This window comes from Phragmites australis, chromosome 11, assembly GCF_958298935.1.
Source record: "Phragmites australis chromosome 11, lpPhrAust1.1, whole genome shotgun sequence".
Classification (NCBI taxonomy): Eukaryota; Viridiplantae; Streptophyta; class Magnoliopsida; order Poales; family Poaceae; genus Phragmites; species Phragmites australis.
Window position 1 is genome coordinate 18,073,596 of NC_084931.1, and position 72,089 is coordinate 18,145,684.

The 72,089-nt window shown below is 41.6% G+C and overlaps 2 protein-coding genes across 3 annotated transcripts; one reads left to right on the plus strand and one right to left on the minus strand.

The window, feature by feature from the left end:
* Positions 1–3,972: 3,972 nt before the first annotated feature.
* Positions 3,973–9,743, minus strand: LOC133885364 (chlorophyll synthase, chloroplastic). Of its 2 annotated transcripts, XR_009903216.1 has the most exons (16): positions 9,564–9,743; positions 9,415–9,465; positions 9,209–9,297; positions 8,054–8,141; positions 7,498–7,583; positions 7,302–7,388; positions 6,486–6,551; positions 6,320–6,403; positions 6,132–6,193; positions 5,969–6,044; positions 5,824–5,886; positions 5,666–5,747; positions 5,101–5,177; positions 4,672–4,719; positions 4,281–4,566; positions 3,973–4,182 (listed from the first exon to the last, which is right to left on the minus strand). XR_009903216.1 is itself a non-coding variant. In XM_062325068.1 (15 exons), exons 1-15 carry the CDS (start codon positions 9,679–9,681, stop codon positions 4,504–4,506), a joined length of 1,140 nt encoding a protein of 379 aa, XP_062181052.1. In that variant the 5' UTR covers positions 9,682–9,743; the 3' UTR covers positions 4,002–4,503. The 2 variants fall into 2 exon arrangements, 1 of the variants encoding a protein (XP_062181052.1); XM_062325068.1 differs by having other exon boundaries at positions 4,002–4,566.
* A 9,070-nt stretch (positions 9,744–18,813) lies between these two features.
* LOC133884497 (nuclear pore complex protein NUP50B-like) lies at positions 18,814–21,987 on the plus strand. The gene is made up of 2 exons (XM_062323933.1): positions 18,814–19,013; positions 20,334–21,987. Exon 2 carries the CDS (start codon positions 20,352–20,354, stop codon positions 21,768–21,770), a length of 1,419 nt encoding a protein of 472 aa, XP_062179917.1. The 5' UTR covers positions 18,814–19,013; positions 20,334–20,351; the 3' UTR covers positions 21,771–21,987.
* The last annotated feature ends 50,102 nt before the right edge of the window (positions 21,988–72,089 follow it).

Below are 72,089 nucleotides of genomic sequence, written 5' to 3' on the forward strand. Positions count from 1 at the left end.
CCTTGAACTTAAATGCGCCAAAAATTCTTCAGGATTAGTTTATCAAAGCTTAATGTTCTTATGTTACTGTCTCTTTTTTTGAGCTCCATGTTCTACTCTCCATAGATATTTAATGTTTCTAGCTTGTGCAAATACTTTATGATATACTTGAAAAAGCTCATTAGGTTTGCATATTCATGCATTTCATGGAGTTCTATCCTTGATGTTTGCATTGCCAAAGGGGGAGAAAATGTGCACTAAATCACAAAGAAGAAGCTTTTGGATTTGGCTTGTCTATGCCTCTCTTCGAGCTTTTGCAATGCTTCTAATGCCAAGTGACATCTTTTGCTCCGTCTTGAGTTTTTTTGTCACTTGGATGAGCTTCTCTTGTTGAAAGTTTTCAAACCAAAATCTTTGTACGTTGTGTATTGTCAATGCACTCATCAAGGGTAGATTAAGAAACCAAGTTGAAATATACCTTGGTTTATACGCGAAGAGTGATTGACAATGTTGTTATTTTGGTTTGTTGATTTGTAGATGGCATGAGCATGTATATGTGTTGCAGTTATGATCATGGCTAACCAAAGTTGCAGAGAGAAATGGAGTTGGCGTGTTTTTCTTTGAGTCCAGGAAAATTGTACACGCTGGATGATTTGGCACTTGGGATTTTGTACACACCGAATGGTCCGGCGTTCAGATGAGGTTCACGTCGGAGTTTTTCATCTCATAGGTAGAAATTGAAGTACACGCCAGATGGTCTGGTGATGGGCAGCAATATACGCCGGAGCATTTCCTATAGAGAGGTTGCAAACTGACTCTGGTGGACTTATATACGCTGGATTATCCGGTGCTTAAGCTGAATGATGGATGCTTTGCTAGAGCAATTCTTGCAGAGAGGTTGCAAGATAGCTGGTTTGGAGAAGATGTACACACTGGATGATCCGGCAATGAGATGATGGATACACCAGAGCTTTTCTTACAGAGAGGTTGTTAAAGGGATGATCTAAGGAATTGAACACGTCGGATGGTATGATGTTTAGCAAGAGTGAATACCGAATCATCCGGCATTCACGTTTTCTATGCTATGTCTCTTTCAACAGAGATTTTTATTTTAACTAACTAGAGATGGTTTGGAGATGCATCTTTCAGCATGTGAGGATGCAGATCGGGCCCAAGCGGGGTGCTTGGTGTCGGATGATCGAGAAGGCTGGGAGGAGTCAAGGGTGATCCTAGCTATGCACATGGATATCAAGCAAAGCATGAAAAGAAGGATGAAAATGGTGTGTTGACAAAGTCAAACAAAAGGGACGCCGGTACAAGTGACAAGGCAGCTCAAGGGGATGTTGGTGCAAGTACCTGATGGCGATAAGACTAGACATCTATTTGTTCGTATTCTTGTGTGCCCATTTCCAAGAATCACCAAGGACATCTCACCGCCAAGTGATTAAGCGCATATTGAGATATCTCAAACACACACTCGCACGCGGTAGTTTAAGAACTGGCACTAATACGTTAACAGTACCGGTTACAATTGAACCGGCACTGATGAACCGACATATATGTGGTGTTCTGTAGTAGTGCGTGTTGCTAGAGAGGGCATCGAGATCGACGAGTCCAAGTTCAAGACCAAGTCCTAAATGCGCGTGTGGGTACGTGCTTTGTTCCGCATGCACATGTGTAGGTCGAGATCAACCAGGGTCGTCCTAGCTTTTAGGTTCTTGTATTGTAGCAACATGCACTTGCTCCGTCGGTGAGAGGTAGGCGTGTGCACTGAATAACGTAGGGAGTGAGTCACAATGCACATGTAGGTAGGTGATCATGTGTATGGTCAGGCGTGCTTTGCTTTAGTAGTCAGGTGTTAATCATCGATGTCAAATTAGGTGTCCGTGTGAATGTGCCTCTATACTCTGTCGAGGCAGCCCCGCTTCAGCTCTTGGCTTTAGGGCCTGTTTGTTTGGGCTTCTGCTTCTAGAGAAGCTTGCTTCTAGCTTCTGTGCTGGAGGGGCTGCTTCTCCAGAAGCTGCTTGTAGAAGCAATGACCTGTTTGGCAACCCCGCTTTTGGATGCTGTGGATGATAGCTTTTGAGCTAAAATGTCTCTTATGCCCCTGAATGTTTGGAGTGGATTTGTTTAGGTTTTGTAAACTGTTATTAGGATGCAATTGGCATTCGTGGATGCCTTGCTGGTGTGTGCTGTGTCTTTTTGAGGTTGATTACTTTGGATGGTGTATTTCTTAAATTTATCTATCTACCACCATGGAAACCTCGGCTTTCAGAATGCACTACTGAACTAGAGCTATAAATAACACTTCACAAAAAAGAACGAGGGCTAAACAGACAGCTCAAGAGGCAGAAACCAAGAGACAGCCAGTTACATGCAGCTGAAACGGTTAGTGATATGAACCTGTAGTTTGTAGTTAGGATTATTTTAATAATATTAAAATTTTCCTTTATATTGTTGCTTTTTGTATGTAGAATTTTTACTGGAACACTCGGATGCGGATGGATCATAGCTTGACTTCAATCTTATGTCTTCTTGCCCAGCAGTGTGGATACGCATTACTTGATCCTCAATACAAGAAGGTCCGAGAAGGAAAGTATCAGTCACCTTAAGTTTCAGTGTGATAGTAACAGTTTCGTTATTTACGGAAGTCAATAAAACTTTCATTTGAAGCAACAGCTAATACGCTTATTTATGCATTGAATCATTTTGATGTAATATTTGGAGTTAAAATTTTAGATATCAACTATGCATGTAATGGTATTTGATATAATTTTAGAAATACATGTAGTTTGAATTGATGTATTAAGTGTTTATCGTGACCTAAACATTAGAAGAATGAATGCATATGCATGTGATGCATTTTGGATTGTGCAGTTCTTTTAGCTACTTAATATCTATCAGTATTGATTCTATTCTAGAACCGGCACTGATAGTTAGAGTCACTGATACGCTAACTATCAATACCAAGTAATTAGCATCGATTCAAAACCTATTACTAATAATAATTTTAAACTAATACTGATGAGGTATTCTACGATAGTGGTTGCTAGCTGATGCATCAGGGCACGTCTGTGTCCAATGTTCGTATCCTCACTAGCTTGTTCAGTAATAAAATTGTTGGTCGTTTGTTGGTCGGACGCTCTCTGAGTTTTTCTTCGGCTCGTTTGTTGTTGCTTGTTGGTTTGAATCCTGCATTCTTGCTTCTATCTTTATACGTACGCACACGGCGAAATCCTACCAACCTATCAGCACGGCAAAAGCCATCTACAGCACTGTCCTTTATAATCTCGAGGTTACAGGTGACTTGGTAGATCAGATTTGCCGTATACCTCACTATATATATATACACAATGAATCTATCATATATCTACACGTACTACAGTTTACTATTATATTATTCTTTAGTTACAATTTAAATAACTATCAGTAAAAATTCACTACATAAACTAATTACAACCGCACGTCTAGTATTATACATCATTAGATAAGAAATTCGTTAAAAGTTATATTTATCTATAATGTAATTACAACTTAATATTTTTTTATTTATATTTAGTTATAACTTGCTATCTTACAGATATATATAATTACAACACGAGATACTAAAGAATTACGTTTTAGATTATACTATAATTATAATCGTGTAGAAATTATGTTCACCCATAACACAATTGCAACTTAATTTTTTTTATTTATATCTTAATTATAACTCTCTGTCTCGTATTATAACTCTACTATTTTTTAATTATAACGGAAGATAATACAACAGTAACTGAGTTAAATATAAACACATAATACATACACACCTGGCCACTCGCAGCACATACATATTTCTAGAAACAGCCTTGCAAAAAAAATCATTCACAATTGGGATTTCTACCAAGTGGAATCGGACATAGGTCTTATGGAATGAACGAGGTACAGTGGGATCTTCTGTATGTTTCAAGTTTCGGGCCAGAGGACGTGGAGGACGATAGCATGGGCACAAAATTCATTCTGATCCAGACACTCACCTCCAGTGTCAGAAGAGCTCTCCTGAAACCAGCCTTAGATCGAGTCATGTAGATTAGAGTTACATGATTTCGCAGAAAGAAACCACACTACATTAAAACCCAAGGGAATACAGCTTGCTCCTGTTTTTACAGGGTTAAATCAGCTTCAACCTCCCAAGGGAATACAGCAGCACGGCATTCGAAGCACCTATATTTCAGTCACAAAACAGTAAGCTCAAAGCAGTGCGAAGTTACAGCCGACTGAGGCTGACTGAGAGCACAACAGTCTAGCGTGCATCTACTGACCTCTACTGCTACAAACGCTAGCCCTTTTTCTGCATCACCTGCATCACGTAACCCAAAATTCCATCCGCATTCTAGGAACCAAGGAGACTATCCTACCTTGCCCACAGGCAGCTAACCCATGTAGGCAATAGGTAGCCGCTGAAACCTTATTTCACCAACACTAGCACAACCTGTCTCCTCTGCAGAAGCCTTACGGTTTCAGTTCAGGTCGTGGATGCTTTCATCAGTGGCTGGTCGCCAGGGCGGTCACGAGCAGGCCCAAGACAAAGAACGGTTGCGCACTTGCCTGCGTTCAACAAAGTAAGATATCTGAAAGCAGTTTGCCTCACTTACAGTTTTGGAACATGAAAGAAATGTGGAAGTAAAAACACGGAGAACCAACCGAGCGCACCTGGTATTTGACATCATACTTCACAGGGTCCTTCAGGAAGTACTGGAACTGCACCCGATAATCAGGGAGGATTAAAATGCAGACAACAAAAGTGGAGCTGCTAATTTAAGCAGGAAAATTTTTCTCTTCCAGGGTTTGCAGTTCCTTTTCATGTTTTAGTCATGAAGAGAGTGTGTATGAAATGGTCTTATCAGCAATGTCTTATACAGCGCTGTAATGGAGCTATGTAATACTATGCTCTGGTCTCTGGAGATGACCAAAAGAACTAAAGCGCAGTTTTGGTAGCCCTTACAAATAAAGCCATTGTTCAGAAGTTAAAGCAATTTGACTTTCTAAACATGTGTTGATATATACAGATTTTGAACCACGAAAAGCATCTGGAAAGCCCCTCAAAGAAAAAGCAAGGGAGTATCTAGAACGGTCAGCTACCTGAAAGACCACCTGAGGAATTGTTAGTCCAAGCAGCGCCAGGGCATAATACAGCTTGCCAGTGCTCAGTAGATAGCCTGAAAAAGTGTCAAATGGAACTTTTATGTTAGAATAAATTCCTACAGAAATTCAGCATAGATGGTAAATCAAACATATTTTGCTGTGTCCCCTATCTTCTACTGGTAGAATATGTCAACATAGACACTCCATTCCAGTAAAGACTCGAAGAGAATATAGCTATAACTGTTGAACTTCATGCATAGTTTGCTGACATGTGAAATTTTCGGAAGTTACGGTGAACAAAAATTTCACTAAGCACATCCTGTGTTCAAAGCAACTACCCTCTAAAGTTCCTTTAAAGGTTCCATCAATGGATGGGAACATAAAATATGATGTAGTATCATGACAAATGCAAGGGATTATGGTTCATTAAACAGCAGCATGAAGCCATGTACCACATAACAACCTGAATGTGTTAGGCAAATGAAACTAATACAGTATGCCTCGAAGGTAAATTATATGAAAAGAAAAGGAGAAAGCAACAGATAAAAAATTTCTTTAGTACCTGCAACAGATAATTGAGTGATGTCAATTGCTCCAACGCATATCCATTTTGCAGTTTCCATCCCAAAAGCAACAGGAAGTGACTACAGAAAAAAAAAATGTAAACTGATATGGAGACGTACTTTGACGACAAACTTTTTATGCAAAAAGGAGAATAACCTGAAGCCCCAGAGTTCTATCTCCTTCAATGCTTTTAAAATCATTCACAATAGCAATCCCTAGCTGCAGAATCAAGAAAACAGTCAATCATCATGGCAGATATGAATGATCAAAGAAAAGTGAACAGGAAATGGAGAAGAAATACCCCAGCTATGCTGTACAAAGTAGTCAGAACAACAATATCAGGAGTAAGAGTGCCAAATAATGCCTGGCCAGCCCACCTGCAAAAACATTTATAGCTGTTGGCAACATCGAAGAAAACACTATTTGCTCAATATGACCAGAACATCAACAGTGTTTCATCATACCAGGGCAAGCTAATGTAACTCGCACCCAGAGCGAAGTTCCCAATCCATCCATTCTGCTTGAGCTGAAATTTATGAGTATCTTTCAATCAAACACGCATGTTGAATGCCGATAATTCTTTTTTTTAAGAGAGAGAGAGAGAGAGAGAGAGAGAGAGAGAGAATTGTATAAAGAAGAAATACTCAAGTACCTTGAGAGGTGGTGCTGAATATATGTAAGAAAGTAAGGAGCCACCCACAGCAAGATAAAAAATAATAGGAAAATCATGCCCTGCCTGAAATGAAGCAAAACAGAAGAAAATATGAGAACATTTTGTCAACCTGTTGGTACAAAAAAGCAGTTCCTTAAGGACTTACCCATATATCCAACAAAGCACCCAATCCAAGCCCTGCTAATAATAGCACCCAGATCTGAGTTATTACCTGAAGAAAATCATTGTCATCAGTACGACATGTCAATTTTTTTGCAATGACTTGCTTAGTCATTAGGAGCTGGCAAAACCTCTGTAAATGACATCAGATGATCAATCGTCGAGGGAAAGTTTCATTTCAAATGTTTACACAGAAGTAAATAGCATTACATGTGTCTCAAGGGAAAACAGATCCACTCAGATATTAAGACCAATTTGAAAGAGGAGATTTGCAAATAGCAACAGCGCTACAACACCATGAAAAATATCACATATATATGAAAGTGGATATAACAACAACAAAAGACTACCAGTATAAACCAAGCAAAGATTCAATGAAAAGCAAAAATGAACAGATAATCTGGAAAGGTGCACTATGTAGATTTTATGTTTTGAACAAATATGGTAAATAACTCGAAAGATGATAAAATTGCCAAGATTGTAGTTTGTTTCATCTATCACTGAATACATGTACCAGGTGGATACTTTTGGTGCAATGATAACATGATGATTCAATTTTAAACAAAATAAGCTTCTGGATAGAAAAGGAAGTAATGATGGTGCATTGATGAAAAAGCAGTAACTGGTATATGAATGGTTTTCTTTTGGTGTATGTGCGTATGTGGGGGGAGGGGGGGCTAGCATCACACAAAATGACAAGTTTGTGACACATATATGTACAGAGTGGCTAATGATGTAAATAAACATACATATAACTACATATGCCACAAAAGAAAAGTCCCTATCTGAAACACAGATATACCTCATTTTCTGATATAGCACCCGAAGGAATAGGACGATAAGGCTCATTAATTGCATCAATGTCTCGATCGTACCAGTCGTTAATTGTCTACAAGCAAGAATGTTTGGAGCTGACATGCTTATTAATACAAATAGTCTCCCTTGCAGCATATGTGAGGTCATAAACAAAAGACAACACATAGAATCCAAAAGTAAACCTGTGTGTATCCTGTAAGGCATGGACCAGACATTATCATGCATACTATAGATTTTGCGACATCTTCAACTGTCCAGTGGAAATTTCCTGAAAATGATAGATCAGGGGAAAAAGAACATAAGCATAATAGTTGTACACCAACAGGAACAGCATTTATAAGCACAAGAATCAGCCACTGTACTCTGGTGCCTCCATCCTAAATCCAAGAGATTCTGGGCAAAAGAATTCTCCATGTGTTGTGAAAGTTGCTGTCCTCACTAGTTTAATTAAAGAAAAAGAAGGATGACCTACACAACTTCTTGGCTATATTGCTTGCCTAAATGTCAGTCGGTAAATACTTCATTATAAGGATTAAGATTGAAGAACACTTTTACAGTGTTGATTAGCAAAGTAACAAGTCATTAGGAAGGTGGACAACGTAAGGACAGTGCACCACATGATGTAACTACACAGGAAATAGACAGCTGTGAAAACCCACATGTTGGATTTTTTTATGAAATAGAAGCACAAAGTATTCAAGGAACAGATATAAGCATGAAATAGGCAGCAAAGCATACCAGAAGCAGCTGCTCCACAGAGAACTCCCCATACAAGTGGAGGCCACGTCACTGGCTTAGTAAGTTGAAGACGGATCTTCCATATGTCCTGTACGCTCCATGTTAAAGAGGGAACTGATGAATATTACATCATTTCCAGTTTCTAGGCACAAATGGCTAGATTGCAAAAGGGTAAAAAGGTGTACATGTTATTAACTTCTAAAGACTATAGAATTGCACATGTCTGGAGAATGATATGCTCGAAAAAGTTCAAAAAAAAAACGTTCATTTGAAACCTTTTTTTCTAACAATCTTGTCGTTTGAACCTTATGTTGCAAGAATAACTATTACTCAACTTTTGCACTCTATGAAAAACCTGGCAAAGTACAGGATGATACCATTTACCAGATATAGGGCAAAATATATCAAGCAATTCAACACAAAAAAAGTAACATGTGCAACTTGGTTAAATACTTAGCTGTTACATAGAAGTAACATGACTGATATAATAAAAGCACCCTTTTTGGGTAGCTAAGGTAGAGCACACACAATTGCCGCATGCTATCATAAGACATCCTGGAAAAGTGACTCAACGGTCCTGTGAAAGGTGAAAGTATAATTTCCGACATCCAAAACCACATCTCTATTTGACAAAGCACCATAGTAGTTGTCTGTGTACCACATTCACTGGCTAGCAAAGCCATTGCCCAGCTGACAACATAAAGCATAAGAGAAAGACGAAAACCCGCACTTCGTGCCATATTAACTTGGACTACTGGAAATAGCAAGTGCACAACTGCACAAAAAGCTGCCAAATTGGCCTATTTCTTGCGCATACCAATTGAAGTATTTTGAGTACCAAATGTAATTTTTTTTTCAATTGTAAGGGGATTTTCGAGTATTTATCTAAAGGAAAGAACAAATGAGGATAAGAGAAGAATTCTTCTAATTTGTTTTGTCCAAGTGAGATATGTGGCATGATATTCTTCCTTTTTGCAAACTGACACAGCATTTTTCACGACTTCATCACTTTGAAGGACAATGCGTGGCACTGTGGCAAAATGGAAACCGATGGGGAGCACGTTTTGCGCTTAATCCCCAATTCAGCACGCAACCCAACCAAAAGCATCCATTGCAATATATATCCAGTGCACGAGGAACAGATGGATGACTCACGCTCTCCTGCTTGGCGCCCTTGATGCCGAGCAGCTGGTTGAAGCTCGATCCGGAGGCCGCCGGCGCCTTCTCCGGGGCATTGGGCTTCGCTGCGCAAACCGACCCATCAAACCAAGCAGACATCAGAGTCAGAGGTAGACTGAAAACGCATAATGAAACAGTAGAACCACACGACCGATTCGACTGGACGGAGCGGAGCTACGCACCATCTTTGGCATCGGTCTCGGCCGCGCGGACCGCCGAGAACGGCCGCCTCCCTGCGAATAGAGCCGACACGAATCAGTCAGACTGCTCTCAGCAACGCAGTACATACATAAAAAGCAATAGAGAGGGAGGAGGTGTAAGCGGGCCGTACGGTTGAGCCGGAGAGCAGGAGGGGCCTGTCGCGAGAGGCAGCGGAGAGGAGGTCGGAAGGCGGTGGAGGAGGAGGCGGCGGCGGCGGCGGCGGCAGCGAGGAGGTGGGCGGCGGTCATGGGGACTAGCTGGGGAGTGAGAACGGAGGATAACCGATAACGCCTGGCGTCAAGGTTTAGACTTAACTTCGTGGCTGGTTACCGCTCCCGATCCGTAACCGAAAATGTGCTGTTATTGTGGTAACTGTTTAAAATTTAATTAAAATTTGTATAAAATTTATTTACTAAAATATAAAATTTGATTAAAAATTTATCAGAATCGTCTCTTGGTACCGAGCGGTTTTGATGACTAACCGAACGGTTTACACGATTATCAAGACTAATTAACTGAGCGAATTTGATCGAAAACCGAACGATTTGAAGCGGTAACCGACCTGATGAACTCTTAATCAATGATTTTTAGGAAAATAAAAAACACAAAAATCACCTAAAAAATCAGAAAAATAGTAACAAATATGACATGAGATTTGCTATGTTTTTTTTAATCATGAAAATTTTTGACATGACCTTTACTATATTTTGAAAGTTTTCAAAGCAACAAATAGATACCAGTAGCAATATGAGTATGAACATATAATTGTTTCATCGAATATATGCATACATTACATACGTAGTGCCTCAAATTAATAAATATGTCGAATTGTTCGTACTAAAGCTAAAAATACAATCACATGCCATACATTAGTACTTATCAAAGTAATGATCAATGCTTAAAATATAGTTTACATAGTATTCACACCACATGCAACCTACAAGATGAAAAAAATTAGTATAATACCATGGTATGGAAATAAAGTAGTTGCAAAAAGTAAATTTTTATCACCTTTAGAACCACCAGCTTGGGGGTGATTAAATTCGGCTGTATTGTACTCTTCGGTGGACTTGAGCATTATCCATCGTGTAGATAACAAATCTACCTTAAACTCTGCCCAAGTTTGCCCCATCCATGCAGAAGTGTTGACCATTGTCCTTACAATATGGCATAAAATTCAGAGTCTTACCACTCATATACCCACTGAATAGGAGGCTCTAACTGAGCATCGGAGACAGGATAGTGGTACGGATACGATTCAGAACTACTCTCCATGCCATAGTTGCTAGAATAGCTCCTGGTATCTTGTAGTCCATTGTGACCACTTTGTATGATATGCCTTTGTGAGGATGAGGCACCATGGTCCTAGTCCTGTGTGATATGCGAAAACTGACTCTCACCAGTGAATTGCATGGGAGCAACAACAGAGGATGGGCATGGAGGAACATCGCCGCCCTGACCATCATCGTCACTGCTATCTGTCTTTGAGCTGCTGTCATTCGATTCTTGGTAAGTTGGGCTTTTTGGGTCAGTATCTATGCTCCCATCGCTTTGCACTTGTATTTTGCTCTTACCCTTAATCTTCTTGCTCTTCTTTGTATGCGCTATTTTCTTCTTCCTCTTTCTCGTGTGTATATCATCTACCACTTTAGCAGTCCACTACTGTAAATCTTGTATGTTCATTGTGTCTGTCATCAGGTGAGTTGACAGACGTATGTCATTGTCTGTGTCCTCCTTATCAAGCTCAGGGGTAGCGTTTGATCTACCGGTCTCCATCCAGTCCCGGAGCGGATTGTTCTCCTCGTTCAATGTGAGCTCCATAAGCCACTGAAATAGATCATCATCAACAGTCGACCAGATGCCTACATCCAAATTGTTCTGTATTCTCAAGTTGTAGTTGACATATACCAACTTATGAAGCATCTTGTAGCTTAAGCGGCTACGAACTTTCGTGTGGATAAATGCAAATGACTCCAGTTCCTCTTACACCCACTAGATGAAGTGCACTGAGACACTAGGTGTCTGGCAAGCATTGTTAGTGTAGGTGTAGACGAACTAAACATAGACCATTATTGCGCTGCAAGTAGGTAAAGTGATATAAGGGTTGAAAAAGTAGATAAAGTGATGCAACGGTTAGATATGTCAACACAATTCGTACCAGGTTGAGTCGTGCCGTCACAAGCCATCCGTGAAGTGAGCAGACCTACGAACGACAGAGACTTTCGATATATTTCAACATTAATAAGTGCTTCCGCAGGAGTACTAATATCGGTCATCCTCTCGAATGCCGCGCGGAGATCTTTGAACAAGTTTGGACCCGTACCATACGCATAGTGCGTGCAGGGGTTCAATACGGCTGCTGCAAGTTGATGATCGAAGCATTAGTATCATAAACATTAGAACCATAAACATTAGTACAATAAGAATGCAAGTGATAGGAGTGTATCACTGGCATTTATGTAGGTCCCATGCACTAGATCATGCATTCTGCGATCGATAATTGTCATGTACTTTTCAAAAGAATCCCTATCATTGCGATACAACAAATCGTACTCCTGGTTGACAACGGTGTATCTCAGAAGCACCTCACTCAATGTTGGCACCTTGTCTTGATCAACAAATCGGAGGAATGCATATAATGACTGAATGGAATCGACAACCATTTTAAAATTATCCCACCATGATAAGCTGGATAGACAACTATGTGCATATCTCCCAATATCAGAACTAATATAGCGAGACTGCTGGAGCTCACTAGATGCCATCCATTATATGAATTTATCCTTTCAGCGTAGAAAGCTATCAAGAAATAGATAGTTTGTGCCAAATCCCGTGGCATTCCACCTCACCAACTCTCCACCAATCGCGGCATTCATCATTTCATGTAGCTTTGAATGATTGTACAGCCATCGCGATATGGACCTTGCACTTTGAATGATCATGTTGTGTTCTCTAAATTCACCAACTGATTTCAACATTAAATTTATCGTCTGAGCCACACAAGGCTGCCACGCGATAGCAAGATATTCCCTTTTAAGAATCTGACAGACCTTCTTATAGTTGGACCCGTTATCAGTCACGATCTGCGCAAGTCCCTAAGCGTAGTCGTGTCAACTACACCACCGTCGAAGAAGCTCAAGAGGGTGCAAATGTGTTGATAGGTACGTTGCTTGTGAATTTTAATTTTGTCGTCGCTCATGTAGTCTTTTTGATTATAGAACTTCTCACTCATTCTTAACAACGAGTTGTACTCAGCTTCACAAGTTGAAAGTTAGCACCACCTCAACACCTTATCTCATAGACGCACCCAGAGCCAACATTCTTGTTAATCAATGGGTGACTAAAGTGTTGGTTATTATTAATGACATGTCCTTTGGTGCAATTTATTCGTAATTGACTACAAAGGGATAGATATCATTTTGGGAATGAATTGACTACCAAGAATAAGGTTATCATTAATTGTGCTCAGCGGACCATCACCCTTAATGATCTATCTGATGCCCAGATTTGTGTGAAGCTCAGTGACGTAAATCCTTGTCTTTATGCCCTAAAGGTTGTCACAGCCATAGAATTTCTGATTATTCCAGTCATGTGTGAATTTCCTGATGTCTTTCCAGAAGAATTGCCAGGAATGCCACCTGACTGAACCATGGAGTTCTCCATTGAGCTATTGCCCGATACGGCCCCAATTTTAAAGAGGTCCTATTGGATGCCACCAAATGAGTTAGCGGAATTGAAAAAACAAATTCAGGAATTGCTTGCGAAGGGTTTCATTTGTTCGAGCTCCTCACCATGGGGATGTCCGACACTCTTTGTCAAGAAGAAGGATGGTACTCTGCAGATATGTGTTGATTACCGTTCGTTCAATGCCGTCACAATCAAGAATAAATATTCACTCCCTCAGATTGATATCCTATTTGATCAATTTACGGTGCCCGGGTTTTCTCTAATATTGACTTGAGGCTGGGTTACCACCAAATCAAGATCCGACTGGAGGATATTTTGAATATGGCTTTCTTGACTCGTTACGGGCTTTATGAGTTTACCGTCATATATTTCGACTTGATTAATGCACCAGCCTTCTTTATATATCTGATGAACACGATCTTTGTGAAGGAACTTGACAAGTTTGTTGTGGTTTTCATCGACAACAATCTTATATACTCTAAGACGGAGGAAGAGCATGCAGAGCACCTCCGTGTTGTTCTTGGCCGCCTTCGAGATCACTAGCTCTATGCCAAGTTCAGCAAGTGTGAGTTCTAGCTAACATAAGTCACTTTTCTAGGTTATGTATTGTTTGAAAAATGGTGTTGCAATTGACCCGAGCAAGGTATAGAGTGTGCTTAATTGGGTGCAGCCCAACAATGTCCGACAGTCAGAGTTTTCACACACTTGCGCGTTATTACTGTCGGTTGATCGAGAATTTCTCCAAAATTGCCAAGCCCATGATTGAGCTGTTGAAGCAAGAAAGTGTGTTTGAGTGGTCGAGTAAATGTGAGTCAGCTTTCCAAATCTTGAAGAAACTGCTCACGACTGCTCCCGTTCTCGCTCAGCCTAAGTGGACAAGGGTTTCGACGTCCATTGCGATGCTTCCATCATAGGCCTCAGATGTTTCTTTATGCAAGATGGCAGAGTTGTAGCTTATGCCTCACGTCACTTAAAGCGTCATGAAGAGAACTACCCAACCCATGACTTAGAACTTGTGGCAGTTGTGCACGCCTTGAAGATCTAGCGTCACTATCTGCTTGGAAATTTGAGCCGTATCTATACGGATCATAAAAGTCTCAAATACATCTTCAATCAAGCCGATTTGAATATGAGACAACGAAGATGGCTCGAGTTGATCAAGGGTTATGAGTTGGAAGTGCACTATCATCTCGGCAAGGCGAATGTGGTCGCCGATGCACTAAATCGAAAGGCTCGATGCAATTGTCTTATGGTCTCGCCTAAGCATTCCACCCTTTGTGATAATTTCAGGAGGCTTGAACTTGAGATGGTCTCGGAGGGATTTCTTGCTAACCTAGAAATCAAATCTACCCTCCTCGACCAAATTAAGGGAGCTCAGGAGAAAGACAAAGGCATGGAAAGGATTCGTGATAAACTCAAAGAGGGACAAGCCAAGTGCTTTACTCAAGATGATGAGGGTACTCTGTGGTTCGGGAAGAGACTAGTGGTCTCCAAAGTTCCGAAGTTGAGGAAGAAGAGTCTAGATAAAGCCCATGATTCATTACTATCTATCCCCCGGGGGAGTACCAAAATGTATCAAGAATTGAAGCAGAGGTTCTGGTGGATTCGCATGAAACGGGAAATTGCCTGTTATGTCTCTTAATGTGATGTCTGTCGAAGAGTGAAGGTTGAACATCTCAAGCCGACCGGTACACTTCAACCCTTGCCTATTCCCTCATGGAAGTGGGAGGAGATCGATATGGACTTCATCACTGGATTGCCGTGGACTTCTCAAGGCTATGACTCGAATGGGTCATTGTGGATCGATTGATGAAATCTACTCATTTTTTGCCCGTCAAGACCACGTATTTGGTCAAGCAATATGCGGAGCTATATCTCACTTAAATTGTTTGCCTTCATGGGATTCTAAAGAAGATCATCTCTGATCGAGGCACTCAGTTCACCTCTCATTTCTGGAGGAGCCTTCATGAAGCTGTGGGAACCGAGCTCTTCCATAGTACTGCTTATCATCCTCAAACCGATGGTCAAACTGAGAGAGTGAGTTAGATTCTGAAGGACATGTTGCGGGCTTGTGTCCTTACATATGGGAAGAAGTGGGAGATTTGTTTATCATTTGCAGAATTCTCCTACAATAACAGTTATCTCAGTTGAGCAATAAGATGTCGCCATTCAGGGCTCTCTACTGCCGAAGATGTTGAACGCCGTTGAATTGATCCGAGTTCGGCGAAAGAGCTTTTCTAGGCCCGAATTTAGTAAAAGAGGCAGAAGAGCGTGTCCTAACCATTTGTCGGCATCTCCTCACAGCTCAGTCTCGTCAGAAAAGCTATGTCGATCATCGTCGGTGTGAGCTAGAGTTCAAAATTGGAGATTTTGTCTATCTTAACGTCTCTCCTCTCCGAGGAACGCAACGCTTCCAGATGAAGGGAAAATTAGCGCCCTGTTATGTTGGCCCTTTTCTGATTATTGGCCAACATGGTGGCTTATCAGCTGGAGCTACTCCATCCCACTCCGCCATGCACAACGCCTTCCATGTCTCCTAATTGAAGAAATACCTTCGAGTTCCAACCGAAGTCATTGAAGTGACGGTTCAAAAATTGTAACCGGATCTATCTTATTGCGAGCATCCAATTCGCATTCTTGATGAGGCTGAACGAAAGACGCACTGTCAACAATTAAATTCCTCAATGTTCAGTGAAGTAATCACTCCGAGGATGAAGCGACATGCGAATGTGAAGATCGGCTTCGTGCTGATTATCCTAAGTTTTTCTCCAACCTGTGATTGTTACCTTAGTATTATTCCTCACAACATGGCCTAATTGACATCATTCGCATCTTTCTGTTACCGCTCAACCATGAAGTTTCTAGAGTTACCGTACTCTCCTCGACTCGTACTGAATCTTAGGACGAGAGGACAAGATTTTTTTAATGGGGGAGGTTTGTCACGTCTCAAATCTGTAATCACTTAATTAAACATAATCATGCTTCTTAAGCATTATATTTAATTTTGTGTAATTTTATTTTGGAATGCTAGTGCAATTCGTTTAAAGTCAATTAGATGAGAAAAAAGAATAAAAATCGCAGTTAAAACGGACCATTTTCTCTAGCATCTAGGCCCACCTAGCCAGCCCCACCACCTCTCCCTTCACTTGAGTAGCACCCACCTACTCTCTCTCTCTCTCTCTCTCTCTCTCTCTCTCTCTCTCTCTCTCTCTCTCTCACTCACTCACTCACTCACTCACTCGAGCAAACAGCAGGGCTGCTGCCCTCTTCCCCTCTCTCTCAAGATCTCTCACTCCTTCACCCAAAATCTCCCTCAATCACTTGAAAGCAAGGTATGCATGTGTTGCCATGGTGTTCACCACCTCTCTATCTTTCCATCCATCCAAGAACCACTCACATGCATGAAGATTTGAATGATTTGCAAAGAAATTTCGTCACACTTGTTTTTCTGAAATTTCAGCAGTTCTTCATCTTTTCTCCAAGCCTTGTTCCCTCTGTTTCCTCCATCTCCCGATGTTCACCAACCTCCACAAGCACCGTGGGTAAGTACCTTAGGCTTTCCCTGGCGTGAATGCGTGATTTGGTTGGTCAATTTCAAGTTGGAACAGAGTTCTTGAGTTTTGGAGCTAAAATAAAGATTTGAGTGAGATTTGAGTTAGGAATCAAGTTGCTAGGCTGATGAGTGAGTTCTTAACTCTATAAACTCTCCTAAACATGTTCCCATTTGGTTTGGAGAGGCTCACAATCAAACCGGCCGAGATTCCCTCTTGAAGCAGCCTCTTTGGACAACCCATACAATCCTGATTGACCCGGATAGTTCGGGTAAATCTGGAGAAACCCCATTGAATTATCTTTAGAAATTGTTAGGGTTTAAGGTGCAATTTAAGTCTAGAACCCTTTGGATAGGGCATATACATATTGATGTAGCATAGATTTAGAATGCGAGTTTAATCGACCGGAGAAAACACTTTAGAACTCAACTCGACCAGAACTCGGGTAGTCCGGATTAACCCAAAGGGTCCGGATAAATTCAATTTAGATTTAGATGAGAGCCCTCACCTGGAGGTTCCGAAACCCGAATACTCCGAGTTCAACCCAGAGTGTTCGGCCTAATCCGGAGTATCCAAACTCGACCCAAAGGTTTTGAGTTATTTCAAAAATAGCTAACCAAGAGCCCTCACTCGGAGGTTCACCCGAAGATTCCGGAACCTAGATACTCCCAGTTCAACCCAGAGTCTCCGACCTCCTGTTACTTTTCTGGCAATGTTTAGATCGTAAGTTTCATTATTCCTCCGTATGTCTTACACCTTTAGCTTGTTCTTATGCATATTGTAGCATACATTGTGTACTTCATTCATACACATCATTGTACATATTCTTCTTTAGTGAACGAAGAACCGGAGTATGTCGTGACCGTGGTTGAAGGAGATGCCAATCTACCCGAGTTTGCGAGTGTTGCGCGGGTAGCATAAGGCAAGCATCTAAGCATACTTCTCCCATTAATTTGGATCATATGTGTCTAATGTGATAAATATGTTTTATGTACATTATGCATGCATCCGAGTCGATGTCGGATTTATGATAGGTAGAACCTATGTTGATGTACTAATTCTCCTATTATGAATAATTATTGATCCATATCCTTGTAGCCTAGGTTTAATATGATGTTGTCTAACTTAAAATGTTGTTCATAATGCTTAGCAAGTGCTCAGGTCCTCGGTAGAAGTCGAGCAGTGAAATGTTTCATCGTTCTTGAGCATAGGCTTTAATTACTTATACAATGATCATAATGATGGGTTGATGATGTTGGTTGGATGAGTGGTGAGGATGAGACAAGATATGAGTGGTGCTAGAGGTGTTTCTCCTGCCCGGATATTGAGTTTCCCTAGGCAGGTCGGAAGAGGAATCCGGACACCGTAGACCTTTTGCGTCGCTTAAGCACCGATTGTTGTTACAATTGGCTCTAGTACTTACCGTACTTACCACATATCAATCTAATGGTAAGACAAGACTAATACCTCTGTAGCTGTGATTATTTGAGCTTGAACATCGATGGTGTGAGCGGATAGGCTTGTAGAGTCACTTGTGGTTGCTCCAGGAGTTAACCAAAGTAGACTTCGCACTGAGCGATGCACAATTCAAATGGTTGGAGTTTATTGGAAAAGGTTGACTTGAGTACCCCTTGAATGAGCTTGTGTGGTCATACAAGTCGCATGGTTCTTAAATCTTGTGGGTAAAGTTATTTGTGACAATACTTATGTTTACAGAATACATATGATCTATTTAAAGGTGTACTAGCTATAAATTATACTTGAAAAAAAACTAGAGTAGATAGAAATCTAGAGCAAGAAATAAGATAAAAATAAAAAACATAAAAGTATTTAAACACACCTGTCAGACTACACAAGTATTTAGACACACATGTCATATGCTTGAAGCGAGTACAATGGACAAAACGAGTGTGTATAAGCTTTTTTTAATACCACATATGTATGTCTATTAGGCTTAGATATAAATCCACACCTAGATACAAAGACATATAAGACAACTAAAATCTACTAAGAGGAACCTCATGTCACATTTTGATTGTATAGTAGCGCCAACGAGGAAAGGGCCAACGAGTAGCGCCCGAAATCCCACCACGGCCCATTAGCATCTAGCCCTATTCCGCCCACGCGGCCTCCACGGTCGACACTCCTTCCCTCAGCTCCCGTCCTCCGTCTCACAGTCCAACACCCACGCAGCCACGCACGTCTCTCTCTGTCTACTCTAGGGTTTGCTTCCTCCTCCCTTGCCTCCCGCCGCAACAGCACTACCGTTCCTTCCTCGCCACGCCCTCCACAGGCGTGTGGCGGGGATCCGTCCGTGCTCGGATCGATTTCTTCCCTAGGTGGTAAGGAACCCTAACCCAGCTCTCTTGGATAGGTTGCTCGTATTGTTCCGCAGGATCCTTTCTTTGCCGTCTGCGCTCGAATACAAATCTTTGGTCCTCTCTGTTCTTTCTAGTGTGTCGCAGATTTGTTCTCTGCGTGGTGTGGTACTGGTGGCAGTTTATTTATTTTTCCGAAAAGTTTTTCTGGGGTTCAGTTGGCTGGAAAGATTCTCCAGAGTCTGAAAGTCTTACCTTTGGATGGACTACTCTTTTGCTCTCCTTTTATTTAGCAGGTTGATGTATTCGTTTTGTGTTCGTTTAGCCGTCACCAGATTTGTAGGTTAGTCCCAGTGGTACTAGCGTGCCATCCAGGAAGCCATTCAGTAGTTGAGGGCACGATTGGCCGATTGGGTGTAATAACTGAGATAATTTCCGTTTGTTTTGAGCTTGCACGTCTATGGAGCATATTCATGTGGCTAGTCTTGTAGTTCTGTTTTGTAGACCAAGCAGAACAAAGAAAAATTTAGTAGGCTCTATGCGGGTATCTTTACTACCCGGACTGAATTTTGAACATGTCTCTTCTTTTTTAGGGTAAATTTGTAGGACACGTATAATGGATCTACTGTTCTTAGATCTCAGCACAGATTGTACATCATTTCATCATATTTATTGAGTTGGCCGGAATGTTTTTAGTCCATTCCCATGATTTGTTAGTGTTGTGCCGACATGATTTTTGTTTTTGAAGGTAGCACATAACTCATCATTTTATACACTATGTTAAACGACAGATTCTTTTTCCTATAAAGTTTTTGCGCTTATAGATGCCAGACGAATTTGGAAAAGATGTCATCGTGTTTATTTGACTTAGGTACAGGTGCAAAGTTCCATGTCACTTTGTCGTACAGGTGCAAAGTTCCATGTCACTTTGTCTATAACACATGATATGGGTGTCATGCGATCTTGTTCGCTGAGAGATGCAAAAGTAAAACTACGCATCAGAGTTCACAATTATATTGCACCATGATCACACAGTATTGTTCAACATCAGCATCTCTTTGTTTCTAATGTATAGGGAGGCCTTTCAAGTTTTCTTTTTTTTTTCTTATGTTTTCTTCTGTAGATAGGTTGATGGTTTCTAAAAAGATCTTGCATATTAACATGTAAATGCATAAAGTTTTTTTGCTGTTTATGTGTCACTAGGGAACAGCTAAGCTATTGCTGTTGTAATTCTACACATCCAATTCCAAATTATGTTCCTCTGCTGCTCTCTGATGATTGCATGGCAGCTTGTGAACTGTTTATTACTGTTTTCTTAGTTTGTTCTTTTGTTTGAATTTCCAGGTACTGCCAACTTGGAAGATGGCTGATGAGGAACATGCTCCAAGCTCTAGGAAGAGGGTTGCAGGTACCCAAATCAACAAGGATAATCCTGAGCCTGATGAGGACGGACCAGAGCAAGAGATGGGGACGTTTAAGAAAGCCAGTGAGGAAGTGATGGCAACCCGGAGAGTTCTAAAGGTTCGGCGCCAGCAGCCTTCATCATCTCCATCTTCAAATCCTTTCTCTGCAATCAGATTTACCCCCAGTGATTCTAGTGTTCAAACAAGTGCCCCTGCCCCACCGCCTCAACCTTCAGATGTCAAAGCTGATGAGGGCAGCAACGGTAGTGGGAAAGATGCTGTGTCTGTGTCAGTGTCAGTGTCGGATAAGAATGTGGGTTCTGGTGAGGTACCTGAGATTCAGAGGGATGAATTGGCTCAAAAAGAATCAGCTGCAACTGCAAAAACCGACTTTGATGGCACAGCTGAAGTGCCGCCTCAACCTGTCAAAACCAGTGACAAGGCAGAAGACACAGAGGATGGATCTGGTGAAGACAAAGTAGTTGTTGGAGAACCAATGGAAGGTAACAGAATGTCATCTGAAGTCGAGGGCAAAACAAAAGAGGAGGTTGCTGAAGAAAAGAAAGAGGTAGATGAAGCGGGCAATGAAGATAAAATTAGCAAGGATGATACTGAGAATAAAGAAGATGATAAATCAGAGACCAAGGATGAATTGTCTGAAGAGCAGAAGGATGTTGATAACAAAGGGCAGTCATCATCAGCAACACCCCTTTTCTCTTTTAAGAATCTGTCAAGCGGTCAAAATGCCTTCACAGGTCTGGCTGGAACTGGATTTTCAAGCTCATCATTCTCATTTGGCTCAGGCTCTAAAGATGGCTCAAGTGCTGAACCCGTATTTGGGCTAAAGAGTGATGGTTCTTCATTCCCTTCTTTTAACTTTGGTGCTGCCAACAACGGGAGTTCCTCCCCAGCGCTTGCTACTTCAGCAGAAGCACCCAAGAAATTTGCTATGCCAGAGGGCCCTGTTGAAACTGGTGAAGAAAATGAGAGGGCACTATTTACTGCTGATTCTGCATTGTATGAGTACTTGGATGGGGGTTGGAAGGAAAGAGGAAAAGGGGAACTGAAGTTGAACGTCCCTGTATCTGGTGGTGAGAGAGCTCGGCTCGTCATGAGGGCCAAGGGCAACTACCGACTGGTCCTGAATGCTAGCCTTTACGACGACATGTCACTGAAGGACATGGATAAGAAGGGTGTGACATTTGCTTGTGTGAACAGCATCGGCGAGTCAAACAGTGGCCTCACTACATTTGCTCTGAAGTTCAAGGACGCTGTCACCAGGGAGGATTTCAAGGTTGCGGTGGAGACACACAAGGTAAGGAAGGCAACCGATTCTCTGAAGACACCGGAGAACTCCCCGAAGGCAACTGATGTATGAAACCACTCGGTTACGCATCTTATGTGTGTCCAGGAAGGAGCTGCGGCAGCTGAGAGATACAGTTGTTCCTGAGTTTTAAGTAACATATCGTGTCCTGCATGTCCTGAGTCACGATTGCGTACGGTTTCCTGATGCTGTTTTTGGAACTGTGGGTAGCCTGTTGAACTTTAATTAAAGTCATAATCTTAATGTGGGGAGATGAGACTCTTTTGGTCTATAGCTTTTGCAGCGTGCTCCTTATGCTGTGGTTGAAGCTATGCGCTGTGTTATTCAGTAATGTCTTACTAGAATGAGATGTCTCACTAGTGTATGCATGACCTGCATTTTGCGCGTGTGCAGCTTATTTTTACTGGTATAGGGGCCGGGTTATAATATTGCATCAAGCAAGACGGCAAGTTCTCTTTTGTTCTCTTGGATTAGCCGGGCCGGGCCGGGCCGGGCCTGCCGCCAGGTACATTGTATCGTTTTAGCTGCAAAGCTGAAAAAAGTCAAGTTTTTTTTATTAAATATTTAAATAAATAGATTTTTGAGAGTAAGATTTGCGAAAATAGATGTCTACCGCTCTTCGGAAGAGTTGCACCGTCATCTCTTACCGCTATCTCAGAGGGCGGATAGGGCCCACCTCGACGCTTGTCACCCTAACTATCCTTTTGGAGGGTGGGTAAGGACCTCCCTGTGTTCATCACTTTTACCGTTTTCTGAGAGTGGTTAGCTCTCTTACCGTCCACTCAGGGAGCAGTTTGGGGCCGTCTCCGCCCCTTCCATCCCTGTATAAAGGCTAAAATTCAGGGGAAGTTTCATTTTAATCTCGAAAAAAAAAGAAAGGAAGAGGAGAGGAGAGAAGAGAAGAGGAAAGGGAGGCAGCGCGGCAGAACCCTACTGTTTTTGATATGCGGATTTTGGATCTCGCTTTTCCAGTAATTTTTCTATACTTATGTTTTTATTAATAATTAAGGTACCACTAGATCTAGGGTTTAGCGGTATAATAGTAATTATATTAGATAGACCTAGGGTTTAGAAATGTAGGATGTATTATATTTTGTAGTATATTGTAAATATTAATTACGACATTGTAGGATAGCTACCAGATACATAGTAGTATTTAGAGTATGGTAGTTTTGAATATCTAGATTTTACAGAATAATGATGTAAGTAATAATTATAGCTAATTAGAAATTTTATTAGATAGACAGAGGGTTAATTAGTTTAATTTGGTTAGCTTGCTTAGGGGCAATATTAAATAAACCTATTGTTAGGTGATCATCGGTGTCGGTAATTTTGTTAGAGTTCTGATAATTAGAAATATAGTTTTCCGGTATTAACATTGGATATATTTTCGGATGTTTCTAGAGATGTCAGATAAATTATATCTTCAGATATATTATGGTCAAGGCCAAATTAGTTATGTCCTAGTGGTGTAGATCTCTCTGGATTTCAGCATGTCGTTAAGGGACTTAATAGAGCCAATGAGAGGACCATAGTGGGTGTGTGCAAGTGTCTGATGCACCATTTTCAACTGGATCCCCGTCAATATGAGCTTAAGCTGAGAGCTGTGCTAAGCCATGCTAATCAGTGGTACTTTGGGGAGCTCATCCCGATCAATACGATATCTACTTAGAGATAGTATGTAGATATATCATGTGATCGTGATCTCCCTTTTGTGCTGTTAGCTGAGGCGTACCAGAAGGATCTAACAAAGATAAACTCTGCGGAAGCAGTAGCGGGAACAAGTCGGGTAGTGGTGGATGAAGCAGACCCGGCAAATATCGGGGACGAGCAAGATGTTGGAGATGTGCGTGAGATGCAACCGAGGGGTGTAACCGATGGGGGAGCACATCCCTAGCATAATTGAAGAGATAGAGATTGAGGATCAAAAGCTAGAGGAAGCCATTGCCGATGATGATTCATCCGACGAGGAGGGAAATGCTCTTGTTTCTGCAGAGTGGAGAAATCAGAAATTTTCGAAGCTACTGGTCAGTGAGGCTCATCTGACACCATGGGAATACCATAAGAATGAGGTGTCCTAGGGTGCTATATACCATAGTAAGGAGACTGTTATTGATGCAATTAAATTCTGGTCGCTGTTTCTTCAGAGACAGTTCAAGGTTGTGAAGTCAAGTAAAAGTGAGTACAACGTCAAGTGTTTGGTGCATGATTGTCCTTGGTGGGTGCACGCATTCAGGGAGAAGTGGGTTGACTACTGGGAGTGCTCAATAGTTATGGATCATAATTGTCATATTGAGAAAATAGAGTTTTCCTACCGAAACCTGTTATCTGTTTTTGTTGCCAATATTATGCATAGGGAGATTGTGGACAACCTGAATGAAGTATGAGCCATAATCAATAATCCGTGCTATTGAGAAAAGGTTCCAGTACACAATAAACTACGCTAAGGCATAGAGGGCGAAACAGAAGGCTATTGAGATGAGGTTTGGGACATACGAAGATCCATATGATAATCTATCGCGTCAATTAGCCACAATATGTGCAAGAAACCCTGGAAGTTACTATAACATCAAGCATTACCCCTCGACCGATGTGAAGTATAGCGGGAAGCGAGTATTGCAGCGTGTTTTTTTTCTTTGCGGCAACCATCAAAATATTTAGGCATTGTCGATCTATCATTTGCTTCGACAGGACATTCTTCACTAGGAAGTATAAAGGACATATATTGTCTGCAATTGAGGTAGACGGGAATAACCAAGTCCTGGCACTAGGGTTTGCCTTCGTGGAGAGTGAGAACAAGGACAACTGGTAGTGGTTCCTTGAGCGGGTGAAGCATGCTATTGCTTTGGGCCGGCCTAGTATATGTTTGATTCATGATAGACATACAGGGCTGTTGCAGGCTTTGCTGGATATGCAATATAATTGTGTTCAACGGTGTGTTGCAGCAAAGTGGCCCGACTTGAAGAGCAGGTGGTGCATGAGTCATATGGGTGCAAACTTTTACAGACAAATTAAAAATAAGGACTTGATGAATCTTTTCAAGAAATTGTGCAGCCAAAACCAGCAGAGAAATTTCAATAACCTATGGGCAAGACTAGATGAACTAGCCATGAAGCAGACAACTGAACTAGAAGCCACGGGAGATAAACCGATTGCTTTTGGACCACTCCCAACAGATACTCCTCAGATAGTAAGGAGGTTAGGGTCAACCGTTAGGAACTTTTCTCAGTGGATACAAAATGAGCCAAGAGAGAAATGGGCTTTGATGTATGACATCGGAGGGGCAAGGTATGGGATAATGACAACTAATTTTGTTGAGATCTACAACTGGGTCATGCAGGGTATGATGTCCCTCCCACTTGTTGGAATTGTAGAAGGTACTATGCATGAGACTTGTAAATATTTTATTGATCGCTACGCAGCTGCTTTGAAGGCAATGGAAGATAACCGTATGCTGTATGAATCGATACTATATGAGTACATAGAGAAGGCCACAAACAAGGCACATATGCACCGTGCCAATCAAGAGGGAATTGCGGAGCACATGTTCAGTGTCTTGTGCCGTGATAAGGGTCGTAGGGGTGGCAGACGTGAGCACCATGTGCAAGAGTGCGTGCTTAGAATTGGAGCATGCATCTATACGCGCCAGAAGCCACAATTGCTACGCAGGCAGTGTACACACGTCATAGCTGCATGTGGGGATCACAATATGCTACCTAGACAATATGTTTCTAAGTACTTTATGAAGGATCAGATAATGAACATATGGAACCATGAGCTATATGGCTACGACATTGTTGATACATTTACAAGTAATCCAGATCCCTCACGAATCTATGTGCTAGATTTTGAGAGGATGAAGAACACACCAAGACGTCGAAAAACTCGGCGGATTCAAAATGATATGGATGAATACGAGGTGGGTCCAAGGGTGAAACGATGCAGCAAGTGCAATGAAACAGGTCACACATACAAGTACTGTCCGAAAAATATACCTGTTGTGTAGGTGGGGTCATGACGGCGTCTAAGTGTGAATGTATTTAGCATATCTTGATGTTATATTTGTAAGGTATTCGCCTTATTTATCTACGTTGCATTTGGACCTTACATTTGTATCTGATTGTGTACCTACATGTTGTAATATATTCATATAACTTTGTGTACGTGTATGTTATATACTATTTATGTAACTATATGTATATTTTCATGTAACCGATTGTTTCTATTATTTATGTATATTTGGTTTCAATGTATATTATTCTTGTCTACATGCTGTAATATATTCATGTATATTTGGTTTTAATGCAGATATGGCGCATCCACTAACCTCGAGCTTCTTGACCTTACAGTGGATAAGAAGCACCGCAGCTTCTTGTCTGCTGTTCACCAGACGGAGTTAGGGGTTTTCCGACCACGTGGTACTAGGGAGCTACTTACGATCGACGATCGTTGGAAGCACCGGTATATCGCTAATTAGCTACGTATGTGCCAGTTTTTTTATTTATTGCATGCCCTACATTCACCTTTATATTCCAAATGGTGCATGTTGGCAGCATCTGGACTCCTACTGCTATATCGTTTGGTGGAAACCCGAGCGACAGAGAACCCTGAGGTAGCAGTGAGGCGATTCTATTTTGACTGCTCGCTGATCGTTGCACTGGTTGACCGGTGGAGCAACAGATATTTTACTCATCATCATTTGCATTACTTGTAGCCTGCATACATGGACCCGGAGGTTGGCTTGTACTCGGTCTCGAGGCACTTGGAGGCCTACATGCTTTGGTTGTTCGGTTAGGTTATGTTCACCAGCGGCCAAGGCCACCTGGTGTCGAGGACCCTTCTTCCGTAAGTGAGGTGGATCGCAGATGCGGAGCCCGATGATGTCCCTCAGTTGAGCTAGGCCTCTACTATCCTTTCAGCGACGTATCAGGCCTTGTGCGATGTGTGCACGAAGAAGGAGCCACTAGCCACATTTGCTGGGTGCCCACTACTGCTGCAGCTGTGGTCTTACGAGGGGTTCGCGATAGGCCGGCGCATTGTGGACAAGTTCCCGTACCCTGAGAAATGGTACGGTGAACCCGAGGAGGACGGGCCCAGTATGGGCTCACTATGGTGTCGACACCAGGTACGTATGAAATATAGTTATGCTTCACTTGCCACATATTTTAGTTTTGGTTTCTTACTATGTTTCTCCATAGCCGCACTGGGCGCACGAGCAGACCCATAGCGCGTACGAGCTTTTTAGGTCGCAATTCGACCATCTGCGTCTAGACAATGTGGTCTGGACCCCCTACAACCACTTATTCATCCAAGCCCGTGCGCCTTTTGGTCTGTCTCTGTTGTGTAGCTGCGATGAGGAATATTGGCTTATGAAGAAGCCGCTCGTCTTCGACATCTACGTCGAGGAGTACTAACCCAACCGCGTGATGAGACAGTTCGGACGCTTGTAGGCTTTCCCCCTCGTCAACGTTCGCATGGTTCCAGGCCACGTTCATAGGTAACTAAAATCAAATAAATCCATAGCATTCATCTCATTGACAGTCTATTTAATGTGGTTGACTTGCAGGTATACACGAAAGGGACATCCGGGTGGCAACCTCTGGGCAGATCACTTGGCACCATACGTCTTGGCATGGTCCTATGCCCTTGAGGATGTCGTCGAGGAGCCTCATCCTTTTGCCGAGCCAAGCTTCGAGGAGTACCTACGGTGGTATGTCCCGTGTACACATAGACGGGTCACCTACACCCCAGATACTGTTCAGCACCACGTTGCGTCGACTACAGAGGTCTACCCGGGCCATTGGGATGAGGACGCTGTATTAGTGGTATGTGTAATTAACATCTTGTTTATTTATCATATAATCTCATAAGAATGACTATAAATTGAAATTCTCATTTCATGTTTGTTTCAATAGGCCGATATCGCCGGTGCTCCTGCCAGGTCGAGTGGGGTCCACGTAGAGTCGTCCAAGAGGTCTGATGTGCAACGCCGTCCACCGGGACCGACAACCACACGGCCACCTGGACCACGCCCTACATGCTTCGACACAATAGATACGCATATTTCATATGCACAGAGGTTAGAGATATTCTTTTTGTTACTGATGCATTAATTTCAAGAAAATATTAGGTGCATCTCCATACGTCTTGACGCTGCCACCTAGACCATGCCCAGTGCCGACACCCTCACCGCTTGTAGGCCTCTCAGGTAATGGGCGACAATAAATTGCCGTATTCAATATATTCAATAGTATATCTAATATATTCTGCAGGTTACTACGGTGATGAAGCCGGGCCGTCTTCATCCGCACCTCGACCGGTCGCACATCCACTGTTCGGAGCTCCACCGTTCACATCCTACTACAGCACTCAAGCCTGGCCATCTACTGCTGCACCTGCATACCATACAGGTAAAACATTACATTTTATACAAATACTTTCATTTGCACATTTACCATATCTAATAAATTTATCTGTTCGTAGGCCTATCATGTGAGTACACATGGACGACGGTGGAACCTTCGCAGACATCATACCCGAGTCATGAGGATGAGCCTGAGCCAGACCCCCCGTTTGACCTCGTGAGGAACTTCTTCAGGGCCACACCAGACTACAACATTGTCGCGTAGTTCCAACTGCCCAGTGCTCCACTTCGGACGCAGCACACCCAGGAGGAGGTTTCGACACCTTTGATCCCTACTAGGCCGACCAGGCAGGTTGGTCCATCGGATGCCCTGACCTACTCTAGGGGACACGTGAGGGCGAACCAGCAGTAGCGGATCCGGGACCATGATGGTGGGAATGACTGACGACAATGGGGGAGACAGCAATAGGATTGCATCTTTTCTTTTGTAACTTATATATCTGTTTCATGATGCATATTTGATTAGCGAGCTAGTCTTACATATTCAAATGTGTCTACTTTCTATGGTCTACATACCATGTCATAACTACATTTTTTAATCCAACATGACCGCATGCTAGTTACATTTCTTAATCCAATGTGACCACATGCTACTTTCTATCGACCTCAGCTTTGTATGAACCGTTCACGACAGAGCTAGAAAAGCATTTCTTACAAAGCTACTTATACACGAAGTGACCATATGACACCTTTGTCGGGAGTCTAGCTTTAGACACAAAGTAACCACACGACTCAGCTTTAACCATAAAATAACAACACCTCTATCCCAACGTAATCTGTAAACATGAAGTGACCACACGACTCAACTTTAACTATGAAATGACAACACCTTTGTCCTGACATAGGTTGTAGACAAGAAGTAACCACACGGGAGAGCTTTAACCATAAATTAAATGATAACACATCTATCTTGACACATGGAACCTCTGCCCAGCATCAATGTCATAGCTTTTTCATTCTTTAATAGGGAATCCAATGCTCCAGCCTCCGCTAAGCCCATGCACTCAGTCCATACACAAGCCCTCAACCACCATAAATAATCCCACCTTCATCTATAGATAGACCACTCATTTCTCAGCTCTCTCAACTGCTATGGCTTCTTCAGCTCCACCAAGCCCACCTAAGAAATATTGGGGGATTTTCATCCCCTAGAGGGTCGAACCACTGATGTGTTTCTGTGACGACCTTTGTAGGCTTCGCGAGTCCCATGACATCTCCTACACATATGGCCTACGCTTCTTCATGTGTGTCAACTACCAATACGACAAGTCTCAACATGGACCGTATGAGTACCTACTAGTATAACAATATATATCAGTCATGTGGCACTTTCCACATCTTGTTCCCGATTTCACGCACTGTTTTACTAATCTCACATCTTATTTTATTTGTCTAGTCTCCTCCACCTATCTATGACTTCATTGAATGGCTCGATATGGAGCAAAATGAAGACCAGAAGCGGTGGGTCGACACGAGCATGCGGTGGAGGAGGGAAGCATACGTATGCCAGGAGTACGAGCAACAACAGAAGGAACTACGACTGAAGCGGCAGAAAGAGGAGCGCATGAGGAAGACAGCGCAGGACCATACCGCGGCTCAATCCCGTGAAGCTGAGAGGGCAAGGAAGCAGGAGAGGGCCCGTTGAGCTAAGGCGGTTGGCCCCAATGCCTTGAGAAAGAGCAAATATTCTAGATGCACCCAGTAGAGAGTATCTAATGTATCCCGGCATATTTTCACTCCCTAAGGCATGTTAGGATTAACAGCGGTATACTATTAGGTTAGTCTTTAGGCGTACCGTACATGTCACTATTTTTTGTCGTCGTGTCTTTATGGTTAGGGTCCCATATAATGTTTATCACTGTATATCCCATGTAATATTTGTCATCGTATGTAACTTTCGTGTCGGGTAATATGCTAAGAGTGCTTCACATTTACAATTGTTAAAAAATTAGATTTTGTATCCTCCCAACAGTACATCACTAAAAAATTACTAATACAATTTTACATCAAATACATAAACAAATATCGATAAATTTACAGCGATCCACAATTTCTAAAAAGTAACTACTCTGTGATGCCGTTTTGGCCACTTTTCGACCGTTTCGGTCCAAAATTTTTAAAATATCAACAACTAATATTTTTCACCAGAATGTGCACTATTTTTCAAATTAACGTATACAAACGTTAAATTAAAAAAATAAATTTCACCAATGGACGGTTAGGGCTACCTGCCCTCTCAGTGGGTAGACAGGGGCTGCTCACCCTTCAGAGGGCGGTTATGCCCTACCTATCCTCTCAGAGGGTGGTAAGTTATGGTGATACCACCGTGGCATCCTTACCATCGTTTAAAAGGGCTACAAGAGTTCTCTTTCAGAGGATGATAGGCGTCTATTTCTGCTAATCTTGCCATTAAAAACCTATTTATATAAATATTTAATAGAAAATATATAAAAATAAAAAAACTCGAAACAAGTCTATATTTCAGTTCAGGACAGCCGAGTCCGAGGACCTGTTTGGATCATAGGTATCTTGAAAAGTATTCATTATGTCCATCTTGGACATGTAAAGTGTTTTGCTTGAAACACCAACTATTCGAATTCACCATCGTTGATCCACACCCCCGTCGTCGATCTGCACCGTCAAAGAACTCAAACAATTTCTCGGTCAGTTCTTCAGTATAGTCAGCAATATTAGCAAGATGAAGATAGTAATTTTTAACTCATGGACTAATAAGGTTTACCAGCAATGACGAGGGCGTCTATTTTTTTATTGTCCATTTGTTTATTCCTGGCTATGAAGATTGGCCTCAAAAGCGATGGCGAGTGCGACGTCGACCCCAGCTAGGCAGCACAGACACGGATGCACTGACGTAGACGTCCACTGACACAGAGTCCGTATCCGCATATCAGCCGAAGTCGGAGCATACCATCCCACATGCACATGGCTTTTATTTCTTTTAGTATATTTCTTAAAAGATTTTATTCCTAATGTTTTATAGCTTATAATATTTAGAGCTTTATCTTATTTTTTCTTTTTTAAGAGCTAGCTCTCTAATATTTTTGTCTACATGAGTAAAATTTCTTTTCATATCAATTTCATCTTTACTCTTATTTACTTCTCTTCTATGTACATATCATAATAACAAGAGTTAGCTGTTATATACCACGGTAGAGTTGCCGAGGGGACGGATCAAAAAGATGGCCCAGCGCTCGCCGCACCAGCAGTAGCGCGCAATAATTGCGATTCCTCTGCTCTACACGTCGCATTCACGTGCTGCGGCGTTTGCATTTTGTTTTCCTCAGGCGAATCAATCGCCGGGCTATAAAACTGCGGCGGTTGTTGGGCTATAGCATATAGGTTTCGCTCTTGTGTAACATTTGCAACATCATGCTCATGCACGGCTTGTCATTTTATTATCTTTTTTTTCTTTGATCGGCATGACTTGTCTAAAAAAAACTCAAATAGGAGAACTGCATGTCACTGTACTAAGAGAAGAGATCATTTTTCGGCTTACTAAACAAGCTATTGTATATTTTACACTCACTTGCAAGAGAAATACAGTACATCCAAAAGGTACTTTTCCATACACTCGCTAATTTTCTTGATCCCCCTTGATCGGAACTTGGAGGGAAAATGAAAGCAGAAATTACCGCCGCAAACCCAATGGGACTAGATCAAACGCTCGTCCATCCGAACGAGGTATAAGCAACTGTGAATCCAACTAATGGGAAGCGCTACCTGACAGTCGGCTGATATGTTGAATGTAGAATAAATTGGACATGACTAATCCTGGAGCTTGCCAGAAACAAATGAATATAGAACACGTTGCAATACCAACATGCATCCAACATTTATTGTCTTTAATTTATAAACAAGAAAAAAAGAATTCAAACAAGGAATTAGCCACAATTGGTACCAAGAAGAGAATAATCCACAACTCATCATAGCTCTTTATTCTGTGTAGGTTTTCTTTCTTTCTTATTTTCTTTGGAGCTAGGAATGTTTTGGATCACTACTTAGTTTATTTGTATCATTGTTTCACATGGCAGGAGTGCATCTCTAGTTCAATTGAGTGGGTACATATTGGGTCGATCTAATTGCTGGATAAAACATGCACCATCAGATTTAATTTAATTTCTAAATATAACATGAATATGAACAGATCAACTAGCATTATCATACAACATGAATCTATTCTAGACATATATCTATGTAATATATTATAGAATAAAAGCAAAAGGAAAATATGCATAACCGACATGATGGATCACAATAAACGTACCTGTCGATAGCTTGAGATGCAAACGCCCCCTTGATAGTGATGCAACAGTAGACGACGAAGAGGACATAGAGAAGCAGACCGCGATGATGTAGAGGGAGTAGATTATGCAGAGCGCTTCCAAAAAACCTTATTTACCCTCTCACATGCAGGATCACAAGGACAACAGGTTTCGGAGACCTGCTCTCCCGATCACCAATGCATACCGATGGAGCGGGACTAAGCGGACTACGTATGACGACGTAGCAGAGAGAGAGAGAGAGAGAGAGAGAGAGAGAGAGAGAGAGAGAGAGAGAGAGAGGAGGGGCAAACTCAGCGATCGACAGATATATAGAGAAAATTACATGGTTGAGACGTGCCACAATCGGATTCTTAACTGGCATGATTTTCATATATATTTGTTTGCCCATGTAGCAAAAAAATTTGCAAAAGGATGTTGCACTTGCGCATGCTACTGGACCCGATTTCGACGGACATTCACACGAGTGCCGTGCGCCCGCGCCCTTTGCCCTGGCCTCGGCCTGGCCCAACGAGGCGACGGAGCAAGCACATTCTCATGGTCTTCATATCCACACATGCTAAATGAGTGAAGGAGATAATTTCTTTTAAGTTGATATCCCTCCACCTCCACTAATAAGGTAAGACTAAAAGATAGACCCCACATCCTCTTAAAAAAAGATACACTCCACCTCTATTTAGTTGAGTTTTTGAGATTTATTTGGAATTCTTCTTAAATATATTGGGCTAGTCCCATATATCTAACACTAATGACCCCAAAAAAACTTAATTACATCCCTACTTGGAGCAAATTATCTGAAACATTGCTATCATTATTCACTATGTGAAAAGCAGATAAAGTAGACACGAAATTAGTGACGGGTTATGGGGATCTGTCACAAAAGACCCAATAGTGACATATCCCACTACGACCCGTCACTAATGTACCATCTGATCGGGACCTGATATAAGCCCGTCACTAATGTACCATCTAATTGAGACCCAACATAGACCCGTCACTAATGATAATAATGATAGGTTAAATTATAACCTGTTCCTAATGATCAACTCATCAGTGATGAGTCGTCTTAGGCCAGTCATTAGTGATGGGTCAAGTTATGACCCGTCACTAATTTTGATATTTTTCTTTTATTTTCTATTATTTTTTTCTCACCTGAGCAACACTAAATTAAAAATGAAACAAGGTTGTGAGAAAAAAGAAAAAAAATCTAGAGTTGTATATTGTACGTTGTACTCGTAACACCTAGCATTTATCAAACAAGTAATATACTCATTGTTGTTAATTTTGATTAATTGGATTGGAGTTGATTATTTATTTTATCCTAGTTTTTAATTGATTGGATTGGATTCATTGTTGTTCCCTTTGATTAATCAAGACTACCTATTGAAGAAAGAAAGTAAGACTAGTTGGATTTACATAGCCTTTCATTTTAGAATAGATGAAATGTAATAGGCTATTTACAAATATTTTTTATTTTCTTATTTTTCTCTTATTTTTCTCTTATTTTTCTCACCTCAGCAGCATCATAATAGGAATCATTGAACATTTCTGTTGAAGTTTGATGTAAAAAATAACGGCTATGAATGCAAATACGTGTTCCGAAAATGGTAAAAAACTTTAGGGGGCGAGATAACTCAATCTTTCGAGCCGAATTTGGCCTCAAAATATTTTCCTAACCCGACGTAATAGGGGAGAAATTGATATAACTTTTATGTAGATGTCCGTAGAATAAAAAACATCAAAATCGAGGCCCGTATGCAAATGTTATGTCTGTTTTAATGAAGGTACTCTAGGTCACCTATCAAATTGCGATCGCTTGCATGAGATATACAAAAATTTATTAATACAAATTTAGATGAAGAAAAAATTTATATGTAAAATTATAACCCTCGATGAAATTTGGCAAAATCATTACTGATGGGTCAAAATTACGATTCGTCACTAATGTTCAGTCATTAGTGATGGGTCATGATTCTGACCAATTACTATTATGTCATTGGTGACAGGTCACGATTCTAACATATCACTAATGACCTTCAGCAAAGAAGGTTAAAAGGATAAAACGTCCGATTTCTTTCACAAGTACATGATAGGAGAGGTGGTAAGGAGTTATGTGCACGAACATGAGGTTACCGGTTCGATTCTCACGGAATGCAGACCGAAAACAGTGTGAAAAATAATATGACTTGTGGGGTGCATAGATGAGTCTATGTTAAGATAGCTCAGGTGAAAAAATATTTTTTGATTTTTTCTATAAAAAAACAGAAAAAAACGTTCGTTAATCATTAGTGATAGATCAAAATTATGATATGTTACTAATATTTAGTCATTAGTAACTTGTCACTAATAATTTTTCACTAGTGACGTGTTTAGAATGATAGGTATGAGACCTATCACTAATAACGATTATCATTTGTCACTAAAGATTTTTTTTTCACACAGTGCTTGTGCAACTCTACAGGCATCACTTTCCGAATCGAACAAGAACAAGTAGACTTAATTCTCCACCAGCATTAAGTGGCAAGCATGGATACCTGCAAAAGATAGGCTCCCCATGTAGTTACATATCGGCTATCGCTTTCTCTCATCCTCATGAGGTCCCACTCGTGCCAATGAGGTTATTTGCACGGCAAGAGGTAGAGAAAGTATAGGATGCCAAATATGCGCGAATGGCTGGACGTTTCAGATTAGAAACAACCGCGCTCCAACCCAATTCCATTCTTCCCGTTACCAGCGCAGGAATAATTCCATAGAACACAGTCTAAAAAATAGTGCCTTTGGGAATGAGATTTAATTCTCACAAGTGTTTAGTGTATGCATGCGCTGCCTACTAGCTAGTGAGAATCACTAGTGTTCAGTGGTTCTCATGGTATGTGGCGAATTGAATTATTGGGAACGGAAGGAACAGTCACTGAAACGAAAGCACACAGCCGGGAGAATCGACGCATGCAGCTGATCGTCGAGTAGGCAAGGCTATGCATTTCAGGCGGGTCGGCACGGGTTGTCGTTTCTTGGTACAGTGATGTTAGGATCGGTCTTATTGTCGGTAGAGAGTCGAATGGTAGTTTTATGTAACAGCGCTCTTGTTTAGATCATAAACCTTTATGCTCTCTTTTTTAGAAACACAAGTACCTTTATGCTCTTGAGATAGCGCCGAGTCAAATTCTAGGTTGTGTGTAAAATTAAGTTCTTTCACGTTTCCCGACTAAAGAAAAAAGGGCCGGCCGTATTGTGCTGCACCCTGCAAATCGTTGGCCTCTCTTTCGATTGATCAGCTCCCTTTCTTTAATGATTAATGAAATATTTTCCTCAAGAAACAAAGGCAGGAATTTCGTACAACAAAGTCTAATAATGCACGCAGGGATCGGGAGATATTTTCTTGTTCCAAACAAAGACGTCCTTTCACCGGCCGGCAGCTTGATCATGCACCGGCCAGCTATCTAGGGCCTAGGAGGCAGGCATCTTCTACACATGCCACTGATGAAAAGAGGTACAGTGGTTGGATTGCAGCTCATGCATGCTTACTGTTTTGTGGTGCTGATTTCTGGGCTTAGTGGAGGGACCTAATTACCAAATCCAACAAGAGTGGCATGCCAACTGATTGATCTGCTGCTGCTGCAATCAGGTGAGTGGTGCTGGCATGCAACATCCGTTCTCAGCTTGAACAAGGAAAGTCCTGATTGGAAGGGAAAAGTAGCCGAGGGAAATGAGTTCTTTTAAGGGAAAAAATAATATGGGAAAGGTAGCTGCAAGATGTTGATGGCAAAGCTTCCATTATATAAAACGATCTACGGAAATGTAAGGGGGCGGACAAGGGATTCTTTAGTTAAGACGCTCGTGTAGCCTCATATAAATAGAGTAATGGCATTGGGATGTGGCCCTACTTTTGTACGCCTGCAGCACTGCTAAAGGTAAGGAACTGACTCCACGGACCCACCCAACTCCGTTTTGAGTTTTAGACTCTGTTTGTTTTTTTTTATTTTGATTAGAGATTCTAACTCTTAAAGTAAAAATAAAAAATAATCATCATAATTTAAAAATTGATTCTCACAATTAACAATCTATATTATACTACGAAATCCCATATGTTACAATGTGGTGGGAATGAGCTTCTCACTAGATTTGTCGTAACAAAATTCACTTCATGTTTGGTATTAGTTTCCTTCTTCAGTAGAACTAGCACAGATTAGTGGTACGTTTTTTATTCCTAATGAGAACTATCGCTACTGGTTCGTTGCCCTGCATAGTTTGATAGGAGTATTTCACTAAAGATATTGCGGAAACATATGAAATGTGAAGGTTTAACCTCCAGGGAAAAGGAAAAAGGTGTGCTATATTAAATAGATAATGATGTGCGGAATGTTAAATAGCATACTGAGCATCTGCGACGGACTAGATGCCCTGAGTGAGATGCCTGAGCAAAAATGGTGCTTGATCAGGCATGGTGTAGTTTTGATGTTTGGATGCTACCATGTTCCTGAGCAAAAACGCAATATCAAATAGTACATTCTAACACATAAAACGTAAAAGCAATAGTGCGCCTCCACCCGTGGCGGCAGGCCAATCTATGGAGCTCGCCGGCAGTGAGGCTCCAGGGGTGCCGCCGTGACGGAGACCACTAAAATGTAACAAGGCCCCTCTCCCCCTTCTCCTCCACTCTCCTGCGAATTGTATACCAGTCAATTCTCTCTACCTTCGCGTCCCTTCCAATCCCCTCTGTTGGCCGCATCCTTGTCAATCCTCTCCGTCTCTACCACGCCCCCGCCCCCCCGGCAGTCCTCCTCGTCGGGTCAGTGTCACCACCCTCTCTCACCACCTCCCTTGCTAGGTCGGTATCACCGAGGGCACACCGCCAACACTATCGTTTCCCTAGAGGCCTAGATCATGATGAGGATCTCCTCGTGTTGGTCCTGTTGGGCCAGATCTACGGGGACATGCAGAGGCAGAAGAAGCACGGAGAAGGAGGAGGCATGGGCAACACGACAGCAACGACGGACGGGATGGGAGAGATGAGAGAGCTAGTCATGAAGCACTCAGAGATGCGTGAGCTTAGACACTCGATTTTGGACACCTGATCCTTACGGAGTTGCGTGAGTAAGGTAACTACCCAAGGTAGCAACAATCATGTATGCTCAGACACAGATTAATCTCACTTAGAGCAACAACCAAACAAGCTCTAGATTTCTATTCTACAACTATGGAGATGATGCTTACCATACTACTCACTTTGATCATAAATACATGTTGTTTTAAAAAAGATCTGATCAAACTTTTAAAACTTTGACAAATAATAGTTTTCAAAATATTTAGTTTGAAAACCTTAAAATCATATGTGTAAATTTTTCTTTAAAAATTCTTTCATAATATCACACATTCAATAAATTTTATAAATATAATATAATAGAAAATATTAGACAAAGCTAACCGTGTCTTTCTAAAATAAACTATATGTATTTATGATCGGAGTAAGTATTACGAATAACCTTTTGAGCCCACTATTTCTCCTGTGTTCAGCAACAGGGCAAAATGATCCCGTGTGCCCACATGTATGTGCCGTTTGGAATCAAAGAATTTAGAACAAAAAAAGTGCAACAACTAGACAACATGCAAAAGAGTTATGAGCTACCTTTTCGGCTATTCCTGGGAGTCAGTTCTGCCAAAGAAATAAAACCTTTTGCCTTGGGATATGCTTCATGATCTTACGCTCGTATATATGAATGCTAATGATTCTCTTAAGAAAGGCGCGCATGGCTTACTATTGTGAGCAAGTGTTATTATCATGAAACTAATAGATAATTTAGTGGAATATATAAGTACGTATAGTGAAAAGGGAACTAAACTACGCTCTATATATGAATGGTATGAGTGTTATTTTGGAACAAATGAGTTGGTGAATGTTGGATTGTTGGTTGAGGCTAGGGTCTTGCTTTTCTTTTAGACGATGGATCTTTCGTTAATCCTGCATAATCTCGAGTGTTATTAGTTCCAGGTACGTAGACCAAATAATACAATGCAAGCAAAAGTTCCTAGATTTATGGAGATATAGAACAACATATAATTAAGTTATCATGCTTGCATATCCATTATTTGAGTCTCCAATAATTATTCTAATAATTACATATCCGATTTGCCGTATGGACGAATATGCAAGCATAAGTTTCATGCTTGTTTGTGTAATAGCAAGGAGATCCCCCAATATCATGCTAAGAATAGTTAGGATTTCGAGAAAAAAAATACCATTCATTTCATGAGAAATAAAAAGGCGAAGGTTCAGGCCTGGGCCCTGAGTTGTTGGAACAGTGAAAAAGGAGAAGATTTATTATTCCATCTCCACTAACCATACATGTCTATAAGGGAACATATATGCAAGAGTCGAGAGAGAGGGAGAAGGGTAGCAAAACTGCACACGACAAACAAAGGCTGCAGTGTGCAATATATATATATATATATATATATATATATATATATATTATATATATATATATTATATATCATCAAGGGATTAGTTCCAAAATATACAAGATTGCAACAAATTACATAGCTGTTAATGTGGACAATTAAAAGAAGGAATCCTAGCTAACCATATAAAGATAAGCAGTTAAGGAAACCTATTCTAACTACCAATATACAATACACTAACCCCCCGGGGCAGCGGGAGGCTCCTGGACGTCAAGACTAGACCAGAAATCAACCATTTAGTCATAATATCGGTGAGCTACTGGATGGCACATGAAGGACATGCATATGACCAAGGGAAACCTTTTCCCGAATGAAGTGGATGTCAATATCAATGTGTTTGGTACGCCAATGTTGAACAGGGTTGGCTAATGCAGCTTTGTGACGTGTCCTTGTTATACGCAGTTGTTCTACCAATATCACTACGAAGAATGTGTAACACGAAATCCCTAAAGTGACCCTAGGTATAAATATTGATCCCTTAGGGAGGCAGTTAATCTGCCAAACTTGTACTATAATCTAACCATGTAATCACTAAATCCTTTGGTTGCAATGTAGTGTATTAAAAATACATGTAAATATAAAATTCTAAATAATAATTCTACTATTAATTGTGAGAAATAAATAATGTTGAAATTAATAAGAATGGCAACAATGATTAAAAATAGGGTAGAGGACACTCCAGAATTATGTAGTTAGTTAGTCACGCAGATCAAGAAATGATATACAAGTTAGAGAATAAACAAAATAAAGATTAGCCATATGAATTAAATATGCTTGTTACATGGGTGGCACACCCTAATCTCCTCTTGCCCGCTGGTCTCTTGTGAGCCATTGGAAAAGAAAAACCATCCTTCAATGCACACAATACCATCATCATACACATCTATTAAGGGATGGATCCCAAAATAATGCCTTATGTACCATAGGTGTACCATTGATCCCCTGTGAAACTTCTTCACGGTAGCTGGGTGTAGTCTCTGTCACAAAGCCCCAATCTACAACTTGGTCATCCACACATTCGTTGTCTCCCTCAAAATCCAATCCTCATATTTGTGGCCAAACAAACCTAGGAACAGTGAGAGACAAATAAAAATATTTGCATAGAAAACTAATATGTTAAGATTACTCCCGACCTATATTAATGGTGCACTATATGGCACCTAAGAGACCTCTATCCCTAAGGGGGCTACTCACTCATCGCAATAGAAATGAAACTCATAATAATAATAGGGAAGATCATCATCAAATAAATGAAGAACATAATTAAAGGCAAAGATGAATAACTTTCTTGATACGATAAATGTTTACACCGAAAAAAGATGGAGGAGACCTAATTCAATGGATTTAATGGAGGTGAAGTGGATGAGCTATAGTGGTAATGGTGGTGGCTAGGTCTCCAGTCGGCCTATCGGTGTCTTGAGATGGTTCTGCGGTCTCCTTTGATGTGGATCGACGCCGTATTTAAATAACTACTAGGATAGGATTTTGCACCACCTCTTGAAGTATTTCGACCCCACTGCGTTCACCAAAGTTGCTTGGTTTGATGAGATGTACCTGAAGGAGATGGTATGGTCAAATGATACATTCACTCCTGACCGTATCACACCCCTCCAAATCTTCTAGAGTGTCCAATCGAGGCGCGACTGGTACAATTGGCTTCTTTTTCGCAAGATCTTTGCATCTATCTACTTGAATTGTGCGCAATCTTCCCTTTTCCCGTGGGTTTAACAAAAAGGAACATATTGTTGGCGCAAGAAGATATCTTGCATAAACAAGTGCAACGAGGGCTCACTCACAGGAGTGGCTCAAGCTTGGAGAAGACGTGGAGAGGGAGGAACACCAAATATGTTGTTGGTAAAAAGGATCGGTCCTTGGCTTGATGGTCAGAGGTTTGTATTTATAGTACCAGCAGAGTTTGAAATGTACAAGTATGCCCCTGTAGAGATGGCAATATTTGTATCGTCATATCGCATAGGTATAGAACCAGTTGAATCACATAGCATGGGTCTAGGTGGGATGCACTTACTCATAATCGAAAGATATTCTTCTATTACGGTAACACAGTGGTGCAAGTGGCCGAGACGTGGTGCATAGCCGGTCGCCTATTGTGGCGCCGCATTGCCAAGATGTCAGGACGGCCTCCACTTCCGTGAGGAATGTCAGGATGGCCTCCACTTGTATTGCATTAAATGTAGGTCACTTCCTTGTAGGTGGAGGATGGCTGGTGGGCCCTCTCTGGTTGATCTTTCCCCAAGGTCTGATGACTCACCCTCGGGACTTCAGAAATCCTGTTTAGACTTCGGAGGGCAAGGGCTCCAGAGACTGGGGCTCTGAAAGGCTAGGGCCCTGGAGGGTTCTGGAGCCTGGTGATTCGTAAGGCCTCCGAGGACCTGTTTGTCCGCAAGCACAGGTTGGTGGGGCCAGGAGTGTCGAGGGTCCTTAATGACTACCCCTAATAGTAGTCCCTCACGAGGATGACCAGTGAAGTGGTCAGCTCCATAGTTTTTTGTGAGCAGAAATCCTGGTGGTCCATGGCTCTACCGTCAATGGCCTGTGGCTCTTTGTCTTCGTGCAAATTGTTTGAAACATCCCACCCAACTAGTTTGGAATTTGACTGCCCAATGACACATGTGAAAGGGGTATTAAATGTGACCTACGGTTAGTAGGCGGTGGCGCTTTGTCAGGTGATGGGGATGCACATGGTGCCTCGTCATAGGAGGGTCGTGGGGAGTGGTTCCGCTCCTACATGATTGCGGCCTTGTGGGTGAAAGGACAGGATGTGCGCGGGTCTCCCCTGGAGTAAATAACTCCCCCTTATCTTTATAAGGAGAGGGTATCGTCTGAGTGACGGTTTTGCTTAGCACCTTGTTCTTATCTTCGTCTGCCTCCACGTCCACCCATCTGCTCTATCGCAGCGCTTACAGCCTCCACCGTCGTTCAACGTTTCTCGCCACCTCCTTGGGGCCCTCATGGCTAGTTCCAGTGCTTAAAGCAGGGCTGACATGTCATGATGAGCGGGGCCGACAAGGCGCACAGGGAGGTTGGTACTTAGGCGGCATCGATTCCTCCGCCACTACCTGGGTCATCGTTGGGCATGGAGCTCCATCATGCCAGCAAGAAGTATCCCCAGCAGACCAGCGTGCTAGGGGAATTCATTATTGACGACAGCGTGCTTGATCAGATGGTCAAGGAGGGGAAGATCCCTTATAGATACATCATCCGGGATCCAGGGGGAGAGGATATTCTGGAGCCCTGGGGTCATGAGACTGTGGTGTTTGAGGCTTTCCTCGACGTGGGTCTTCGTTTTTTGGCCATGCCGCTTCTTGATGGGGCCTTCGCTATTTCTTTGTGAAGCTCCTGCAACTACATGCCAACGCCATCACTCACCTGTCCATCTTTGAGTGGGCCACGCGAGCAGAGGGGTGCGAAGGAAGAGCGGACCTCTTTGCCGCCATCCATTATGTGAGCTATCAACCGAAGATGCAGTTGGAGGACGAGGTGAGATCATCAAAAAGGTCCACCCGGTCGATCGTCGGCTTGTCATTGGTCAAGAGGGTAAAGTTGTCGTATAACCACTCGTCTGAGAAGTTGGTCCTTGGTGCAGACTTGTGTGAAGCCAATGGCACGTTGTGTGTTGGAGATTCAATATCTTTGGTCATACTCACCATGAACGGCGATAGTTGTTAATTATTTGTAAACTACCAATCTTACAAACTTGTAGATTAAGTAGGGGTTCTCCCTGTAGACGTATCACACAGCACACATAGAAGTTTATACAGGTTCAGGCCTCTCTTAAGATAGTAGCCCTACGTCCTATTTGTCTTATATTAATCTCTGAGACTAATTACAAGGGGGGTCTTGGCTAGCCTAGATGCATCCAAACCTAGTCGATAGGCTCCCTTGTGCGTACTCGAGGAGGGCTACTAATGTAGATCTAAAGTACAGAAGGTTTGAGGGTTCATAGTTCCTGTAGACTTGAATGGACGCGTGTTGGCTTCAATGGACATGTCCTTTGCAGGGTCCATTGGCTCCGTATATATAGGGGGTCATCGTACGACCTTTGGAGTCTTTCCTTATCATTCTTAAAGATAAACTTTCATGTTTACGAGATATCCTGAATACATGTGGGCAGTTTCCATTCATCCGGGATTCCTTTCCCAGGGATAGAGATATTCCACGATAATATAAGAAACCCTTAGGTATCCAAATATGATAGTTTTATACTACCCATTGTCAACTATCCTAGCTTATAATAAAGTGGCCAATAACATGCGATAGGGTGCACGTTGAACTTAGTGCATGACCGCTTGCCCCTTTCCTTTTCCACCATCTAACCAACTCATGTTGTCCCTTTCCCTCTATGCTTTGTGTGCTCATCACTCGCTGTGGACAGAGGAACAACAACACGACAAAACTTTAGCCTAGATTCCTGAGGGTTTGCACTCTGATAACGCTCATTATACATACCTATTAGCATCATATTATCTTAATATATTAATGATTATTCATAATTATTATTAATTATTAATTCTAACCTTGACGATATTCGTGCATAGTGTTGTTTTGTTATGACTTGCAGAAATTAGTAGAAAAATGATGAAATTAGACACAAATGGACCCTACAAAAAGACATACATCGATCCATTAGGAAGTGGGCTTAGGGCCCAAACTTGGTGATGCCACACATCATGGTCCAAAAGTGTCAAATGTGAAAACCAAATCGTCAAAGATTTGAACTTATCTTTATAAGTCCATCTCCAAAAATCTACGCGTATTGGGGCTACATGGAAGTCCCTAGATATCTTCTAGAAGGAGGACGAACCAACCTATGAGTTGACTTGGTCGACACGGTAAAGGATCCCTAGTACCGCACGGCACCCTTTCCTTGTGTCGCGCGGTAACCACGGGGATTGACTCATTTTGCGACCGCCAACTCCTAGCACTATATATAGATGACCCTCTCGACGCTTTCGACATCGAAGATCCTAAGAATAGAGCCAATCTCGGTGAAAGGTTTTCAACTTTAGATTTAGTTATCTAGACTAGTTTAGGCTACTTTAGATGAGCGAATTACATCACGAGGCTCTAATTAGATTGGGGTTTAGAGCTAGAACTACCACCATCAAAGTATGCTATGATGGTGATTGTATCTTATGCTTTATGAAGTATCAATAGCTTCTATATTAAAGATTTGCGATCCTATATTCCTTTTTAGTCTCAATATCGTATGTATTCTTTATCCTTCATCTAGTTCACGATTAGACGACTAGCTGGTAGATATAATCATGGTGATTAGATCTATTAGTCGAAATTAGCACGGTAGTTAAGGTATGAGCTGAGCTAGGTAAACTGACCACATATTGATCTTTCTCAAGCTCATATTCAATGAACAGTTGAGGGTGTGCATACATTTCCTATGTGACACTCTAGGGAGCCGAACCACGAGGGCATAGTAAGTGATAATCGAAGTGAATTAACAGGTTTAAAGAAGTTGATCATATATTATGCATTGATATCTTTATGCTATGAATCATAACTATTTGCTACTGATAAAGTACTTATGGTATATTTAGCTAAGGCTTGTAGACATATTTGTTCTTTAATCTTTACGTTTAAATACCATCATAACCATTAATAGCCTTAACCTTCTACATAATTACTTTCATGAATAGAATTAGTTTGTTAGTTTAAAGTAAGCCCATCTCTAGTTTGCTTGTTGATCTCTGTGGATACGATAGTCTTGGGATACTCCTAATAAAAGTGTTGTAATTGACCCACGTGCTTGTAGTATTTTTATTGTGCGCGTAACTAGCGTCAACACAAGTACACTGATCCATGTTGAAAGGATGCACGAGGAACACGAATCCATTTGAATTATCCAAGTAGAAAAAGAACATGTCAAAAATAAAGAAAAAGGGCAAAATCATTTTTTAAGAACTCACATTTGTTTTAAGAACAACTAGTTTTTTAGATAAAGGAACAAAGTTTCGGCCTTTTGCATCAACCGATGCATACAACATGTGTTCATTATTACAACATTCATAATGAAGAAAACCAGGAAAATAAGTGAAAAAAAGCCTTAACAACATAGCCTATGGTTGTACGCCACCTATTCTTGATGAAGATTTGCATGCCACCATCTCTAAACAGTGACATGCCTTCAAGATATCTTCCCTTTCTGTTTCCTTTTGTAGCAACCTCTAGATCGCAACCAATAGGTTCCCCTGAAAATTGCCTATATCAAAGACCTATTAGATTTTTATTAAAAATAATATCATTACGGCAGAGCCATATAGACCAAAAAATGGTAGTTACCCCTACTAGATACCGAGATTTAGTAGTAGCTCCCCTATATGGCTCATACAGCTATGTTTCTGGATTTTCAAGGCAATAGTGATTATGTGCCAAATGGACCTAGCAAGATGAAATTCAAAGAATAAATGATGTATGATTTTATTGTGGTTGCAGAAACTACATTTTAAACTACCATTCTAATTTCTTTTGGCCAAATTATCCTTGGTAAAAATCACTCCTCTACATAAATACCACAAGAAAACCTTGATCTTGAGTGGGAGCTTAAGCTTCCATAGACCTTTTGCTGAGACAAATCTGGCTTGTGTGATCATTTGATTGTACATGGAATGAACAGAAAATTTAGCATTTGCATGCAAACCCCAATTAAAGGTGTCTCGGCCATTGCATAAATTAACATGCACAAGTTTAGTCACCATATTATGCCAAGCAATTTGTTTATCCCCAATAATTGGTCTATGGAACAGGAGGTTTAACGGTATGGAATTCCTGACTTCAGCTACCGTGGATTGTTTCCTTCTAACCACATTATACATCAAAGGGTACTGTTCACTTAAAGGGTTATTACCCAGCCAAGTATCATTCTTAAGAAAAACTAGTGCAAGTTCAATTCACAAAAGACAAAAATAGCATAAGCAACATATAGGTTGGCAACTCCAATTGAAGTCTAGAGTGACCTAGAAGCTTGAAACGAAAATCTCCAGTGGAGTATGCTGAGCAAGTTCGATAAAAATCTGAGTGTAACTCACACCTTCAAAAGGACCAATTAGGCAACTCTAGTGAAGAATTGGTTAAAAGCTGAATGCTATTAAAAAAAATACAAGTAGCAATCTCTAGTTAATTTTGGTAATGACTCACCCATAGAGAAATTAAGAAACCAAGTGGAGAAGTGTCTTGCTTTATTCGTGTGATGAGTCATTGATAATGCTCAAGTTGAGTTGAACTTGATAAGCACGTGTTTTTAGATGCTTGTTCTTATTCATGACTAACTTGAGTTGGCGGAGAATGGAATTGGCGAGTTCTTCTCTGTCTGCAAGAAATTTCAACACACCGAAAGTTCTGGTGTCAACACCGGATGTTCCAGTGTTTGCCAGAAGTTCCGGTGTTGGGCATTTGTGCACACCGATCTATTTTTTCCAAAGAGCAAATTTTTGGAGGAAACCAGAGTTTAACTCATTGGAAGGTTTGGTGATGGACATGGTAACACTGGAGGCTTGCGCCGGAGAATTTCTTGCAGAGAGAAATTTTTTGGACAAAAATTTGAGTTTTGTACACTGGAAGTTCCGGTGAGGAACACCAGAAGTTCCGGTGCCTGGTTCGGACAGTGCACCAGAAGCTCCAGTGAGCGATCTTTCTGGCTAAGAAGAGTGTACACACCGGATGTTTTGGTGTCCAGACTGGAACATCAAGTATTCACAAATTGCTATGATGTGCTCTGATTTCATTGATGGATTTTTGTATTGAACTAACATGTGATGCAGGTTGGAGAAACATGTTTGCTTATCTCATGGTGTGTGTAAGCGATGGATACAACTTGGCGGTCGACAGCGGGATGGTCAGGCCAAGTGGGTGCTTGGTGCCTGACGATCAAGGAGGCCAGGCAGAGTTGAGGGTGATCCTAGTGGTACACGTAGGGGTTAAGTGAAGCATGAGGTGATTGATGGAGACGACGTGTTGACAAAGTCAAGCAAAGGGGATACCAGTGTCAGTGATAAGGCGGCCTGAGGGATCAGGAGTGAGAGAGACTTGCCGGTGGTCATGATCGCTAGACAAAGGACACGTGTCAACATCGGAGCGTTTACTTTAGGTGGAAGCAAGTGGCGACTAGTCACACTTTGAGAAGCGTGCTAGGGTTTCACGGTTTGGCCTCAAAACCGTGGGACGACTGGAGAGTCACGTGGCATCATCGCGAAGCTTGCGTCGAGGCAAAGCTAAGTCATAAAGAAGTCGTGGTTGTTTGATCGACGAAGAAAAAAAGGACAAAAATGCCCTGGAGGTAAGTAGGAGTACACTACCGGTGAGGGGTATTTCAGGAACAAGAAAACTTAAGGGTCAAGCCACCTTCGTAGACCTATAAATAGAGAGGTAGGGCTGTAGAGCCTAGTGGCATAAATGTTCATATACTCGTGTATTTGAGAGGGTCTTGAATCCCCTTGCATCTAGACCATTAACTTGGAGAATTGATTCTGTCGGTGACTGTCTTTTTGCTTTGTTTTTTGTTCAAGTTTCAAGCTTTTCTGCATAAAGATATATGAAATGGTCTTGAATAGAACCTATGGTTCATATTCCATCCATAGTATCATGTTTCCTTGGAACCTTCTTTCACGCTTTGTATCTCTAAAGTTTATGTTTCCTTTGTGCATTTTTGAGGAGTGTTGAGTGAATAAGGAGGAGGCCATTTATTTCGCAAGAAATTTATAAGGCACCTATTCACGCCCTCCTCTAGTCGTCTATCTCGGTCCTACAATTGGTATCAGAGCCAGTTTGATCACTACTTGTCCTTAATCGGCTTTGTGATCTGTAGGCAACATGCAGAGAAGTGGAAAGATTCTATTATTCGATGGACGAGACTTTTTATAGTGAAAGGTGCGCATGGAGGCTTATCTTCTGAGCCAAGAAAGTGCAATATGGGAAGTAGTTGATTCCAACTACAAGATCCCTGTTACTCGCACGACTTAGGTTCAAATCGAATAGTATGAAGCCAACAATAATGCCAGTAATATTTTGTTCACAAGCCTGAGTCGGAATGAATTTGACAGGGTCCAGCACCTCCAAACTACTCGTAAGATCTGGACTACTCTGAGTGTATTTCGTAAAGACACTAATCAGATTAAGGCTAGACGTCAAAGCACATACAATCAAGAACATCAAATGTTTGTGCAAAGGGCCTAGTGAATCCTTGGATTCTATGTTTGCTCGTTTTGATGAAATTGTGAGCAACCTTAGATCCACAGGTATTTTGTCCTACTCTGACTATGAGAGGGCGGTCAAGTTTCTCTATGCTCTTGACCGAAGTATATGGGAAGTGAAGATCTCAATAATTGAAGAGTCATCAAGTTATGGCATGTTGACTTGTGATGAACTCTTCAGTAAGCTCAAGTCCACCCAGATAGTCAAGGCGGCTCGGATTGGTCTTGGAAACCCCCTGTCTCAGAACATGGCATTGGTTTCCGAATCTAATGGTGGAAATCAAGTTGGAACTAGCTTCTCTTATGCTAACACTTCACCAGGTGGATTTGCTATGTCTACTCTTGTTTCTATCCCAGAGGAGTAGGTGGAGGTCCTTGACGATGAGGATCTGACTCTCATTGTAAACAAGTTCACCCACTTCTATAACAACCGCGAAGACCAGATGAGGAGCGGTTATCAAGCCTACTTTAAGTGTGGTGACACCACCCACTTCAAGATGGGCTGTCCCAAGCTCAAGAATAGGGAGGACAACGTCCATGACTACAACAAGCACAAGAAGAAGAACAAGAAACCATTCTTCAAGAAGAACTGCGACAAGATGGCCAAAAAGGCGGCCAAGACGGCTTCTAGCGACGTCAACACCTCTTCTAGCGAGGAAGAGAGCTCAGAGGAGGAGGAATCGTAAGTGAAAAATAAGAAAAAGACTAAGGACTTCACTGGCCTCTGCTTCATGGCAGATGACAACAACGACAGCGACCCCGAGCTTGATCCCTCCGAGGTATTGTCTTCCTACGACCAGCTTTTCATTCAAGTTGATACCTCAAATGATGCTCTTGTTAGCCAGGATAGGTTACTTAAGATAGTTATGCGTGAGTTGAAGGAGCTTAGGACAAAGTATGAACCTGTTTATTTTGAGCTTGAGTTGCTTAGGTCTAGGGCTAAGGTTGAGGATGAGGATTGTGAGAGTTGCTTGATTGTCATGAGTGAGCTTGTTATGGATCCCTTTGTTATGGTCAGAACGTAGGTATGGAGTCTTCTTCTTCTGCGCAACTTGTGGCATAATTGCAGTAGCAAAAGGGGAGATTTCATCAAATTGATTGTACTCGTCCTCATCAACCATGTTTTCAACTCTGACAATCTATCTTTTCCCGGTGAGAACCACATGAAGCTTCTTATCTGCTATGTCAGTCACATAAAACACCTAGGCAACTTGTTTAGCGAGGACGAAAGGTTCATCCTTATATCTGACAAGTTTGAGATTAACACTAGTGAATCTGTACTTGTTTTTCGTAACACCCTTTGTCCCATGTACCCAACGGCACCGAAGCAGGAGTATCTTGAACCCCAAGTAATCCAATTCCCAGATGTCCTTTATCTGACCGTAGTATGTGCTCATGTGCATGTTGTTATCATAAGCATCTATATGGACACCGTTATTCTGGTATGTGCTTTTCTGATCTTGGGCAACCGTGTAAAATGTGTAACCATTTATATCGTACCCTTGATATGTTGTAATTGTGTATATAGGGTCTGCTGCTAGTTTTCTGATCAAATCACTTGTAGGAGTACTCGATTGATTGATTCAATCTCGAAACCAAGTGTTGAACCTTTGCATATGTTGCTTTGCAAGCCAAGCTTCGGTCCTTCCTGGATTCTCCTGAAGAAGCAACTGCTTGTGCTTGTTGATATATATGGACACTTCGCTCATTTGTTGCAACACGAGAAAATGAGCTTAGTCGTATGCCTTCGGCTCAGAAGTAATTGCATGTTTCCCCAGAATTCCTTGCCCTGCGAGCCTACCCTCGTGCCGAGAATGAGGCACACCAATTGGGTTATCTAGGTCCGTCTAATTAACGCACCACTCCACTACCTCATCTGTAGAGTAACCCTGCGCGATGCACCCCTCAGGAAAAGCTCGATTCCTGACATACAACTTGAGAACGCCCATGAATCACTCATATGGATACATCTGATGCAGGAACACAGGGCCAAGAAAATAAATCTCCTTCATAAGGTGAGCTGTGAGATGGACCATGATATCAAAAAAGGATGGTAAGAAATACATCTCGAGAAGGCATAGAGTCTCGATGTGTCTTTTTCTAGCTCGCTTAGCGCTTCCAGATCGAGTACCTTCTGACCAATTGCATTGAAAAAAAGCACATGCTCATGATAGCCTCTTGAACACTAATTGGCAACATATTTCTAATTCCAACAGCAATCATATGCATCAACATCACATGACAATCATGAGTTTTCATGCCAGCAACCATTTTTAGCTCTTTCACCAAAACAAGTCTTCTAATGTTAGACGAGTAACCGGGGGGAACTTTCACACTGTGCAAGAACTCGCGAAATTCTTTTTTCTCCTTCTTGGATAGGGTGATGCAAGATGGGGGGTAGGAATTTCCCTTTATCCGTATCCTTGACATGAAGCTCCGGCCTTAAGCCCATATCTTCAAGGTCAGCTCTTGCATTTTAATGATCTTTTATTTTCCCCTTCATATTGAGCATTGTACAGAGGAGACTATCGTAAATATTCTTCTCTACGTGCATGAGGTCAATACAGTGACGAACGTTTAAGTATTTCCAATAATCAAACTCCTAAAGAATTAATTTCTTGTTCCACATTCCATTTTCATCACTCGTGGAGGATCGCTTTCACTTGCCAAGGACAACATTGATATCTTTAACCTTATCATAGACATCTTGCCCGCTGAAATGCTTTGGAGGTGACGCTTTCTCCCTTGTGCTGTCAAACTGAGACTTCATTTTTCGGTACTGGTGGTTCCTTGCAAGGAAACGTCGATGCTTCATGTACACTATTTTCTTTGACTCGTTCAACCACATACTCTCAGTGTCATCTAAGTATTAGGGGCAAACTTCACCTTTTCTTTTACTCTACCCTGATAAGTTACGAAGTGTTGGCAGATCATTGATGGTGACGAACAACATGGCATGTAGGGTGAAGTATTCTCGCTTGTGCTGATCCCAAACCTCAACATCTTCAGACCAGAGTGCTTTAAGATCATCCACCAAAGGCCTGAGGTACACATCGATGTCGCTACCAGGTTGCCTCGAACCAGGAATTAAGGTTGACAACATAATGTATTTTCACTTTTTACAAAGCCAAGGTGGAAGGTTGTAGATAGATAGTACAATAGGCCAGGTGCTATGTGAGATACTCATGTTACCGAATGGATTCATGCCATCTGTGCTCATAGCAAACCTAATATTTCTTAATTCTTCAGTGAACCACCCAAATGTGGAATTAATGGTTCGTCAGTGAGCTGAATCTACGAGATATTGCATCATTGCGTCGTTCTTACGACCCTCCTTGTGCCACCGCAACAATTGAGACTCCTTTTTGTTCTAGAACAAACGCTTCAAACGGGGAATTAAAGGAAAATACCACATCACCTTTCTAGGAGACCCTTTTCTCTTGATGCCTTCCTCCACGTCACAACCGTCATTTCTACACTTGTATCAATGGGTTTCACAAATAGGACATTGATCTAGGTCTGCATACTCTCCACAAAACAGGACACAATCCTCCTTACATGCATGTATTTTTTTTCTACCTCCAATCCCAAAGGACAAACTATCTTCTTCACATCGTAGATGGTCGTGGGCACCTTGTTCCCCTCTGGTAGCATGTCATTTAGCAGATGCAACAATGCTTTGAAACTTCTATCAGACCAATGATGGGTTTCCTTCAATTGCAGAAGCGTAAGCACCGCAAACATTGCTCCTTACAGCCAGGATAAAATGGTGTCTTCGAGTCTCGCACCAGTTCCTAGAATTTGGCAAACTCACCATCACTATACTTGTCATGCCCCTCAGCATCATGCACCATTCGGTCCACATTCTCCACGAAATTCACGTAGTTATCATTGAATAATAATATGTTTGTGTCCCTGAGATAATCATCCATATCATTGGCTGGCGGGAGTCCTTGATCCGCACTGTCGTCCGGGAGGACCTGATCCATTTCCCCTTCATTAAGGCCTTCCTCGCCGTGTTTGTTCCAAACGTGACATCTCTCTTTGAATCCACGCCTTAACAAGTGATCGTACACATTGTCAGGTTTTGGGAACTTTTTCTCATTCTTGCAATCACAGCATGGACACCAAATTGCCGTTGTACCCTGACCTTCCATATCTGCCACCGCGACAATCAAGAAAGACTTCACCCCGCTTATGTACTCGTTACAAGTACGGCAATCAAGGTACATCCAACTTCGATCCACCATATACAAATTGAAAAAATATTAATTCTAAATAGAAACGATAAAGAAGATAGAATAAGTATAAAAATCCTAACTCAATTTAACTAAATTAACTGTGTACATGTGTTCTAGTGATATTCAAGACAAAAATTAACATCCAAATATGATACATGTTATCTATGGCGAAGGATCCTAGCTAATTTCTAATAGGCAAAGATAGGTCCTAATCCCATTCAAGGATATGTGATCCGACCAGGTTTCCATGCTCTTGTATGGTTCTGGAGAAAATTTTGGTAGCACCTCCCAACTGTTCTCAAAATACACGTCTCGACAACGAGCCGAGAGGGTGTGTATCCGGAGAACAACAGGGAGATACCACCGAAATTCTCTCTAGAACCAGACAAGAGCACATAAACCTACTACTCAGGCCACATATCCTCGAACTGTCCAAAGTACGTGGAAAATTTGGGAGCATCTTCTTATAAATATGACAAGTTGCCAAGTCATATTTATAATCAAACACTCCCGAACAGGAGACGTAGGTTACGCATGTACACTAATTAAGGGGGACAATCCACATATATCAAGATTTGGGAGAAGGAGCAAAATTGTTGATTCCAACTCAAACCCTATAATCCACCATGCATATATGTGCAAGAGGAGGAGGAGGCAAATCTTCAAAGGCTGGGGACAGACACCAACTTCAAATCACTAAGATTTGATTTGGCCTCAATAGAATCGCCAAAAAAATCGCCGCTTTACCGAGCAACCGTGGCGGATAGACACTGTCTGGTCGTGCTACTCAGTGAATAAAATAACAGTAAACATCACTCATTAGTGACGGGTTATAAGGACATCTGTCACTAATGAGTGAGCCATTAGTGACTGGTCTCATAACAACCCGTCACTAATGAGTTGCCTCGGCTGGGATGCTACATTTAGTGACGAGTTATAAAGACACCTGTCACTAATTTTTTAACATTAATGATGGGTGATAAGGATACCCATCACTAATGACACATCAGTGACGCGTGAAAACTAAAACCTGTCACTTATGACTTCTACAAGAAGAGATCGACTTTCAGAACAGAGGCATTCATGCAAACAGAGAGTACTTCAAACATCCCATTCAACAGAACTGAACTGAACTTCGATGGACGACATCCTAAAGCAATGTCAGGATTTCTCTTCACATTCAAGAACACAGATATACATCCAAAAACTTGAATTTAACTCAAGGCAGTCATACAATATAATTATGCATACATTACGTACTTATGCAAATATCCATGCATCATTACACTTGAGCATTTGCCGGAGCACATAACATCTGATATTTAATATAGTTGAAATCTACAATAATGTATCCTAGTACTTCATCGATATACATTAGCGCATGAATTAGTGCACTCTCTTTCGCTTGATATGGACGACCTGATGCTTTACCATAGACAGTAAATAATGTCTTATTAGCTGATTCATTTCTACTTAAATGAAACTTTATATCAACCTGGAAGTTGCTTTCAGTAGTGAAGTCCACTCCGAGGCTATAAAATATTAACCCAAGATGCTCCATGGATTGATCTAAGATAGCATGAAAGCTAATTGCCACAAAGGTGTCACCAAAAATATCTTACAAACAAAGAAAATAAAATTATGAAAATAAAACACACTAACAGTCATGTAATTTAAAACAATCGGATTACATATTACTGTACCATATCATATTCATCGAACTGAGCAAGCCTCTCACTGATCAGAGCCAAATCCTCTTCACCCTCCTGAAGCGCTTTTATTCAAAAATAGTTGTATTCAGGCAAAAAGAACACATGCTCCTCAAGCACTTTCACGCACCCTTCAATGGCGGTTTTTTCATAATGTAACAAAATCGGTGATGCCTTGCCACATGCCCTAATAGTGATATCCCCACTACTTTCTCCTCTTGAACGTATGTCAAAAGAGATATATAGCTTTATAAAATTCCTTCCATCTAGAGTGCATTGCATCAAAGGTACAGTACCACCTATCGCAAGGATTACCTCTTTAAGCCATAGGATCGGTTTCAACACCTACATGATAGGATGATATGAATTGAGCCTAATGTACTATAAACTCAATTAAATTGTTGTGTCCTAATGAGTGTTACTATGAGCCTAACAATGAGGGAGAAAAAGAAAAGAGGTTACTATTATCGGTCTCGATTGTGGCCAGGGGGGAACGCCTGGTGCATGAGCCGATGGAGGAGTTGTCGGGATCCATCCAAGTCCGCCACGGTGACGACAACGGCTCTCGCAACTACATTGATCCATTGCCCTAACCCTAGCGGGTAGAGGGGGCGGCGGCGTACGTCAGGCTGTGGTGGAGGGGGAGGATGGCGGCAGTGTCGGTGGCGAGGTGTGAACGGCAGCGGCGGCGGGAGGAGGAGGCGAGCGTACATGAGAGGAGATGAGAGTGGTTGAGATAGAGAAATGGGCGGATAATAGTGGTCGAGCAGATAAGAGTGGCAGAAATTAGTGACGGGTGATCAGGACACCTGTCACTAACGAGTCAGTCATTAGTGACAGTAACAACTATGATCTGTCACTAATTACTTTAATATTAGTGACAGATCTCATAACGACCTGTCACTAATGAGTAGGCTACATTTAGTGATGTGTGCCCCATATACCCGTCACTAATGACCGAAATATTAGTGACGGGTTGTTCCCTCACCATTAGTATCATTAGTGATGGGTCACACTGGACCCGTCACTAATAGTGTATTAGTGACATGTACTGAGAGGCCGTCACTAAGGACATATCTCCTTTGATGCTTTCTTACGTGATGCATCAATGTAGATGGCGACCTTCCAACTCTCGGTGATAACAAGGATGATCCAATACTTCCCTCGACCACACCTACTCCAGAGCTGGCTCCTGCTTCTACTCTAACAGAGGGTCCTGCAGCCTCTACATCTACTTCAGCTATTCTAGAGCCTGCACCAGCTGTGTTTGAAAGGGAGGTTCTCTCACGACGTGAGGCCCCTCAACGTATTTAGTGGCAACACCCGCCACACATGATGATCGGAGATTTTAGTGAGAGGGTAGCTAGGTTCAAGTATGCTTCTCATACTCATTTTATTGATTCTATATGTGTTGCTTCTTTTGAGCCTTATGATGTTGGACATGCTCTATCTGATTCAAATTGGGTCAATTCCATGCATGAAGAGTTACAAAACTTTGAGAGAAACCAAGTTTGGGTCCTTGTAGAGCCACCTCCCAATGTTCACTATAGGCACAAAACGGGTTTTCAAAAATAAATAAGGGGAAGATGGGTCTGTAGTGAGAAACAAAGCTAGATTTGTAGCACAGGGTTTTACTCAAATTGAGGGGATAGACTTTGGAGAAACCTTTGCACCGGTAGCTAGGCTAGAAGCCATTAGGATACTCTTAGTGTTTGCAGCATCCCAGGGTTTCAAGTTGTATCAAATGGATGTCAAGAGTGCTTTCCTAAATGGTTTCATAGAGGAAGATGTCTATGTCAAGCAATCCCTAGGCTTTAAGCACCCTAGAAACCCTCATAGAGTTTATAAGCTTCAGAAAGCTTTGTATGGGCTCAAGAAGGCACCTAGGGCTTGGTAGGATAGGCTTAGGTCCTTCTTGCTAGAGCATGGGTATGCGATTTGGGTCGGTCTATAAAACTTTGTTGATTCTCAGGCATGGAAAAGATTTTCTAATTGTTCAGATTTACATGAATGATATCATCTTTGGTGGCTCTTCTCATACACTTGTAGCCAAGCTTGTAGAAACTATAAGCAGAGAGCTCGAGATGTCGATGATGGGTGAACTCAACTTCTTCCTTGAACTTCAAATCAATCAATGAAAGCAAGGTACCTTTGACCACCAGACGAAGTACACCAAGTAGTTGTTGAAGAAGTTTTACATGAACGACGTGAAGCCCTTGGTGACCCCAATGGCTACATCAATGATGCTTGATCCAGATGAAGATGGCGAGGCGATGGACTAGCAGGAGTTCAGAGCATGATCGGCTCCCTCCTGTACCTGATGGCGACCAGAACGGACATCCACTTCGCTGTATGCCTCTATGCTTAGTTTCAGGCTTCACCAAGGACGTCTCACCGCTAAGCGGTGAAACGCATTTCGAGATACCTCAAGCACACTCTCGAGTATGGACTTTGGTCTTTTGCTTCCTCTTCACTTTCTCTTCGAGGTTTTTCCGACACGGATTTTGTTGGGTGTAGAATTGACAAGAAGAGTACTTCTGATACTTGTTATTTCTTAGGTACTTCTCTTCTGTGTTGGCCCTCTCGCAAGCAGTCTAGTGTTGCACAGTCTACTACTGAAGCTGAATATGTAACTACCGCTAGCTGTTGCTCACAGATTTTGTGGATGGTTGCTACCATTAGGAACTTTGGGTTAGATTTCAAGAGTGTGCCACTTTTGTGTGATAACACCAGTGCCTTAAGTCGAACCAATAATCCAGTCTAGCACTCTAAAACCAAAAACATAGATATAAGATTCCACTTTCTGAGAGACCATAATGAAAAGAGGGACATAGACTTGAAATACATTGATACCCAACACCAGCTAGACGACATCTTCACCAAGCCTCTAGATGCTACTAGATTTACCTATTTGAGGGGAGAGTTTGGTGTGTGCTATCCCTATGACATTGTGTGAGGGGGAGTCTTTTATGTACATAATCTATCTTATTTTTGTTGCATTTGCATCACATAACATCTTGTAAGATAAACATACTAAATGAGCTTCATTTATATGTTCATTGCATTTTCTTGTACTAGTTATGAATTTGTGCTAGGTGTAGTGAATGCATAACAAATTGTGCAAGCTTAGGCTCATACTGAGACATGATATGAAATCTGTTGAGCACGCTTGTCGTTTATAAGAATGAACTTGAATTGCTAAACTTAATCACTTATCACCCTTGAGTGTTTGCTTTATCTTGATCAATGCTTATATTATGGCTATTTCTATGAAAAGCTTGTGCTAGGCCGTTTTGTTCCATTCAGTGGATTGGGGGTCTTTGACATTTGTCTATGTAGATGTTTAGCCCATGATTAACCCTTGGGAGTGCATGTGCTCTTTTGTGTTGCAAAGGCATAACTTGTCTTAGCTTTGTGAAAAATTACATCTCTTGAATCCTATGCTAAGTTAATCAAATGAATGATCAAATTTTGAGCTAAAATTGAATCAAATACAGTGGCTTGATACTTCATGTGATTTGCTAAAGAAGTGAACCCATGGTTGCTAAAGTTCACTTAAGGATAAGAAAATGATCAAATGATAAATTTAACTTGTGCTTTTGTAATGTGCTAAGAATAATGTTCTTTTTCATCTTGTCAAATTAAGGCTTTGATTGATATGTGGGTGTTTGCATAGTCCATCAGCTTGAACTTGGTTGCCTAGTTTGAATTTGACATAGCACTAGTTTCCCTAATCTTTGCACTAATCATGAAATTGTGGATGCTTTTGAGGTGACATCTTTTTGATAATTGAACAACATGATCAAAACTTGCTATACTCCTGGTGCTTGTGACATGGAATCACATTGAGACTTTATGCACCTTTGAGTTATATTATTTACTCCTCATAGTGCTTTGACATCTCTAGTTCTTATAAGTGCTTTGTGATCTATATGTGAAGCTTTGTAGGTCTGCATCTTATTTGCACATCTTTTGCAATGCCAAAGGGGGAGAAATTGTCTCAAAGGGGGAGTAACAAGGGGAAATTACATAAGAAAGGGGGAGTTTTTGCATTCATGTGCACCTTTTTGCATTCATGATAATCCATTGTCAACAAGGGGGAGAAATTGGTGCTCAAAGGAAGAATTTTGAAAATTCATTTTTGGTTTCTGGCTTTTTGCAATTCCATTTTATGCTAAGTGATCATGTTCTTACTTTTCTTTGGCTTTGGATCATTTTGATGTGCTAATTGGTTCTCATATTTCAACTCTTTCTTTGATCTTCATATATGTTGTCAATTGACTTATCAAGGGGGAGATTGAGAAACCAAGTGGAAAAGTGCCTTAGTTTATTTGTGTGATGAGTCATTAACAATGCTCAAGTTGAGTTAAACTTGGTTAGCATGTGTTTGTTGATGCTTGCTCTTATTTGTCACGCCCTAAATTCCATAATAACATAATTAAGCATAATTATGCTTCTTAAGTATTATGTTTAATTTTGTGTAATTCATTTTGTGACTCTAGAGCGATTTGTTTAAAGTCATTCGGATGAGAGAAAGAAATTCGGGAGAGAAATAAATTAAAGTCGCAGTTAAAACAGACCTCTTTCTCTCTAATATGTGGGACCCACCTGGCCCCACACCTTCTCCACTCCAAAAGGAGCAGCTCACCTGCTCCCTCTCTCTCCTCCCTCACTCCCACACGTGCAGCAGCAGCTGGGAGCTCTCCCTCTCCCTCTCTCTCTCTCTCAAGCCCTCTCTCCATTTCTTCTCAAATCCGAGCTCTAGAGAAGGATTGAAGGTATGCATGTTGTACCATTGCATTCTAGAGCTCATAAGCTACTCATCCATCCAATTCATTTTTGTTTTCTCGAAAGATCCAAACCGGATTTGATGTCTTTTGGTGTTCTTGGTTGAAGCACAAGGAACACCGGAGTTCTTCGATTTCCCTCCATTTACTCCACTTCCCAGCGGTCACCCAACTCCACAAGCATCTTTAGTAAGTCTCTTAGGCTCCCCACGGCAAGAATTCGTGGTTTGGTTGGTCGATTTTGAGTTTTAGCAAAGTTCATGAGTTTTTGAGGTTTTGGATCAAAATGAGGATTTAGATGAGATTTGATTTAGGAATTGAGTTGCTAGGTGATTAGTTAGGTTCTACATTCTCTAAACTCTCCCAAACATATTCCCTTTGGAGTGGAAAAGATCGCACTTTCGGCAACTTTTCAAATTGGTTTAAATCCTAATTTTGTTCTAGCTCACATGTTTGCATTTTTAACATGTTTTGCATCTTATGGCATGCATTGTTGCATTTCATCCATACTCATGGCATTGCACGCGTTATTCTTTTTAGAGAACGCCGATCTGACGATCCCGACATGCGAGGGCGGTCCGGAGGCACCCCACCTTTTTTATCCAGGGCAGCAAGGCAAGCAACTAAGCATATTGATCCCTCTTGTGTAATTGGATAATTATAAAATTGATGAAATTATGCTTATGTATGTATACATGTTTAGTGAGTCAGTGTCGGGTACCAATGGGTAGAACCTATGCCGATTGCATTCTTCTACTTTGAATACTTCTGTATTTACATTTCTTGTAGCCTTGAGGTGTTGTCAATGTCTAGGTATGAGTTCAACTTATATGCTTAGCCATGCTTAGGTCATTCTGTAGAAGTTGAACGACGGCGCATCCCGTTGTTCGCGAGCATAGGACCTTCTTATGATTACATACACTTGTTGAGATTGAGATGGTTGTATGAGTGGTGAGTATGAGATGAGATGTGGGTGGTGCTAGGATGGTGTTTTGTCCTGCTCGGATGTGGAGTTCCCCTGGGTAGGTCGGTAGAGGAAAACCGGACACCGTAGGCTGCTTGCATCGTTTAAGGCCGATTGTCAGGGTAATTGGCTTTAGCACTTACTTACTCACCACATGCCGATCTAATGGTAAGGCGAGTCGAATACCTTCGCAGCTGTGGCTTTGTGGGCGTGGATATCAACGGTGTGAACGGGCGGGCTTGTAAGCGATACTAGTTTGCTCCGGGAGTAGTTCTAGTATCGCCACGCCGAGCGATGCATGCCCCACACGGTTGGGGCTGGTTGGGAAAGGTTGTCACGAGTACCCCCTTATGTGCACTTTAGCGAGTGGCACAAGCCGCATGGTCCTTGCGTCGTGTAGGTCCAGGAGTATCCCCTGCAGAGTGTATAAACAGTTCGAACTGCCGCACTTTCAGTCATGAGCATGCTATTATTTCATTTGCACCTGGTCGTAGAGTTTCGAATATGGTTTGTGGTTCGGTATGTGGGAGATGGTGATGTGGGCACTTGTTACTTATTGATATACATGTTGTTACAGTTACACTTGTTCAGTTGTTAGATGCAGGGTAGTTTTCATATGTTTTGGTAAAGTTTCAATCACTCGCACATATGTCTATGATGCTTAGTGCATATGTTTTACTTAACCTGTGGTTCATCCTTGATAATGACCAATGCATAATCCTTGGAGTCGAGCTATGTATGTGTGCTCTATATGGTTTAAGTCTTGCGAGTACCTTCGTACTCATGCCTGCGCTTTTAGGTACTCCTGTTGCTGAGGGAGAGGTGGTGCTTGGCTATTTCGTGCCCGCCGATGCAGGTGGTGAGCAAGAGTAGTGCATCCTACTATGGGTGGTCGTGCTTTTGTGATGGAGCCTAAGGGCATATGGCTCCATCCCCCTTTTGTTGTATAGCTTTTGGTCTTCCGCTGTTTAGTTCTTTTGCTGGTTAGAAGTTGAGTAGGTTTTAGTCTCCTCCTAGCTTTCTTTTGCTGTAAATTTTGATAACTTGTTGCATGCTTAAGAACTTGTAATATAATATTAATTACTCGCTCTTTCTTAAGCTTTGTTGTGGTACATGTTGGAAAGGCATGTGTTCCGATCTTGGGCACAAAATACGTGCCGGGACTACCGAGATGATATTCTGGTTAATCATCAAGGTTATGATTATGAATAATGATCCTCCTAGTGATTAATTAGAATATTATTTGGACAGTTCCTCACAGCATGGTATCAGAGCTTGGTTTAATTAAGTAGCCTAAACATAATTTAGAACGTTGTTTAGTAAGTGGTCAACTTCACCTAAACAACTCATTAAGTTTTGTTTATGCCTCTTCATGATCAATATGTATGAAAATGCAATATTATGCCCCTAAGTATAACTGCTTGTGAGTTTTGATGTTTGTTGCGGAGAGAAGTGCTCGAGAAAGAACGGTAGCTAGGTTTCGAGCATACCGTCATTTCATGTTGCATTCATGCATGTATGATCTATATACGGTATTATGGGATTCTAGCAATATATCCGGCGAATGCAGTTTTGCTGTGTCGGAGTTTGACGTTTCCCTTTTCTTATATCGTTACAGAATGGTTAGGACTCGTTGTGACTTGGATGCCCCCGAGGGCTCGAATGAGAATAACCATCCTCCACCGCCAACAATGGCGGAGGTGCTCATGCAGACTGAGCAGAACCGCCAGACTAATCAGGCGCTTCTGGAGGCTCTCGTGCGCAACACAGATCCTCATGGAGGGGGTGGGGCCGGGCGCTGAGATGATTTCTCAGATTTTCTGAGGAGCCAGCCGCCGGTTTTCTCGCGGGCTGAGGATTCTCTAGATGCCGATGACTGGCTCCGAACGATTAAGCAGAAACTTGCTCTCCTCAGATGCGAGGATCACGAGAAGGCGCTCTACGCCGCCCACCAACTTTAGGGCCTGGCGGGCGCATGGTGGTCCAACTAACTTAGCCATGCACCCTGCCAATCACCGGGTGTCCTGGGCGGAGTTCCGCCAAGCCTTCCGTTCTTTCCATATCCCAAGCGGCCTCATAGAGATCAAGAGGTAGGAGTTTGAGGACCTCAAGCAAGAAGGTCGGTCCGTGATGGAGTACGTGTAGGTGTTCAACCACCTTGCACAGTACGCTCCCGAGGAGGTCAGCAACAACGAGCGGAAGCAACACCGCTTTGTCAATGGCCTCAACTCGAAGATGCAGGACCGGCTTTCTGCACACGAGTTCACCGACTTCAACTAGTTGGTGAGCACATCTCTCTCGGTGGAGTTCAAATACAAGAACCACCAGGAGGAGAAGAAGCGCAAGAGGGGTTCCTCGCTTTCCATGGGCGGGAGCTCGCAGCGCGCCCGCACGGAGAGTCTACCTCCACCATCTCGCGTACCGGCGTCGGGTGCTCCGTATCCATGGTGGCTCGTGCAACGGTCGGCTTTCTCCACTCCACAGGGATAGCCTCCACGACCGGCCGGTTTGCAAAGCAGTGTGACCGGTGGCCCCGACGGCCCTTGTTACAACTGCGGCCGTGTCGGCCACTACGTGTGGGATTGCCCGTATCCTAGGCCAAGAGCCACGGTGGTGGCCGCTTCCAGGCCACCACCAGCTCAGTCGGCGCTTCAGTCCTCCCAGGCGACCCACGTCCCCAAGCGTGGTCGAGCACGCCACACCACCGTCGAGGACGTTCAGGAGGGTGACACCATCTTAATGGGTATGTTGCATATGCGTTCTAACTCTATCGTTGCACCTGCAGTTATTCTTTTCGATTCTGAAGCTTCTCATTGCTTCATTGTGGCAAGTTATGTTTAGCATCATGGGTTGACAGTTAGCACCATCCCCACACCTTACCTCATAGATGCACTGGAGCCAAGGTCCTTGTTAAGCAATGCGTGTCCAACGCATCAGTGATCATCAATGAGATATCTTTTGGGGCAAATTTGCTAGTGATGAACTCGAAGGGAATAGATATTATATTGGGGATGAACTGGCTCTCCAAGAACAAGACCGTGTTAGATTGTGCCCAGTGGACAGTTACTCTAAATGGTCCATCCGGCATCCGAGTTGAAGCTAGAGGGTGTCAAAACTTGTCTCTTCGCCTTGAAGGTTGTCCCCACTGGAGACATGATAAATATTCCCGTGGTGTGGGAATTCCCGGATGTCTTTCCGGATGAATTGCTAGGAATGCCGCCTGACCGAACAATTGAGTTCTCTATTGATCTCATGGCCGAAACGGCGCCAGTCTCGAAGAGGTCGTATCGGATGCCACCTAATGAATTAGCGGAACTGAAGAAGCAGTTGAAGGAGTTGCTGGAGAAGGGGTTCATTCGTCCGAGCTCCTCGCCTTGGGGATGCTCGGCGCTCTTTGTGAAGAAGAAGGATGGTACCCTGCGGATGTGTGTGGATTACCGCCCGTTGAATGAGATCACTATCAAGAACAAATATCGTCTCCCTAGGATTGATATTATGTTTGACGGCTAGTCATGCTTTGAGAAACGTGCTAGGGTTTTTAGGTTTGGTCTCAAAACCATGGAAGGACTGATGGGTCACATGGCATCATCGCTAAGCTTGCATCAAGGCAAAGCTAAGTCATCAAGAAGTTGTGGATGTTCGATGGACGGAGAAAAAATAGATCAAAATACACTGGTGGTAGGTAAGAGTGTATTACCGGAGAGGTATTTTAGGAACAAGAAAATTTAAAGATCAAGGCACATCCCTAGGCCTATAAATAAAGGGGTACGACTGCAGAGAGAAGTTGAGCTAGTCATTTGAGAGCCTAGTGATAGCTTTGAAGGAGAGGAGAGGATATGCTTAGCATTTGTAATAGTCTAGAGATTTTGTGGGAGAAACAATTTTGTAATCTACCAAAAATAAGGCCGACCTCTATACTAAATGAAGTTTATTTTCTCGTATGAGTTTATGTTCATCTCCTTTTGGTTCCTTGCCTTCGGTGCAAGTTTTTCAATTTTCTTGTTGATTTTCGTTTTTACCTTTGAGCTATGATATTTTCAACCTTGGAAAATTGTTCTTGTTGCTAAAGGCATAAACGTTCATATACTCATTTATTTGAGATGGTCTAGATCGTCAACTTGGAGAATTGCTTCTTTCGGTGACTATCTTTTTTCTTTATTCTTCATTCAAATTTCAAATTTTTGTGCACAAAGATATATGGAATGATCTTGAATAGAACTTATAGTTAATATTCTATCCATAGTGTCATGTTGCCTTAGAATCTTCTTTCTCGTTTTATCTCTCTAAAATTTATGCTTTCAGTTGTGCATTTTTTAAGCGTTGGATGAACGAGTAAACCATCTATTTCACAAGAAATTTGTAAGACACGTATTCACTTCTTTTAGTCGCCTACTCACAACTTTATAGCTCCACAGAGAAACTCAAAACTTTAGAAAAGCAACTCACACTGTCGAAGAAACAAAAGTGGAAATTAGGGAGCAACTCACACCTTTAAAGAAAAATAAACAAATGACAACATCGGTGAAAGTTGGCTACCAACTGAGTACCGCATAGAGTAACCCATGAAACATCAGAGAGCAATAACACCTTCGAGGGAAAAAAACTAGGTAACACCTCTAACGAAAAGTAGGTTCTACTCACGCATTTTATGGGCAATTCTATTGAAATTCAAGTAGAAACTTGTTCCATCAAGGGGGCAACTCCGATGCAAAAGCTTTGAGGGGAGAGAAATGTTGCATGACATGTTTAGGGATAGCAACAGGCTTATTGGCGATAAGATCCAGTAGCGTACGTGGCTCACCGAGATGACGCCATCATGAACAAGGTCACCATCCTAAGTACATGCTCGTAGCTACTGAGTTGGCACTTGATTGTCATCTGCTGCAGGTAAAATCGACTCAAGCTAGCTCAAAGCATTTCGTTGCGCCTCTCTTTGTTGGCTCACGCAATGCATATACTGATCGACCCACTTCCTTGTGCTTCTGGGTTGCCCACAATCATGGTTCATTTACTCTCGCATCATGCTGCCATTAATGAACGAACAGGTAATATGTGCTTGTGAGAGAAGAAGGAAGAAGAGAAAAAAAAAGAGAAGAAGAAAAAGGGAAGCGAAGAAGGGATGGAGATGGACGGAGGAATAGAAGAAAATAATAGTAGGGAGAGAAATAATAGTTTAGTTGGTTAGCATGTGAGTTAAGTTGGGTTGGACTTATCTTTTGTTTTAGTTGTCAATTATTATAGGCGTCATTTTGTTTTAAATTGAGGTTGTAATGTCGTCTCGTGATTGTTTACCGGTTCTTTTTAACCGTGCAATTAAGAGATTTTCAAACCTGATTTCTCTTATAAACTAAATCAATTCTCCCTTTCTATAAAAAAATTTGACAATACTCTTACCATGATTTCGAAAAGGAAAAAAAGTTGCCCTTGCAGCCTCACCTGCATTATATTATGGGATGATACTCAAGGAGTCTGCGTTCGTTTTGTGATAACACGCATTGTGTTACCAAGTCAAAATCAAATACCATGGTTGCTTTCCTATTTTCCTTTAATGAAAATATTATGCCTCCATAGGTGAAAGTTTTCTATAAATCATCCCAACAACGTTGAAGTAACATGGCTTCTCCTCTCGGATTACCTCTACATTCTAATCTTGCCCTGTTTTTTAACATCAACATCGAGGCTTGAAATGTTGAAAATATGGAATAGTTTTACGTTGCTTTCTTCAAGTAGAAATATATTGATATAATAATGCAAAATTATTGCACTAACAATTAATTATTGTGCTAGGTGCAGTTTTTACTGGGTTCACAAACATGAGTCAGCAATTTGTCCATATCCAAATCCCTACCCTCCTTCGGACGTAGTTTTAAGTGTGTTCAACAAATATGAGTCAGCTATTTGTATATATATGACTAATTACTTTACATTTTCTTTTCTTGGAAGGTGACTACAAAATGTTTGTTTCGTATCCCACCTGGAATCGTCCTTCGCAAGGTCTCCTTATCATACAAAGTCCCACAAGCATCTCTTACTCGAGTGTATCAATGACAACCTCATTTATGTTGTAACCTCAACACCATACTAATCCTTATATTTCGTAAAAGCTTTTCGTTTAACTTCCATTTTGTTTTATTTTTCGGATCGTGTACTCTATGCTAATACAGCCCCACAACTCTGTTAAATGATTGAAGCAATCGACACAGTACTTAGTTCTGATAACTAAAGATAACCTAGTTAAGAGAGCTTGGTTTCTGCGGGGATGCCCTCTTTTACGTGCTCTCAAGCCGACTGCACTGTTCTTCTGATTTGCCAATGATAACTGGGTTTCTTTCAAATACTCCATGATGGTACGGCAAAGACTCATAAGAATGAAGCTGTGACTGCTCTGATTTGCATCAAGAAAGGAACCTTCTGGCAGATCTAATTAAATCTGAATTGGCACGGCTGATTCCTATCAAATGGTAGTGGATGGTACAAGAGCATGGTAACAAGCATATATTGTTTCTTTTCCTTGTCATGTCGAGTTGCAGCATTTGGTGGGCATCAAGGAGATCAGGACTATCAATGCGGATGGGGTCATGATAATTGAAAAATGGAACCAGAAATTTGAACCATATCAATATATGCAGCATGCGTGGGTCAATGTGTATGGAGTTCCATATGAGATACGGTCTTATTTGCCGCTCTGGGCTATGGGCTCGATTCTCGAAGCAACCCAGAAGGTAGACATGGTCCACCTTAAAAAGACAGGAGCCGTTTGTATTTGTGTGGCAGTGACTGATGTCAACAAGATTCCAGATGCCACTGATATTACTGTTGATGATGTCGTATATGAAATTTTCTTTAAGGTATATAAGGTTCTGCCAACTGCTAAGTCTGGTGCTATTTCTGAGAATGGACATGACAATGAGGGAGATGCTCAACCATATGAGGAGGACAATTTTGACCGGGAGAACAAGAGACCCAAGAGTAAGAAAAATCTAGGAAGCTCATCCAGTGCTTCATCCAATGTTCAACCTTGTGGAGACAGTGACATGCAGGAGGAATTGCCCAATAAGGAGGATACGAATATGAAATATAAGTCCATGACTGACGGTATTCTGGACAAGGTTGTGGACGATCTCCTTGTGTATCTAGCTGATAAAGTGATTGCTGAAGATTCTAAAATCACAATTAATGACTCTCGCAACTCAGCTCTTGTCGAGGATATCATTGATGTGTCGGCGGAGGAAGCTGTCTTGGTGGCTCTTTCACCTGTGGTGACGCCGGAGGGGCCTTCTGGTGCTGCAGGTGAGGGTGCTAATGGTCTTGGCATGGTGCTGCCGGAACCTTTGTCACCATGCGCGGTAGCTCGATGGCCACGTATGGTGTTGCAGGAGATCATCGACTGAAAGGTTGCCGCTGAGGCGAGTAAATGCCTGGGCACCAGGCCACGCGGTAGCTCGATGGCCACCTATGGTGTTGCAGGAGATCATTGACTGAAAGGTTGCCGCTAAGGCGAGTAAATGCCTGGGCACCGGGCCACTGCCCCTTGTTTTGTGCTCTCCGAAAATGGCGCTTCATGCCTCCTGGCCGCCAAATCTGCTATCTGATATTTGCGGTCGTTCGGTGGAGCGGTGCTCGGCTCTCATGCTGGAGGAAAAATCTTCTGAGACAATGGCGTTTCATACCTTGAGCTAGGATAATACTTTGCAGTCAGCCTTGGCTTTTGGAACGACAAATGTTGCCAGTGCTAATTTGTGCTTGCCGGTGTGTGACACGGAAGATATGGCTCAACAGCTGCACCTGTTGATCAAGTGCCCAGATGATGCAGTGGTGGAGACCACCAGAAAGTGGTTAGTTCAAGCATCCTCTTTGATGGTGGCAGATGAACCATCTCTAGCACTGATTTGCTTTGCAAGGCAGCAGCTACTGGAATCTCACAAAGTTCAGAGCCTCTCTCATCTACAAGGCAACAGAGGTTAGTGAAGGTTGATGAGCAGTCCAACCGTGTTAATAATTCAAGTGTTTTTCATGGGTTTCCAAGGCATGTGTTACAAAATCTCTCCAAACAGAATGGTATTCGTGCCAATATGTCGAATATGGCAATGGCGGAGGCATTGCAGGCTCTTGATTCCTTGGTGGGCATTGATATGTTATCTGAAATGAAGAACAAGGAAAAGGTGCAATGTGGGATTTCCTTGGGGTTGATAATCTTGCAACTATCCATGTTAGTGGTTTATTAGGCAAAAGGACTAGCAAGCGGACAGCAGCAATGGGAGATGCGCATATGCTGGAAAAGGCAAAGATTTTGGCGGCAAAGAGGAACCTCGATGATGGTATGTCTTATAACTCTTTTGTTTCAATGCCTTTACACAGTATTAGATCCAATATAACAAATTTAGGTGTGTCTATGGTTAGAAATAATAGTGATATCATGAATTCTGTTATTGCTATTAGAAATATAGAAGTAGATCACCTAATAGTTGTTGCTAAAAAACTAGTCCTATAGGTAATAATCTTGCTACTAAGATTCACATTTCCTCTGTTTATGGTGAGCTTGACGATGATATGGATGGTCTTGATGTGCACCTCAGTCACATATATGGTGATTTAACTGAGGTCCTCAATGAGGAGGGTTTGGATCAAATATGCTATGATCTAAACGTGGTAAAAAAAAAAGACCAATTCTTCAAAACTTAAGGGCAAAATAAACCACCCTTCCAAGAAACCAAACACCCTATCAAAATTAGTTCTCTTATGAAAGGAATATTTTAGAATAACAGAGGTCTTGGTGACTTGGCTAAACACAAGTTCCTTTCAAATACCGTTAAAGAACAACACATAGATTTTCTTGCCATTATGCAGATAGGTAGAAGTGATTTTCATGCTTCAACCCTCAGACACCTATGTGTTGGTCTTAGTACCTGTGGCATATGTGGTGGTCTTAGTACCTGTGGCATATTCTGCCCCCCCCCCAAGAGGCAGATCTGGTGGTATGCTCGTTGGAGTCAATACAACAATATTTGATGTTGGCTCCATTGTAGAAGGTGATTTTTATACTAAGCTCCTTCTAAAGAACAAAGAGGATGATTTCATATGGGTTTTATTAGCTGTCTATGGAATGGCACAAGATGGCCTTAAGTCTGCATTCCTAACAGAAATGACTTACGTTTGTAGTGTTGAAAGCCACCCAATACTAATGGGGGGTTCAACATTATGCAAAAATCGGAGGACAAGAATAATGATAATTACGATCCACACTGGCCCCGTTTATTTAATATTGTAATTGAAATAGTTGATCTACAACAGATCATAATGACAAGACGCCAGTATACATGGGCAAATGACCTTGACCCTCCAACATATGAAAAACTTGATAGGATTCTCATGAGTACGGAATGGGAAACAGAATACCCGAAGGTCTCAGTCGAAGCGTTGGATATAGCAAGATTGGACCATACTCCGCTATTGCTCAATACAGGTGTTGCCTTACATTACGGAAAACAATCCCATTCAAATTTAAATTGGGATGGTTAATCCGTGATGGTTTCTATGAGATGGTTGCTAACATATGGCTAAGCGAACATCAAGGAACTAACGCCATTGAAAATGGCAAAATAAATTTGATCCCTTAAACAATATTTGAGGGGTTGGGCCAAGCATACCGCGGGAATTTTAAAGAAAAAAAGAAATAGTTGGCTAATAAAATAGATGATCTTGACAAAAAGGCAGAAATAATCCATTAACACAAAATGAGGTGGCCTTTAAGCATTACCTCAATGAGAGACTCAGCACATTTACTGCAAGAAGAAGAGCTTAAATGGTACTAGCGTGCCAATGTGAAAGAGCTGCTAGAGGGTGATAATAATACTAAATACTTCCAACTAGTAGCTAATGGTAAACACCGAAAGCAACAGGTGTACAAATTAGAAGATGAGAATAGAAACTATATAAGGGAACTTGATCTCAAAAGGTATATCATGAAATATTACAAGGGGTTATTTGGCAAGTCAAAGCATAATAATTTTACGACGGACGAGTCATGCATAAATGATATACCCCAAGTAAGTGAAGAAAAAAATGACATCCTTACAGCACCTTTTGATGAAAAAGAGGTTAGGGATGTGATTTTTCAGATGGAGCATAATAAAAGCCCCAGGTCCTGATAGCTTCCCTGCTGAGTTTTATTAGGTATTTTAGGAAGTAATAAAAGATGACCTTATGACATTGTTCTCTTATTTCCACCAGGGACAACTAGACATTTTTAGCCTTAATTTTGGAGTCATAACTTTTGTCCCAAAAATAAAGGAGGCTTTGAAGATTAAAGAGTACCACCCTATATGTTTGCTAAATTTCTCCTTTAAAATATTCACCAAAGTGGGCACAAACAGGATTGGTACCATGGCGGAAATGATAATAAAACCTTCACAAACCGCCTTCATGCCAGGACAAAACATCATGGAGGGTGTAATAATCTTACATGAAATCATCCATGAATTACATAGGAAGAAACAAAATGGAGTGATATTGAAACTTGATTTTGAGAAGGCCTATGATAAAGTGAATTGGTCCTTTTTACAACAAACTCTGCGAATGAAAGGTTTCTCCACACAATAGTGTGAGTGGATACAAAGCTTTGTGTCGAGAGGACATATAGGAATTAAGGTCAACGATGAGATTGGCCCCTATTTTCAAACACACAAAGGATTAAAGCAGGGTGACCCCCTATCATCCATCTTTTTTAATATTGTAGCAGATATGCTTGCAATATTAATATCAAGAGCTAAAAGGGATGGTCAAATAACAGGTTTGGCTCCACATTTGGTAGATGATGGTCTGTCTATTTTGCAATATGTTGATTACACCATCATTTTCATGGACCACAACCTGGAATAGGCTAAGAATATGAAATTCATTCTTAGTGTGTTCGAGCAGCTCTCGAGGTTGAAAATAAACTTCCACAAAAGCGAGCTGTTCTGCTATGAGCAGGCAAAGGAATGCGAGGACAACATACTCATTTATTTGGGTGTAATACTAATACATACCCTTTTAAATACCTTGGTATTCCAATGCATCACCGAAAATTGAGAAATATTGATTGGAAGAGGGTTGAAGATAGATTCGAACTGAAATTAAGCAGTTGGAAAGGAAAGATGATATCTGGTGGAGGCCCATTAGTGCTACTTAATTTGGTTCTCAGTAGTTCCTATTTTCATGATGTCTTTTTTTTAGATCCCACAAGGAGTCCACAAATGGTTGGATTATCTATGATCCAATTTTTTTGGTAAGGAGAAAATCACAAGAAGAAGTATAGACTGGCACGTTGGGACATCCTTTGCCTACTAAAGGACCAAGGAGGTTTGAGAATTACCATCTTTGGGTCTAAAATATTTGTCTTCTACGCAAATTGTGTTTTAAGCTGCTTAATGAGGATGTAGTTTGACAACAGATGCTTAGGAACAAGTATTTTGGCTCCAAAGAACTCACATAAATCTAAGGATAGTTAGGAGATTCGCATTTCTGGACTGGTCTTATGAAAATTAAAAATGAATTCCTCAAATGGAGGTCTTTTCAAGTACAGAATAAGAAGCAAACTCACTTCTGGAATGATGTTTAGTTGGATAAATGCCCACTAAGCCAAATTTATCCCTTGTTGTACCAGGTGGTAAGACATAAACAAACCACAATAGCAGGAGTAATGAAAAGTATACCTCTTAAATTATCTTTCCACCGACCGATCACTAGGAACAAACTAATAGAATGGCAACAATTGACGTTTTAATTTGTTCATATTCAGCTCTATTTTGATAGAGATATTTATAAATGGGATCTGGATGGGAAAGAGCAATTTACTGTCCAGTCGATGTACAAACAAATGCTAATCCAACCCATTAGCATCCCAAACAAGTGGCTTTTACAACTCAAGCTCCCGTTAAAAATAAAAGTTTTCTTATGGTACATAGGAAGTGGGGTAATTTTAACTAAAGATAACCTGACCAAAAGAAATTGGAAGGGCGGTCTCAAGTGTTCCTTTTGTAATCATAATGAAACTATCCAGCACCTTTTCTTTGATTGTTTATTAACTAAGACTATCTGGCATATTATCAGAATAGCCTTAGGAATTAAGAAACCGAGGAATATGCTACATATGATCGAAAATTGGTTAAGGGAGATAGGAGCTAAGAAAAAGAATAGAACCTTAGTCGGATATCGGCTATGTTTTGGTCGATTTGGCTATGTCGTAATGATACTGTGTTTCATAAAAAACAAATATGTCATTCATGCAGG

Bases quoted from the DNA above. Each gene is read 5' to 3' on its own strand.
- LOC133885364 (XM_062325068.1), bottom strand. From the start codon at position 9,681: ATGACCGCCGCCCACCTCCTCGCTGCCGCCGCCGCCGCCGCCGCCTCC. The intron at 6,552-7,301 runs GTATATCTGTGT...GATTTTCTTCAG, and splicing joins GTGCTATATCAGAAAATGAG to GTAATAACTCAGATCTGGGT. The intron at 5,887-5,968 runs GTATTTCTTCTC...TTGATTCTGCAG, and splicing joins CTTTGTACAGCATAGCTGGG to CTAGGGATTGCTATTGTGAA.
- LOC133884497 (XM_062323933.1), top strand. From the start codon at position 20,352: ATGGCTGATGAGGAACATGCTCCAAGCTCTAGGAAGAGGGTTGCAGGT.